The 60,948-nt window shown below is 45.1% G+C and overlaps 1 long non-coding RNA gene and 2 pseudogenes across 1 annotated transcript; 2 read left to right on the forward strand and 1 right to left on the reverse strand.

Annotated features, from left to right (window-relative positions):
• The window catches only part of LOC105495694 (isopentenyl-diphosphate Delta-isomerase 1-like), a 2,270-nt pseudogene extending 1,142 nt beyond the window's left edge, over nucleotides 1–1,128 (forward strand).
• Nucleotides 1,129–30,394: 29,266 nt separating this feature from the next.
• On the reverse strand, nucleotides 30,395–40,701 carry LOC105495686 (uncharacterized). Its single transcript, XR_011607051.1, has 3 exons — nucleotides 40,504–40,701; nucleotides 35,235–35,352; nucleotides 30,395–33,714 (listed from the first exon to the last, which is right to left on the reverse strand). It is a non-coding gene; the product is annotated as an uncharacterized lncRNA (long non-coding RNA).
• Nucleotides 40,702–54,697: 13,996 nt separating this feature from the next.
• On the forward strand, nucleotides 54,698–55,079 carry LOC105495695 (histone H2B type 2-E-like; annotated as a pseudogene).
• Nucleotides 55,080–60,948: the final 5,869 nt, after the last annotated feature.

The following is a 60,948-nucleotide window of genomic DNA, read 5'->3' on the forward strand; positions in this document are numbered from 1 at the left end:
TTCCCATTCTGTAGATTGCCTATTCACTCTGATGGTAGTTTCTTTTGCTGTGCAGAAGCTGTTTAGTTTACTTAGATCCCATTTGTCTATTTTGGCTTTTGTTGCCGTTGCTTTTGGTGTTTTAGACATGAAGTCCTTGCCCATGCCTATGTCCTGAATGGTATTACCTAGGTTTTCTTCTAGGGTTTTTATGGTTTTAGGTCTAACATTTAAGTCTCTAATCCATCTTGAATTACTTTTCGTATAAGGAGTAAGAAAAGGATCCAGTTTCAGCTTTCTACTTATGGCTAGCCAGTTTTCCCAGCACCATTTATTAAATAGAGAATCCTTTCCCCATTTCTTGTTTTTGTCAGGTTTGTCAAAGATCAGATGGCTGTAAATGTGTGGTATTATTTCTTATTTCTGAGGGCTCTGTTCTGTTCCATTGGTCTATATCTCTGTTTTGGTACCAGTACCATGCTGTTTTGGTTACTGTAGCCTTGTAGTATAGTTTGAAGTCAGGTAGCGTGATGCCTCCAGCTTTGTTCTTTTGGTTTAGGATTGTCTTGGCAATGTGGGGTCTTTTGTGGTTCCATACGAACTTCAAAGCAGTTTTTTCCAATTCTGTGAAGAAAGTCATTGGTTTATTCAACACTGAAAATAAGCTCCTGCTAGAGGAAAGCTCAGATGCTAAGTTTACCTTTCCGGGTTGCTTTACCAATACTTGTTGTGGTCATCCATTAGGCAATTCAGGCAAGCTTGAGGAAAGTGATGACCTTGAAGTAAGGCAAGCAGCATAGAAGCATCTGAAAGCTGAGTTAGGAATCCCCATGGAAGCAGTTCCTCCAGAAGAAATTAATTACTTAACATGAATTCACTATGAGGTTCGGTCTGATGGTATCTGGGGTGAACATGAAATTGATTACATTTTATTTGTGAGGAAGAATATCACTTTTAGTCTAGATCCCAATGAGATTAAAAGTTTTCTCAAAGGAAGAACTCAAAGAACTTCTGAAAACAGCAGCTAGTTGTAAAATTAAGAGAACACCATGGTTTCCAATTATTGTAGAGGCTTTTCTTGTTAAACGGTGGGATAGCTTAAATCATTTGAATCAGTTTGTTTATCACAAGAAAATACTTAGAATGTGAATATAGAGATGAATGATTACTGAAAAAATTCTCTACTTGGTAAATTTAAAATGATTGTTTTGTTTTAAATTTTGTTCCCTATTAGGGGAACTCTCATATGATACATTGATACTTTACAACCTGCTTGGAAAAAATAATTAACTTATAACTTTGTATTACACACCCAGGATATATGCTCTGTTTGTAGAAGACGTTTATGAGGTAGATTATTGTAAAATGAGAGAGCAAATAAAACTTAATTTAAACTGTTCAAAAAAAATGATAATAAGGAAATACAATGAACAATTCTATACATATAAATCTGACAAATTAGATGATACGAAGCAATTCCTTGAAAAACTCAAACTACTACAATACTAAATAATTATTTCAAAGATCATTGTGTTAGCCCTGAAACTATTAAGACAATTTAATTCATAATTAACAAACTCTCAGAAAGGAAATCTTCAGGTCCAGGTGGTGTCACTGGAGAATTCTACCACACATGTAAAGAAGAATTAGTGCCAACTCTGCAGAATCGTTTCAGAAAATAGAAGAACACGTCCCAGTTCAGAACTAGAAAAACACAGTACAACAAAAGCAATAAAGCCTGGTGTCCCTCATGAATATAGTATACAAATCTTTAGCAAAATATTAGCAAATATAGTCCTACAATATGTAAAAAGAATTACACTCAGTACCAACTGGGTTTTATTTCAAAGATGCAATGCTGGCTCAGTATTTGAAAAGCAATCATTGCAATCCACTATAATGCAGATTAAAAAAGAAAAATCACATGATTGTGTAGTCAGATGCTCTACCCCTGAGCTATACCCCCAAGAAAAATCACATGATTATACCAAACAATGCAGAAAAAGCAGTTAACGAAATTCAATACTCATTCATGATTTTTACAAACTCTCAAAAAATTAAGAATAGAGAGAAACTTCCTCTACTTGATAAAGAATGTCTACAAACACCCTGAGGCTAACATTATATTTGATATTACAAATGAATGACTGAATGTTTTCCCCCTAAGGTTGAGAACAAAGTAAAGATGTCTACCGTAACATTCTTATTCAACATAGTGCTGGAAGCTCTATTGAACCATTGTAAAAAGGCAAGAAAAAGAAACAAAGGGCCACAGATCAGAGAAGAAGTCATGAACCAGCCCCTATTTGCAGATGACACACGGTCTACATATAAAGCCACAAAGAACCTGAAGAGAAAAAACTCCTAGAACTAATAAGTGAGCTCAGCAAGGTCATGGACACAAAATAAACATAAAGAAACCTATTGTATTTCTATGTACCAGCAATAAACACATGGACACATGGCCTTTCAGTGGAAAGTAAAAATGCAATACCATTAAAATTGATTTAAAAAAAAAAAAACAGTACAAATGTAACAAATCATACACAGGACTTGTAAGCCAGAAATTACACAATGTTGATGGAAAAAGAGATAATTTAATAAACAGAGAAACATACGGTGTTGATGGATTGGAAGACTCAAGTAGGAAAGATGCCAATTCTCCCCAAAACTGATAAACAGGTTTAACACAATTTCTATCATAATCTCAGCAAAAGTTTTTGTAGATATAAACAGACAATTCCAAAAGATATATGAAGAGACAAAGGGATGAGAATAGCTATACTTTTGAAAAAGAAGAATAATGTGGGAAGAATCAGTGCCCAATTTCAAAGCTTATATAACTATACTAATCAAGACTGTATAGTATTGGCAGAGGGATAAACATGTATATCACGGGACCAACTGAAGAACCGAGAAGTCGACCCATGCAAATATGTCCCACGAATTTTTGACAAAGTTGCAAAAGCAATTTAATGGTGTAAAGATAGCTTATGAGCAAATGGTGCTGGAGCAATTGGACATCCAAAGGCAAAATAAAATGAGCCTCAACCTAAGTCTCAAACATTGTACAAAAATTAACCCAAAATGTGTCATGGACTTAAACTTAAAAAGTAAAACTACAAAACTTTTAGGAAATGCATAGGAGAAAATATATGTGATATAGCTTTTGTCAAAGAGTGCTTAAATAGATATCAAAAGCACAATTAATAACAGAAAAGAATTGATACATTGGACTGCATCAAAATTCAAACCTTTTTCTCTGTGAAGGATCCTATTTAGATCCTATTAAGACAAGTTACAGATTAGGAGAAAATACTTGTAAGACACATATCTGACTAAGAACCTATCTAGAACATGTAAAGAACTGTCAAAACTCAACAGTTAAAAAAAAAAAAATCCTTTAGAAAACAAGCAAAAGAGATAAAGAGACATTTCATTGAAGAAGATACATAGGTGCAAATGAGCACATAAAAAGATGCTCAACATCATTAGCCACAGAAATGCAAATTAAATAAGATGCATAGCCATGAGATACCACTGCATACCTATCACAACAGCTAAAATTTAAAAATAGTGATAACACCACATGCTAACAAGGATGTTGAGAAAGTGAATCACTCATACATTGCTGGTGAGAATGTAAAATGATATAGTCACTCTGGAACTCCGGAAGACAGTTTGAAAATAAAACAGTTTGAAAAGAAAAAACTAAACATACAATGACAATACAACTTAGCAGTTGCTCTCTCAAGCATTTATTCTAGAGAAATGAAGATTTATGTTCACACAAAAATCTGTACAAGAATGTTCAACTTTATTTGTCATAACCAAAACCTGAGAAGAATCCAGGTGTCCTTCACTGAGTGAATGGTTAAATGAGTTACACACATAACAACATAAAGAAATGAACTATTGGTACACACAATATATACGAATCTCCAGAAAATTATTCTGAGTGAAAAAAGGTCACACACCACAGGATTCATTTATATAACATTTTTGAAATTATGAAATCACCAAAATGTTGGCAAGTGGCACTGGCGAAAATTTGTAAAATAAATTAAAAGTCATAGAATTGGAGAACAGATTCGTGGTTGCCACATTTCAGGTGGGTGCACAGGGGAAGGAGGAGGGTGTGGCTACAAAAGGGCAAAGGGAGGTGTCCTCATGGTGATGAAAGGTTCTGCACCTTGACTGTGTCAATATCCATGCCCTAGGCATAGTATTGTTCTGTAGATTTGCAAGATGTTACCATGGGGGGAAATTGCATAAAGTAACATGTGATCCCTCTGTATTGATCAGTATCGATCACTTTGTATTTGTTTTCACAACTGCAAATGAACCTACAATTATTTCAAAATTAAAAGTTCAATGTTTTAAAAAGTTAATGACAACTCCTTGGTGTCCAAAGCCAAATAGGAATTTGAAAAAAAAAAAAAAAAAGATTTTTGTCATTTTTACTGCTTCCCATCTACACTCTCCTGCAGCTGGAAAGTGTTCATCTTTCATGAACATTTTGCAAAGACACTGAACAAATTACTGTACTTACTTGGGCATTAAACACTATAGTGTTTCCTCTCAGCAGTATAATGGGTTCCTTGGTTTAGAGATCATAGAAAGTTTGACTAAAAAGGGCAGTATAGACAAGGGCCAAACACTAGCCTAAGTTTAGAGATGCCTCCAGAATCTGTGTTGCAAAACTCACTTAGCCTCTTTGGTCTCAATTTCTCCACCTACAAAATGGACCTGAATGTTGCCATTGTATTATAAACCAAATTCTAGGGAATTAACATTATGCCATGATGAAGAAACATATCATCCTGTTTCATGCCTCCTCCTTAATGAGCTATTAGTCAAAGAAGCACTTGGCTATGTTGTTCTTTTTCATTCTCCTTGTGTCAAAGGCTCCATACATAGGTGAGCACCTCTGTCCCTCCACTGAGCCCCACTCCCTTGCCAACTGGAAGGACTCCCTCACATCCTCCACGCAGCTCCCTACGTGACACAAGCAGGGGTAAATGGCCTTCGGTGAGCAAGAATGTGCATGATCTAAGAATAAACCCAATAATCTCAATAATAATAATAATAGTTTCCATTTATGGGGTGTTTATTACATAAGTTCTATTTTAAGAACTCTATAGGGTTTCATTTTATTATTTTATTTCATTTTTTTTTTGAGACAGTTTAATTCTGTTGCCCACGCTAGAGGGCAGTGGCATGATCCCAGCTCACGGCAGCCTCTGCCTCCTGGGTTCAAGCAATTCTCCTGCCTTGGCCTCCCAAGTAGCTGGGATTACAGACGCACGCCACCGTGCCCAGCTAATTTTGGGGGGATTTTTTTTTTTTTAGTAGAGATAGGGCTGCACCATGTTGGCCAGGCTGGTCTCCAACTCCTGACCTCAGGTGATCTGCCCACCTCGGCCTCCCAAAATGCTGGGATTGCAGGAGTGAGCCATCACGCCTGTCCCAGAATTTAATTTTTTTAAAGCAGCTGAAGGCAATGAGCGTTACTCTAGGCGTATGATACAAAGTGGCAGCCCCATGCCCAGCAGCAGGCCGTGCACACACAGTTGCAGCGGCTCCAGAGAGCAGGGTGCTCTCCAGGCCTACACAAGCCACCGAAGGCTGCCTGCCACGGACTGCGCTCCAACAGAGCCTGAGGAAGGTCAGCTCTCAGGCCAGAGAATCCCAGGGATGCGGAGGCAGCCCAGAAAGGACCCAAACTGCACCGGGAAAGTTCTCCACCACCAGGGTCACCAGCCAGAGTGACTCTGGGTCCCAGGACAACTGCAGCTGATTTCAAAGACTCTCTTAGAATCCAAATTCTCATTTAAAGGCAAAGATACAATATTACATTTTTATCTCTTTCTCTGACTCATAATATGCAAAAACTCACTGTCCACATTCAAAGTCGATATGTCACCCCTTACTATGGAAGATTCTGGCCCTACTGCTCACTCTAGCCTGATGTTCAGTGACTCAGTGCCAGGAGGTTGCCAGTGCCCTTTGGGAGTTATTCCCTGGTAGCCAATAGAAAGCGTGACGAATTGTCAAACTCCTCATCTGCTGGTGTCTCCTTATTTGCAATCACACTTCTTGGACTAGGAACACCTGATTGCCCGGATCACATTAAGAAGAGATGAAGAGGTTCTCCGTGCCCCGTGCTGGGCCCTGGAAGTACCACCCGTGGGCTGACATGGTCCATGGAAGAGCAGGGGTATCCTCTGGGAGAGTTCCACCTCTCAGTGTGTCCAGGACTGAGGCTGCAACTCAGCAGCAGCAGCACACGTGCAAAAATAAACAACCAAATCAGCGATGGAGGAGTGAGACCACAGAAACTGGGTGGGCGGCGGATACAGACACAGCCATCCTATGCATTTAGTCTGGGAGCTGCCAAAGCTTACGGCAAGCTTGTTTTATGGTTCTATAGGAGCCAATTATGACATTTAAATGATCCATTCCATTAATATTGTATCATTGTGTCAATCTGGAATGCATTTGAATCAAAAGCCCCCCTTCACATGGTCTCCTTTGTTGTATTTTCTTGTTGGCTCATTTTATCAACATCTGCTATGTTTAGACAATATGAATTAAAACTAAGGAATGCTGTTTGTACTCAACTACTTTTGTTGAGAGTGTAACATCCCAAGATTGGCAGTGTTTATGTAAATCAGTGTGGCTGACACAGCCATCATAAACAAATGAGGAAAATATAACAAACACATTGTTCACGCAGGAAATGTTTGTTTTGAGAGTTGGCTTTGGTCTCACCAGATTGATGAAGAGGTGCTGATACCATAGATCTGTGTGCACCAGGCCACTTCCACTTGCAGGCCAGGCAAGGCTTCCCTGCCCCAGAGCCTGCAGAGGCAGAACAGGGCCCCAAATCTCACCCTTGACCCACCAAGGCAGCTGTTGAGGTTCTCCAGCTGAAGCTTGAGTAGTTAGATGGATTCTGCACCGTGTGGTGCCACAGATAACTGGCGTACACATTGCAGCTGCACTCGGGAGTCCCCCACAGCCAACTGCACACCATCACACAGCACTAGGAATGGGAAAGGCTTCAGCAAGGCCCTTCTGACTCTAGGTCTTCATTCTCATTCAGAAAGAAGAGGTGATGGAGAAATAATCACGAGTGCACAAAGACACATATGTTCAATGATGCTCACAGCAGCATTGTTTATACAGACAAAAGGCCAGAAACAACCTTCACATCCACTTAGCATTGGCTGAGCAGATGGTGGTGCAGCCAAATCTCAGCACGCCACGCAGCTGTGAAGGAGTGTGAGGTGCGAGCTATGTGCCAAGAGTCTCCAGCTGTCATAGATGAGTGCACAAACATGCAGGATGGCAGAAAACTCGCTCCCATTTACATTCGTTAAAAGAGGGTTTGTATTTGCCCATATTGGTTTAGGATATTATTTCCAGAAGGATCTCAAGCAACTGGTGGGTACCTGGAGGGAGTGGTACTGGAGGACCACAAGTTTAAAATCTAAGGAAGCCTTGCTTGTTATTTTTATGCTGCTTTATACTGTTATTTTTCTTATTATGTGTATGCATTACATAAAATATTCCTTAGAAAAATAAAGGAAGGATTCACTACAATGTCTGTAATCAAAAAGATGGGTAATAACAAAGCCATGGATGTAGAAAAATTGGAATCCACATACATTCCTGATGGGAATGGAAACTGCTGCAGCCACTTTGGAAAACAGTCTGGCAGTTCCTCAAAAGCTTCAACATAGAATTACCATCTGACCCAACAATTCTACTCCTATGTATATACCCGCCAGAAATGAAAACACATGTCCACAGAGACGCTTATGTGTGAATGTTCACAGCAGCACTGCTTATGACAGCCAAGAAGTAAAAACAGCCCAAATGCCCCTCAGCCAATGAATGGATAAGCAAAATATGTTATATTCATTTAATATATTCATGAATAAAAGAGTGCAGTACTGACAAGTCCACATGGATGAACCTAGAAAACATTATGCCAAGTGAAAGAAGACAGTCACAAAAGGCCACATATTATAGGATTCCATGTATATGAAATGTCCAGGACAGGTGAATCCATAGAGACAGGAAACAGATTAGTACTTGCAAGGGGCTGGGAGGAATACGGAAAGTGGAGTGATTGCTTAATAGGTAGAGGGTTTCCCTCTGGGGTGATGAAAATGCTCCAAAATTGACTATGGTGATGGTGGTGAAGTTATGTGAATATACTAAAAACCAACGAACTACACACCTTAAATAAGCGGCTTTCATGGTATGTTGATCACATCTTGATAAAGTTCTTTTGGGTCTTTTGTTTGTTTTGACATTTTCATTTATTTTTAAATATTTTAACTTTTATTTTAGGTTCAGAGGTACATGTGCAGGTTTGTTATATGGGTAAATTTGTGTCACGGGGGTTAGTTGTACAGATTATTTTGTCACTGGGGTACTAACCATAGTGGCTGACAGTTTTTTAATTTTTTTCTGAACCTCTCCCTCTTCCTATCCTCCTCCCTCAAGTAGGCCCTAGTGTGTGTTGTTCCCCTCTATGTGTCCACATGTTTTGATTATTTAGCTCCCACTTATGAGTGAGAACATGTGGTATGTGGTTTTCTGTTCCTTCATTAGTTTGCTAAGGGTAATGGTCTCCAGCTCCATCCATGCTCCTGCAAAAGACATGATCTCATTCTTTTTTATGGCTGCATAGTATTCCATGGTGTATATGTATCACATTTTCTTAGTCTGTCATTGATGGGCATTTAGGTTGATTCCATGTCTTTGCTATTGTGAACAGGGCTGCAGTGAACATACACATGCATGTGTCTTTGTGGTAGAATGATTTATATTCCTTTGGGTATATACCTAACAATGGGACTGTCAAGTGGTAGTTCTGTTTTTAGGTATTTGAGGAATCACCACACTACTTTCCACAGTGGCTGAACTAATTTACATTCCCACCAGTGGTGTAGAGCATTTCCTTTTCTCCACAACCTCACCAGCATCTGTTATTTTTTGACTTTTTAACAATAGCCTTTCTGACTAGTGCTAGGTTGTATCTCACTGTGGTTTTGATTTGCATTTCTCTGGTGATTAGTGATTGTGAGCATTTTTTCATATGCTTGTTGACCTCATGTATGTCTTCTTTTGAAAAGTGTCTGCTCATGTCCTTCGCCCATTTTAATAGGGTTGATCACTTTTTGCTTGTACCTTTGTTTAAATTCCTTATAGAATCTTATAGACCTTTATCAGATGGATAGTTTGCAAAAATTTTTCTCCCCTTCTGTATGTTGCCTATTTACTCTGTTGATAGTTTCTTTTGCTGTGCAGAAGCTTTTTAGTTTAATTAGATCCCATTTGTCAATTTTTGCTTTTGGCATTTCCATCATGGAATCTTTGGCAGTTCCTATGCCCAAATGGTATTCCCCAAGTTATCTTTCAGAATTTTTATAGTGTTAGGTTTTACATTTAGGTCTTTAATCTATCTTGAGTTGATTTTTGTATGTGGTATAAAGAAGGGGTCCCGTTTCACCGTTCTGCATGTAGCTAGCCAGTTATCCCAGCACCATTTATTGAATAGGAATCTTTTTCCCCATTGCTTTATCAAAGATCAGGTGTTTGTAGGTGTGTGGCCTTATTTCTGGACTCTCTATTCTGTTACATTGGTCTATATGTCTATTTTTGTACAAGTGCCATGCTGTTTTTGCAGCCTTAAAGTACGGTTTGAAGTCAGGCAACATGACTTCTCCAGCTTTGTTCTTTTTGCTTAAGATTGCCTTGGCTGTTCGGGCTCCTTTTTTGGTTCCATATGAATTTTAAAGTGTTTTTTACTGTTCTATGAAGAATGCCATTTGCAGTTTGATAGGAATACCATTCAATGTAAATTGCTGTGGGCGTTATGGCCATTTTCACAATACTGATTCTCCCTGTCCATGAGCATGGAATGTTTTTCCATTTGTTTGTGCCATCTCTGATTTCTTTGAGCAGTGTTTTATAATTCTCGTTGTAGAGATCTCTCCCCTCCCTGGTTACCTGTATTCCTAGGTACCTTCATTCTTTTTGTGGCAATTGTGAATGGGATTGCATTCCTGATTTGGCTCGCAGCATGGCTGTTGTTGGTGTATAGAAATGCTAGTGATTCTTGAACATTGATTTTGTATACTGAAACTTTGTTGAAGTTGGTTATTAGCTCAAGGAGCTTTTGGGCAGAGACTAGGGGTTTTCTGGATATAGAATCATGTTGTCTGCAACAAGGGATAGTTTGACTACCTCTCTTCCTATGTGGATGCTGTTTATTTCTTTCTCTTGCCTGATTGCTCTGGCCAGGACTTCCATTACTATGTTGAATAGGAGTGGTAAGAGATGGCATCCTTGTCTTGTTCTAGTTTTCAAGGGGAATGCTTCCAAAATAAAGCTGTTTTTTGAAAGCAAGCATTAAAATATCCTAAAAATGAAAAAAGAAGAAAAAAAGAAGGAAAGAAGGAAGGAAGGAAGGAAGGGAGGGAGGAAAACAAAGAAAGTCAAACAAGTGTTTCCTCCCTCTCTACTCAAAGGCACAGCCACCCTACACCTAACTATACTGCACTGTACTATACTGTACTGTACCACACTGACTATGCTGGACTACATTGTACTATACTACACTTACTATACTGTACTATGCCATACAAGACTGACCTGCACTGCACCATACTAAACCTTTCCATATAGTACTGTGCTGTGCTATAGCATACTGTGTCATCTGCACTGTGCCATACAGCACTGAGTCACACTGCACTGTGCCATACCACACTGTGCTATTCAACAGTAGACTGTGCTGTCTGCATTAGGCCATACTGCACCATGCCATACTCTATTCTACTCCGCTATCCACAGCAAAGCTTACCACAGCACAGTGGAGACTAAGCAGAACATGCCACACTTTGCATTCATTATTTACTTCATGAACTTGGCACTTGCTTGACACCTTGTGCTCTGCTGGCACTGGGATGTCTAGGAGAATCCATGTGGCCCACTCATTCCATGAGCTCACAGGTTCACCTGCTAACTGGCCCACCCCTACCTCATGACTGAGTCACAACCACAAATCAGACTCTGCCAACCCTACAATGTGGAACTAAGTATTTGACATAAACTTATATTGCAGCAAATTTCTGTATCTCCACAATAGGCTTTCATCCTTCTCCCTCAAACCCATTCCCTCCTGCTTCTTCTTCCAGCGGGGCAAGGGAGAGGCACCGGCGCTGCGGAAGGTGTGCAGAGCGCCTTAGCCCCAGCACAGCGACCTTGCCTGCTGTCCATGGAGTAGGATGTAGGGAATCCAGAGGGCTTGGTGAAAGGACCTCAGGGCAGGAGCACTGCTCCCTCACTGTAGGCCCCTGGACCAGAAGTCAGGAGCCGTGCGTTACCATCTCTCCTTGAATTTAGGAAATGCCCCTTTCTCCCTCTGGCATCTCCAATTTATTATCCAAGCAATAAATGAGATGGATCCGGTGGTTTCTGAGGCTCACAGCAGCCCCTGAGTGACCATCTCCTTGCACAGCCCTTTCAGAGGACAATACTGTCCTTCCCCTATACCACACCAGTCACCGGGCCTCTCTAGCTTTGCACCAGCAAATAATTAAGAGGCAACAATTCGCCCTGCAAGCTCATCATGTGAACTTCTCCACAGGCTCCAGGCAATGTGGGAGCAGACAGTGCATGTGAGGGGCCTGGACCCGGGCCCGTCCCTATTCCACAGCAGGCAACACTGCCAAAGGCCCGTGAAGGCAGCTAGATGGTCAACCTCTGCTAGAAGCTGCCCTCCTCCCCTAGTCAGCACAGGCCTACTCCCTCCACTCTCTCCATCCACCCTTCCTCCAAACATCTTTCTTTAATAGCAATGTGACACCTACACCCCAGGATTAATGAGCTGAAGATTAAGGTGGCTCCACTCTAAATAAATGTTTATTTTAACCAAGGAGTGAACCAAAAGAATGATGTCTAAGAAATGAATGTCTAATGGCAAAATATCAGATATCTACTCTCTGGCTGGAGGAGGACACACAGTCATCCTGAAACACCTAAAATCCCACCAGGTAGCTGTGAGCTGATCTGAATCTCCAGCCGGAGCTGCTATGAGACTGGACCTGGAACCGCAGTCTGTCTCTGGGAATCCTGACTCTCAATGTAATGAGCACAACTCCAGTGCCATGATCAGTCAGGCTGCACCCGTCAACACCTCCTGACATGTTCCCGCAGTGTCACACCACATAGCACCGTGACCGTTGTTTACCCCTCCCTCCTCACGGTCTCTGTCCCTCCACCTTTGCCTCTGGGGAGCCCAGTGCAGGATGGGGCTCAGAGCAGACACCCCATGAGCATCTGGTCCACAGAGCACTGGGGGTATGGGTGGGTGTGGAAGAGAAGTCCAAGAGTGGGAAGCACGAGTGGTAGCCAAGCAAAGGTGGGCATGAGTCACGTGCTCGTTCTCAGATGCTCACATTGGGAGGCACCCGAGGTCAAGTCACCTGGAGCACAAAGGCAGGAGAGCCAGAGCACATGTCACAGTCATAATCACAGCTCTAGGCCCAGATATTCAGGATGCCATCAAAGGACACAGCCCTCACCGCATTTAGAGTGAGGAGAGAGCATACCCCCTCACCCTCTTCACCCGCCTTCCCAGGCATCCGCCCACTGCTGTTCACTTACTCTACTTACATAGAAGTCCCTGCTTCAACCCAGAGCTCTGGGATCAAAGCCAAGAGAGGGTGGCCTTTTCTCATAGACGGCAGAAGGGAGAAGGGGAAGGCAGCGGTGAACTTCCTCTGGGTGCTCGCAGGCAAGAACGGTGCAGAGGGGGTGCTTTGCTAGCAGGAAAGGCCACCCAGGACCAGTCTGTGTGGGAAGGATTGTGCCCTAATGGACTTGAGTGCTGCTGGGGATGGTAACGGGGGAAATGATGCAGGGGAAAATGATGTCAGGGGAATTCCTGAGATTATTATAACCTCAGGTTGTAAAATATCTGCTAAGGTCAATAACATGTCGCATCCACTGCTTGATATTCCTGTAGAGATCCTGCACAGAAAAGTGGTCCCAGTTTCATAAATGAAATCTCTATTTACACACTAAGCTATTGTGTCAGCTCCCTTCTCTTACTACTCCTCCTGGAGAGAGAAAGAACTTTCTGTTGTGATTTCCTAAGGATGCTGTGCCACACTCCACAGAGCTTCTGTGTAGCAATCCAGGAAATTAGAGCAAGGAAGTGGCTGAGCTCATCAGAGTGTGTCATGATGAAAGAGGTGACCATTTGCTATTGCCCTGTTTGACAGAAGGAAATAATTAGCCCCGGAACTCACCCTGATTTGTAGGAGAAATAACACCCACCCAAAGTGTGGAATTGTTCTCAGCAAACTGCGGAGGAAGACTGTGACATTACATTTCTAGAATACAGCATCTTTCTTCCCAGAAAACACTGTCTACTGGGGCCAAGGGAGCACTAAGGAAATAAACAAGTCCCATTGCACCCAAAACCCATTTGAAGTAACAGTATTCTGGCATTTATTAAACATAACCTTTCCATACAAAACCCTAAAAGAATAACAAAATAGTATCACGTTATTAAAGTTCTAACATTATGATGGTGCAATGGTGTCCACTGAGTCATTTCACCTTGAATTCAAAACTCTATTCACATCTATCATTTCATGTCCAGAGTTCTTCATCAATTAGCTTTATCATTCAATCAACCGATCAAATATTTATTGAGAATCCAGTATTCAAGCTATAGGGCTAGGCATTGATCATCATCAATAAGTTATTATAGACACTTGATCATCGTCAACATGATGAGACCTCAACAAAGAGATCATCCCCAAACCTCCCTAAAAATAGTAACCAAGTCCATTTTTAATGCTCACTCTGTTTCTTGGCCCAGACGTATCTTTTAAAACAAACTATACCATAAAACCCTCCTTATCTAGAACACTGATGACCAGGCAGCACAGAAGAGTATTATCAGACTACCTTATTTACATCAGGACTTTTTGTGCCTACAGAAGATTCAGCACTTTCTGTGTGGAATGGGTGGGTGGATGGATAGGCAAATGGATGGGTGAGTGGATGGGTAGATGGGGCCTTTAAATCTGTAATTTAAAAAGAAAAGAGAAAGGTAAGGGAGAGGGTGTGTGCCTCTTAATGAGAAAAACAGCGACAGCTTAGAACCTCGAAGCTGGCACAGGAAAGAGAGAAAATAAGCTCCCGATTTTCTTAGGCAAAAAAATTCTAAACTGTACTAGCTGAAGGACACACAGACTAGTGTTACTACAATAAAAAAGACATGTGCTAACAATTCCCATGTTCAAAGACACCTCACTAAAAAGAACAGCTGACTTCACCATTTCACCTTCAGTATTGGCTCCACCAGCCAGAGGAAAAGGATGGATATGTCGACAAGTATTTCTCAGAGCTTTAAGTGTTTGTGAAGCTAGGAGGATATACATCTCCCATCCTCACTGATGCATCCTTATTTTTAAGCCACTCCAAATGAAGGTAAGAGGACAGGTGTCTCAGCACACAAGTTGATAAGGTCTTTGAAAATCAAATCTATTGAGCATACTGTCACAGGAAATATGACACATCTGAATGTTCTAGTGTTAAAAAAAAATGGAGAGCATACCCTTTATGTGTCACAGGGGTGTTATGAACACATGTCAGCGATAGCATCTTATACGGTTACAGCAACAGAGCAAAGCAAAGCAACACACAACAGGAGTGTTACTCACCTCTGTCGCTCCAGCCCTGAAGGGGAGAAAGTGCTCAAAACACCGTGATGTCATTAACCTGGAAATGCAGTTTGATGGTTTTTGTGCCTTTATCTTCTTAGGGTCACAATGATAAAAATTCACTTACAACAATGTAAATGAATTTATCTAATCGCTTCCTAGAAAAGCGGACTTGGCATAAGAAGTGGGTGAACAGGTAGATGTTGATTGATTGATAGAAAGAAGAATGTCTAGAGAGGGACAAGGACAGGAAAAGGAACACAGAAGCCCAAAGAGACCGTCACCTCCTTTGAGGTTTGCATGGGAGCAGCCCTAAAACTGAGAAACACATCATTATTTGCTCTGTCCAACAAGGTTACAGACCCAGCCTGGTTTTGTTTTGCCACCTGCACCCAGGCTCTGAGCTCCCCATCACTGCGGCCACTCTAACCCATTGGGATATCAAGCAGAGGGGTGAGCTTTAAACTGGGGTTGGATTTGCAGGATGAATCTTCGTCTTTGCGAAATGATGCAATGGGCAAGATAATGCCAGGCAGAGAAAGAGAATCAGTGAGATTGCTTTTCACAAAGGTGAACGCTTGGGAACCACGAGGGACTCAGTGTCAGCCAAAGAGGCCTGCCTCCTCCGTGCTTTCGGGGTGAGGAAATGTGCACTCAGGTTGGTAACAGGGACCAGAGCCCTCAGCCAGGTCCAGGCAATGCTGAGACACTGATTCAGACCTCTCGAGTCTCTGCTTACTAGATCCCCTTAATTCCAGAAAAATCCCCTGGCCTGATGACAGCATCGAAAGAACATGTATTCCTTTTCTGCAGAAATTTTTCCTTTTCTGCAGATTTCAGAAGCAAACTGTAACTTTGCAAAAAGTTCCCAGAAAAGAGAGGGCACTTAATCAAACTCAGAGACTTAGAGCTGGACTTGAAGATCTGCTTCAGGCCCCTCATTTTACAAAAGAAGGAACATCCCCAACACCTGGTCACAGTCACTGAATGGCAGATAAGGACATGACCAAGTCCCCCGGGCCCTTCCACACCATGCTTCCTTCTCTGTGACCAGGAAATAGCAACTTTTTAACATGATAGATATTTACACCTTGTAATATCGAACCACAGAAGACAAGCCCAAGACCACTGCTTTGCATAAGACTTCCTCCCATACAGAGGTTGGAAACTCAGGTCTTGATCAAGAAGGTTAAACTCAATGGCTTCTCAATTGAGACTAGCCACAGTTCCAAATGATGAATGACTCAACAGATTAAAACCTTGGAAAGTTCTAACAACTCTCTATCTTTTATTCTGGGAGAAGTTCCCGCTGTCCCAGTGCCACGCCAGGGATGCAGGAGACTGGGGATGGACAGTTGCCATGGGATGACACCAATCAGGAAAGGCCACCCTGGGACTGAGTTTTGTGGCAAGCAAATGAGCTGCAATATCTCACCTTCCCACCAAGGAGAGCTCCCATCTTCCCACAGGGTACCAAGATTTATCTGACCATATGATAGTTGACCCATAGTGAAGAAAAGCTCTCGGAAAGGTTTCAATTATCCTTTGTCTGGATCATCCACCCAAAACACCAGGCTGGAGGTCTAAGAGAACATAGCACACTCTGGAGGATTCCAGACCACATGAGTTCAGGCTGTGGCACATGGCATCCTTCCCACTCTAGGTTACTGCCGTACCCCTGAGAGAGGCCACTGGCTGTTTAAGCATGAGACAAGGACTATGCTTGTGCACAAGGAATCATCATCTCTACTGAGCAACATGCCATTTTATGCAAAGGAATTGGTCACCAATCAAACCCAACAGCTAATACCCTACACACATCTGTTTCACAGGAAGAGATGAAATATTGAGTCCCAGAATTTCACTTCTTGATATCTATGCTAAAAAAGTACTCAAATGTGGGCACAAAGAGACACGTGTAAGGATGTTCATAGCAGCAATATTTGTATTGTGACCAATCAGAAAATCCTAAATATTTGTCAATAGAGAAAATGGCTAAATTAACTGTGGTGCAATGCAGCCGCTAAACAAACACAGAAAGGTCTTTAAGATAAAATATGCCAAGTGTAAAAGCCAGTTTGTGAAATATGTACAGTATATGATACCATGCATGCTTTTTATATCTATACATTTTTATATGTACACGTAAGTGTATGCAGATAATACCAAAAAAAAAAAAAAAAAGATAGTGCATGTCACACCAAACTGATAAAAGAGTGTGTTTCTGGGAAGAGGACAGGATCACAAAATGGGGTGATAGGGACTTTTGCTTTATTTTTATATATATACTACAAATATATGCATCACCAGTGAGATATCTGCATCTATCTCGCCAGTGCAATTAAAAGAAAGGATAGAATGTTAGAATGAAAATAAGCAAAGAACTGGATGGTGAAACCAAGGCCTGGGGCACCAGAAGCCCCCCTGGGGAGGGGCAAAGGTGTGCACTCAAGAGGGCCCAGCCCCAGACCTGGCTTCGCTGTACATTGGGAGAGAGCCAGGCCTCAGGGGTGCCTGCTGCCCTGATGCCAGTCCCTCACCGTGCCTGGCCAGCTTCTCCCGGTCCTGTCCTCCTGGGTTCTGCACCTCTGCTACTGGTATTTACCCAGTAAATACCAGTACCGATACCCAGTGACCACGCACTACAGACATGTTTCTCCAGCTTGACCTCAGCACATTCACTTGATTCCAAGAAGGCGCCTGCCCTCTGGCTCAGGACATTCACACGGTGGCCAAGGGGCACCCCCGCTTCCTTTTTCACCCTGGCCCAACAGAACCCTCCCAGACTTATTGAACAGAACCCGTCAACTGGCTTCAGAAGCCAGGGGAAAGTCAGAGAGCTAAAAACGGTGCTCACCACAAATTCCTTTCCAAGTCAGGAAGGGAGGAGTGAGATACTCATTCCTAACCCCAAAATGCATACAGGATAGCAAGGGCCAAGAGGCAAAACTCTGTATCACTTAATCTTCTTTTTGTCTCTTCCATCCCAGGTTCATGCATAACCTTCTTCAGTGTGCAAGAGGCAATTTGCAAACCAAGTCAAATATGCCCAACCTCACCTTGTTCGTGTATTACTTCTCTCTCAATCTAGGTCTTCTGCCTTTCTGGTTCCTGGTTCCATTTTTTTCACTGCAACCTCCACCTCCCGGGTTCAAGCAATTATCCTGCCTCAGCCTCCTGAGTAGTTCGGAGTGCAGGCCCACATCACCACACCCAGCTAATTTTTGTATTTTTTGTTAGTAGAGACGGGGTTTCACCATACTGGCCAGGCTAGTATCAAACTCCTGACCTCAAGTGATCCACCTGCCTCAGCCTCCCAAAATGCTGGGATTATAGGCATGAGTCACCATGCCTGGCCAAGGTGGCATTCTTTCTAAAAAACAAATACTGCATCACCCCGCCCCTGTTCAGAACAAGCCAAGTACACTCACACACACAGCTTAGGCACCAGGTATACCTCACAATCCAGCTTAGGCACCAGGTACACCCCACAACCTAGCTTAGGCTCCACGTACACCCCACAACCCAGCTTAGGCGCCAGGCACACCCCACAACCCAGCTTAGGTGCCAAGTACACCCCACAACCCAGCTTAGGTGCCAGGTACATCCCAGACCCAGCTTAGGTGCCAGGTACATCCCAGACCCAGCTTAGGTGCCAGGTACACCCCCAACCCAGCTTAGGTGCCAGGCATACCCCATAACCCAGCTTAGGCACCAGGCCCACCCTCACAACCCAGCATAGGTACCAGGTACACCTCATAACTCAGCTTAGGCACCAGGTACACCCCACAACCCCTTGTGCCAGGTACTCCCCACAACCCATTTTGGTGCCGGGTACAACCCACAACCCATCTTTGGTGCCAGGTACACCTCACAACCCATCTTTAGCTCCAGGTACACTCCACAATCCAGCCTAGGTGCCAGGTACACCCCCCCAACCCAGCTATGTGCCAGGCACACTCCCACAACCCAGCTTAGGCACCAGGCACACCCCCACAAGCCAGCTTAGGTGCTAGGTACATCCCCCAACCCAGCTTAGGCTCCAGGTATACTCCACAACCTGCCTTAGGCACCAGGTACACCCCACAACCCAGCTTAGGCACCAGGTACACTCTAAAACCCAGCTTAAGCTCCACTACACCCCACAACCCAGCTTAGGTGCATTCCCCATATGCACTTCTCCAGGGGGAGAGCTGCTGTCCCCCAGTCCCTCTGGTCTCTTACTCAGTCTCTGGGCCTCACAGAGCAGGGAAACCAAGGCATAGAAGGAGAAACCCGCAAGGGAAGGCATAAAGACCAGCTCGAAGAGGCCACTGTCCACTCTTCTTCCACCGCCTTAGGTGGTGGTCTATTGATATGCATTATTTTAAAGGGCGGTTTTCGTGGTTTGTTTTAATCAAATCTTGAGTGTTATATGATGGGGTTCCTGGGACTCTCCTACAACCTATGTTTGAAGAAGAGGATTAGGAACCTGTTGAACTTGGAGCCTCCACTAACTCTTCACCCGCAGCCCTGCAGAGCCCAGACGGCATGCAGCCCTGATGGTGCAGGGCACAGATGGTGCCGGGCCCAGCAGGCACAGGCCCTCAATGGGCACAACCCCCATGGTGCAGAGCCCGGGCTGGCTGCTAGGGTCAGCCTCTCCTGCCCAGATGCACAGGGCACCAGGCCACATGCTTCAGCCATCCTCAGAAGCCTGCATGAAGACAGCTGCCTGCGATAGATAAGAAGGTAAACCTTTAACTACAACTAGACTTGTCTCTTGGTCTCGAGTAAAAACTCAGAAAATGTCTGTTTAACGTTTCTTAAATAGAAAATGAAGCATTTCTTTAGAACTCTAAAAACACTTTTGTGCCCCATCCCCTCCCTCACCAATGCTTGCAAAGGAGATGCCTGGATAGTTATAATAATTTATTAGAAATAATTTACTTTATTATATATTTCTAATTATAGCAGGCCCTCTACCCCAGTCCAAATTGACCAGATCTCTCACTGGAGGACGATGCTTCCCAGAGGCAGCCATGGAAGTGTTCTCTCTACACTGATTTCTCTCCAGACAGAACTCAACAATAATACTAGTCTTAGCGGAGGGGATGCTCCCGAGGGCTGCTGTAATGCTGTGAGTGAGAACTGGAGTTGGGAATACAAGTGGATTTGGTGTCCAGCCTTGTCACTTCGGCAAGCCCCTAGGGCTTTGAGACTCAGTGTCCCCATTCCAAAATAGAGCTGATGATAACACGTCTCCAAGGGGCACCGGGAGGGCTGGGTTGAGTAAGATGCACACACGCTTGGCCGTTGCCTACATACGGGACAGATCCATGCTGAATCCAGCCATGGCCCAGCTGCCACTGCACAGGCCTGCCCTCCTGGCTGGCCAGTCTGCTCCGTGGGAAAGGCTCCCTTTCTCCACCCCTTTCTTTGCACACCTGTTCTGGGTGTGCACCCCCTCCTGAAGACACCCATTAATTAGACCCCATGCATGGGGTGAGGCATGATCTAAACCCCCTAGGTACTCCTCCGAGTCCCAGCCTAAGCACACCTCTCTTCTCCCCTATTCCACATCACACCCTCACACACCCACTCACACACATGTGCACTCTCACACTCACACCCACACACTCATGCACATATATTCACACACACTCCAGGACTTACCAAACTACTCTAGATGTAGTACTTTGAATGGTGCCTGTCCACTCTCTGCTCCTGGTCTACAGCACAACAAGGACAGAAATTGGGAGTCAAGGTTCAAAAACCATCATTGCAATTCGTCGGAATAATCTGATGGCTGTCAAATCTGAAAATAAACTACTGAAATTATACTTTGTATATCTTCTTTCTTATTTCACTTTTAGTAATTTATTTTACCATAACATAAAAATATAAATGTCATACATTAAAAATTAGAGATGAAAAAAAGTTTCTCCTTCATCCCAGAGAGTTCAAGGGGTGTGGAACATTGTCTCTTGTTCACCTACATCACCACCTCTGGCTTACTGCACACCGCTAGTGCTGAGCCAGGGAGCTTTCCCAGGATTTGGAGAGGACTCTCTTTTCCTGTCCCTTGCAAGATCATTCCACTTCAGGCAGCCCCTGAGACCCCTGCCTCCAGGAATCAGACCTCAGACACTGTACAGGGGTGACCCAGGTCTTTTCCAGGGCTTGCGGGAGAGTGAGGGTGAAGCACAGGCCAGATTTCTCAAAAACAGGGAAAAGGAAGCCTGCAACCCCACTCCCAAGCATGAGAGCCCCTTTGCCTGGGCATCTGGAGCCTGGATTTGGCAGCTGGGAATTGATGGACCGTGCTCTGAGCTCCAGCCAGCAGAGTCGCTCAAGGAGGATTTGAAAGTGTGGGGAATATCTGGCACGTCGGAAAGGAGGCCAGCACACAGCAGGAAGGAGGTGCTGGCCTGCAGCTGATAAAGATCCAGACCTACAACCTAGTGTCACAGAGCAAAAAGCGGAGCATCTATCTGGATACATTGGAGCGCTGAGAAGCTCTGCCCAGCACCCTTTGATGTTGCTGCTTCCTCCAGCCCCTCCACCACACTCCCCTCAGGCAGACCCCAGGGGCTCCCTGCCCTACTCCAGGCCCGACAGGAAGCGCTGGGCTGTGATTGCAGAAGCTGGAATTGCTCACCCACTCTGTATTTACATCTGGAGGGCAGAACCCTTAAGTAGAACCCTTAAGTCATGAATTGCACTTGAGGGCTGCCCAGCAAGGACAGCTCTGACTTGGGCCCATCCTGACAAGCAGCTCCAAGACACTTGTACTCAGATAACGCAACCTCAGCTCGAACACCTCTGCCACAAACAGTGTGTTTACCAGGAATGACAAGGACCCAGCTGCATTTTTTTTTTCAGTCACAAAAGCACATCAGTTTGGGGAAATGAAAAGTCCACATGCTGGGGGCCTGATTAAGGAGTGGAGGAAGAGGGTTAGAAATATTGGCCTTTTTAATTTCCAAACTTAAGCAAATTCACTCAGGACATGAGTCATTCTTGGAGCATGACAGGGCCTGTGGTGAGCATCATTTTTGTTTTAAAGGAGAAATGTATTTCTTATCTTTTAAAAAACACAATTTTTGCATCTTAAGCTCGTGCTTGAAACATGTTTGAGGCAAAAAAATGCAACTCATTGTGATTTTGATTTGCATTTCTCTAACGACCAGTAATGATGAGCTTTTTTGCATATGTTTGTTGGCCACATAAATGTCCTCTTTTGAGAAGTATCTGTTCATATACTTCGCCCAATTTTTGATGGGGTTGTTTGTTTTTTTCTTGTAAATTTGTTTAAATTATTTGTAGATTCTGGATATTAGCCCTTTGTCAGGTGGATAGATTGCAAAAATTTTCTCCCATTCTGTAGGTTGCCTGTTCACTCTGATAGTTTCTTTTGCTGTGCAGAAGCTCTTTAGTTTAATAAGATCCCATTTGTCAATTTTGGCATTTGTTGCCATTGCTTTTGGTGTTTTAGTATTGAAGTCTTTGCCCATGCCTACATCCTGAATGGTATTGCCTAGGTTTTCTTCTAAAATTTTTATGGTTTTTGGTCTTACATTTAAGTCTTTAATCCATCTTGAGTTAATTTTTATAGAAGGTGTAAGGAAGCAATTCAGTTTCAGTTTTCTGCATATGGCTAGCCAGTTTTCCCAATATCATTTTTAAATAGGGAATCCTTTCCCCATTGCTTGTTTTTGTCAGGTTTGTCAAAGAGTAGATGGTTGTAGATGTGTGGTGTTATTTCTGAGGCCTCTGTTCTGTTCCATTGGTCTCACATATCTGTTTTGGTACCAGTATCATGCTGTTTTGGTTACTGTAGCCTTGTAGTATAGTTTGAAGTCACATAGCATGATGCCTCCAGCTTTGTTCTTTTGGTTTAGGATTGTCTTGGCTATACATGCTCTTTTATTATTCAGCTGGGTTTTTTGTTGTTGTTGTTGTTTTATTCTAAATTAGTCATTAAACCATTTCCCATCACAACAGGAGTGTGTGTTTCCTTGGGTCCCGCTTCTTGCAGAACAGATGCCTTAAGACAGGTGCAAGTGGGGTCAACAAGATGCATGTGTGCCCTGCTCCGGGCCACCTGCAAGGCACCCAGCTGCTCCTGGGCTGCTTCACATTTCTAGTCACCTTCCTGAAGGCAACTGCCTGACTTGTTTGAGACCTTAATTTGGATTCTGAGCATTTGCCCAACAACTTTTTGAAGAACCCAGTGATTTGGGAAGACACTAAACTCTTTTCTGCTCCACTCTGCTGATGGTGATAAAAGGTCCTCACACAGCCTGCTGGGGTGGCACACCTCACAGTGGGTCCTGCTTGTACAGGAACTCAGTGCTCCACGTGGCTCATGGCGCCATTGTTTCCAGAGAAAAAGAGGCAGTGCGCCAAACTCTTGTTTTTCTTCTTCCAAGTCTAGCAGCAGAGTCACTGGGATTGGTGACACCCCTGAGTGATTCCACTGCAGCACCAGTTGAGAATCATGAACCCAATGTAAGACAGTGACCTGGTCTGCAGCAGTTATTCCGAGTCCTCACACACCTAAAATTGCTGGTTGTTAAGACCCATCCAAACCTGCTAAGTCATACCCTCTGTAGGTGGAGCCCAGCACCCTGATTTTCATGTGTCCCAGTGATTCTCTTGCACGGCCAGGCTTGAGAACCTGTGTAGTCAGCCTGCGACATAGTAGACTGGCATTCTTGCAATCCAAAAGCTAAAGCCCACAAGGTACCCCAGGCCCAGGCCTGAATAGTCCCCTGCAGGTAAGTGCCCCATGGTGGTGACAAAGGCAGCTCCAGGGTCTGAGCACAACACCCCAGTCCCTTGATGGCCCCATCCTAAGGCATCACTCTGCTGTCACCACCACTCTTTGAAACATGCATAGGGTGATGGTCTCTCAGGCCATGTCTAGTGTGGCTTCTTATCTCCTTGCACAAATGCAGCATGAAATGGTGCTTCTTTTGGAGCATCAGAGCTGCTGGAGCAGAGGCCCCAAGGAGTGGGGCCTCGCTGCCCTATGGGGCCTGCTGGTCAATGACTTTGGCTGCCTGAGGTGCCAGCCTACAGACCACCACCACCTCAGGAAGCACCCAGGAGGGTCTGCAGAGAAACAGCCACTGTCCTGGCTACTCTAGCAGAGCCACCGCTTCTCCACCAGGCTGCCTATCTTGCTAAGACTTTGAACAGGGAAAAAGGGTTATGAAATAAAACAAAAGCATACATGTCTTCTTTCTGGGAAAGCTGTGTTTCGTGCTGTTTGGCACCATTCAAGAGCCAGGCTGCAGGGTTTTCTAATTGACTAATGGCTCGAGTGGAAAAGTGTGATCTGGAGCAGCCAAATCTGGGTCTGTTCAAATGGGTCCTGCTGAGCTTCCCAGGCCAAACTCTGGCAGGACCACATCCTGCTCTTGCACTTCCTGCCTACATCTGCCAGTGGCCAGCACCAGGCATAAAGAAGGCAGCCCAGGAGGTAACACTCAGGCCCTCTGGGCACTCCAGTGGCAGAAACGGGTGAAGACCTGAGGCAGGCACGCCCACACATGTCCCCTCTAGGGGCGTCCTCACGCCCTCTGACAGTGCGCACGGCACGCAGCTCTCCTATAGCACATACCTGCACCACGTGAGGTTTCCACGCTCTCAAAAGTTGTTACAACATAATGGAAAAAGTTATCACATCCTCTGGATGCCAGATAAAGTTCCTAAATCCGTAACATGTGGCACATTGGCTTGCTTTCCTATGTGCTACATCCTTGAAGGAACAGGCCTCACGGACCAACACTGAACTTCATGGGACCTACCCAGCCTGGGCCTCCACTGGGCTTCCTCCTCGACCTGTGCCCCGAGCCTACCATCAAGGTGCACCTGCCTGCAGCTTGGGTCAGCTGCAAACCTCTCCTGACCTGTTTTCTGATCTGTAAGATGAGAGATTAAACTAGACGGCATCTCAGGTTTCTGCAGATTCCAACAGCTGGTGCCTGTAGTGCTGCATAATTTTCTCCACAGTCCTGACCACATGAGGTACCACATGGAGAACACCTGGCTCCTTCATTCACAAGCTTTCACTACCCTTGGCCAACAGCAGTGCCAGCGGTAGTTCCTACACATGATGTCCAGTCTCACTGCAACCTTCCCGTGCCCCAGCTGCATGCTCCCAGCAGTGGCTGCCCAGATCTGGAGTGCTGGAAGTGGACACTCACCACAGCGAGGGCTGCGGTGGCCACTCTGCCTCCACATCCTCCAGACTTGCTTCCTAACACAGGAAGCACATTGCATGGCTTAGGAATCAATTCTGGAAGTCTATCTTCCTGTGCTACAGACATTGGCACGTGTCCACTGTGTGTGGCCAACCACTGGATGATTTGCTCTGCCAAGGAACAGGGGACAAAACCTTGTTGGGGTTTGCAGAGGGCTCCTTGGGACCATCTCCCCTAAGTATACAGATTTCAAGGACAGCATGGGCCAAATTTTATAGTGTTGGCCCCAGGTCCTACGAGATCAAAATCTTATCAAGTTATGGTCCCTCTTTAAGAAAAAGAGTACACAATTACAAATTTAAAATTACATAAGAAATCAACATTTTGCCAGAATGAAAAAAGAAATTGCAACACATTGAGTGAGCTTTGGGGATTCAGACCCTTTTTTCTGAAATCTCTTTAATTTACCAGAAATACTTGCATTGAAAAGCTTGCTGACAGCAACCTGGCTTCCTCTCCTCACCGGGAACTCTCTGTACCTCCCCGCGTCTCCCACCAAGCCCGTGCTAGGGAGGGCCCTGAAGTTTGAGAAGTATTCACTGCACAGTAAACCTGCCTCTGCTCCTTGCCAGGGCTGAGAAAGGCACCTTCACCCTGCACTTCTGCTGGGCTCTTTTTGCACAACCCTGGCCCTTCCCCCAGAGCCTGCCTTTGCCTCTGTGAAATCTAACACTGTTGCACAGTGTTTACAGATTCCTAGTGATTTTTTCAATCCACAAGAAAAACAGGGAACTAGAGCATGTAAATATCAGCGTCCCACAGTTCCATGTATGGCATTCAATGTCAGCCTGAAACAAACACGGAATGGAAGCCGGCCATGAAGACAGTTCTCATGGTCCACTGCATTCCTCCGGTCTGTCCACATGTGTCCCTCCCAATCATGACTGCGGGAGTTCCCACCCTTTAGCTGCCTGCCCGAGGCACCCCTGACTCACAGCCACTACTGCCCTGGAAATGCAGAGACACTGGCTCCTACCATTGTTTTCGCCTCCAAAGGATGTTACAATGCGATACAGCTTTAAGTTTTCAACTCTGTCATATTTTCTAAACTCTGATCTCTTCCATTTACTTTAGGGGATGTGGCATTCCCCTCTACTGGAGTGAAAGCTAAACAATGTGGTTTGGATTTAGTGTTCTCATGCATCACCATGAAAATGTTTGTCTCAGCAATCGTGTCGTTACCATTACTGGTAACAGCTGCTCTGCCCCCTCCATCAGTGAGCGCCAATCCACCACTGTACAGCTTACAAGTGGAAAGGGTGCTCTGTGCCACTGAGAAGAGACCAGCAACAGGGTATCCCAAGATCTGGGGTGATCCACTTTCAAGTGATCCAGGGACCCAGCTGAAGAAAAACTCGTGCCGAGCCACTCACAGGGCTGACTTGCCAGTGGGGCCAAAGATTGGAATGGAATCCTGAAGGAGTAGGATGGGGCAGTGCTTCACCAGGACACTGCAGGGACTCTGCAAGCATGAGGGAAGTGGTGTGCTGTCTTCGCACAAGGACCACATCCTCAGCAGGGAAGAATTAATTGCCTGCCCGAGAGCAGCTCATGATGCACCCATGGTTTCTGGTCACGGGCAGGAGAACAACCTGCCCAGTGCATCACTTGTTCTCATGGAAATGGTTTCCAGCTGCCTGCCCTCTCGGTGCTCTCCACCCTGCTCCTATCAGCATTGGCTATAGCCAAAGCCTTGCACAGCATGCCAGGCCCTGTCCCAGCACCTTCCCAGGGGACCCCAGCATGTCACCCACCACCCAAGGAGCTGCACCAGCCCGGGTCACGAGACCTGGCCCACCTCTCTTTTCTTTGCTTTTTTTTAAAAGAAAAAAATAGAAACCAATGTATGTGTCAATTAACAAGAGGCTGGTTACCTAAGTTATGGTTCACATGTACAGTGGAATTCTATCAGCCATTCAAAATAAGGATGCAGAGTTAGTTTTGTTGGCATGAATACAAGTCTATATCGTTGCATGAAGACTTAGGTAACAGGACCACATATAAACCATCATCCTACTTATGTAAAATGATAAATATTTATCTAGCTATATTTGCATATTTACATACACACAAGAAGATTCTAGAGTGGTGTAAAACCAACAAATTAACAGAATCATTACTTCTGAATGCTGGGATCTTGTCTAACTTTCATTTCTTTATTTGGTCTTCTTTCTAGGGAGATAGGCATAAAAATGTATATAATACACATAACAATGTACAAAATTTACAATGAGCAGCATTTTTAAAACCAGCAATGTTTTTTCAAAAAGAATGAAGCAAGTACCAACCAAGGCGGTAGGGGAGTGAGGAGAGGCCAGAGTGGCCCAGAGGCAGTGCCCGGGGCAGGTCCAGCTTGGTGAGGACAACACCCAGAAAGCATGGGGGCCAGTTCACGCAGAGAGGGCCTGCCTCCTGCCAGGCACTGCTTCTCCAGGCAAATGGCAAGGAGCAAAGAAATGCTATTCTTTTTGCCATTTTCTTTCTCAATAAATAAAAGAAAATGTTCAAGAACATTTTCTAGAACAAGTGTTCTAGACATCAAGAAATGTTTAGATTCTTGATCCTAAAGGATTAAACAGAGATCAAGGGCAAGGAGCAGTTCAGTAAAAATGGGCATCAACTGTCATGAATGTGGGGCATGAACTCAAGAGCCCAAAGACCTGGATTTAGCCACTGTGAGACCTGGAAATGGCAAAAACACTGGGACTCCCAGACCTCGGTCTTCACATCCATCCAATAGATGCATTCATGCAGTCTTGCCTGTCAAATTATGAGATCAGACAAGATCATCATCTAAAACGATATTAACGATCATTTAAATGTTTGTATTAAGAGAAAAACCCATTATAGCTATGTTTTGTATTTTTCAGAGCCTCAAAAATAATTCACCAGCCTCACATAGCCATGCCCACCTGCATTTCTCTGTAACCCCGGGCCACCCTCCTGTCTGTCTCTGCACACTTTCACACCCATGCGCAGAGTGTACATGGCGCTATTTCTTCCTTCCTCCCTAGGAAGGAAGGCAGAGGCCTCCCGTGTTGCCCACCGAGGTCCAGTGAAGGTTCCTGTCTCCAGCGCTTAACAGAATAGTCTCCCTGGCTTGTTCAAGCCCCACTTGGATAGCACTTCCCAAATAAGCTTCCTCATTTAACATGAGAATGTTAAATGTTAATTCCACATCCCGCTAGAATACATCACAATATCTTCTCCCTTTCTTCCTTACTAACAGAAACAACCTGTGCGCTGAGACAGCCATGACCTGGCCAATGAGATGAAGTAGAATCTATTTGGTAGTGCCTCCAAGTCACTGTTTTCTTAATAAAAAGGAAGCCTCAGCATGTGGACACCTGTGGCCCTTTGGTCTTGCTCTTTCTTCCTGCCTGAAATGCAGAAGTGATGTCTGGCTATGGAGCAAGCATCTTTGGGACCAGAGGGACAAAAGCTACCCACTTAGGAGGGTAGAGCAGGAAGCTGGAAGAAGCAAAGGACCCTGAGGCAAATGCGCCAGCCCCAGGCTGCCTCCCTCTGGCTGTTCTGAGAAAGAAAAAAAAAAAAAAGACACTATTCCAACATGATGGATTTAATTTCTATTCATCACTTCAGTCAAATACAATTCCAACTGATTGAGATAACTTGCCCTGTTTTGACACCTCATTAGTCAGACCCTGAAACCTACTTTAGTTCTTGAGGCTCAATCATAAGTGTCAAGTGCTCAAGTTAAAATTTCACAAGCTGCATTCACAGTTGGTCTCCAGGGATTCTATAATCATGACAGGAGACCAGCAATCTCTGCAACATGGTCCTTCTGCTTGGGAATACTCTTCATTCATTCCCAGGGGTCTCCAATAAGCCCAGGTACCAGCTCAGCTTGCTTGGAAAGGCTGCCCCTAAACACCCAGGGTGAATCTCATGTGAAAACCAAGTTACTTAACTCACCCAGTGCTTACTGCACACCCATCACCTTGCCAGAAAGACCACATGCTTTGGTGAGATCAACAGTAGACTTTGAAGTGCACGGCCTGGATATCCATGAGTGGGTGTCTGAAGCAGGTCGAGCCAAGCCGGCTTTGAACCCAGGGACCATGGCACCTGCCAACCAAGTCCAGTCCATTAGTTCCAAGCTGAAGTTTACTCATAAGGTGCCCTCGTGGCCACATGTGTTTGTGGGAACATGTTACTAGGAAAGCTCTGCACACTTGTGGACACACAGTTGTACACATATGTGCACACAAGTGTGTGTTATCCGTATTTCCCCTCACAAAAGCAGACTAAAAAGGCAAGCAACAAAAGAAAACTCATGAAGGCAGAGTAAAAGCTGCTCAGAAGGCACTGAGTTCAAATGTGTGGCTCATGGCTCCCCTGACTGCTCCAGGCCCTGGGCTTGTGGTTTGTCACCTCCCATGACCATTAATATGCTGGTATCAGCCCAGCATAGTGTCCCCCTGAAACCAAGCTGGGGTGGCCAGGAAGAAGGAGTTCAGAAAGGCCAAAGGATGGATGCTGAGTCTCGCAGGCCTGCTCTGTATACGTCGAGAATATGCAGAAGGGGCTGGGGATCTGCAGAGTGGACAGCGATCGTGCAGTCCTAACAGAACCGCCTGCCGCAGCCGCACCCCCGTGACCATGTCTCACTGCTTCTCACCAAGGGGAGTCCAGACAACAGGCAGGTGACCAAAACTCCCTAAATAAGAGGCCTGGGTGCCTCGGGCTGGCTCCCACCATCCTGCCTTCTGAAGCCCAAGTGGCCGGAGCTGTGCCACGGAGGCCAGGGACAAAAACAAGACCAGTAACCCTGAAAGCAGCCATGAGTTTCCAGCCATGGGGAAGTCAGGCAGGACACAGGGGTGGCTGGTGTGTTCCATGCTGTCAGTCGGAGTTGGTGGCACAGCCTTCCCAGCACCCTGCAGTGGCTCCAGCTCTCCTCCTCCTGTTGTCTGTAGGGGCTGGTATGCTCCCAATGGCTCCCTCCCAGCGTGTCTGAGGGCTGGGTCAGGACACATGCACCAGCTGGGGACCTGCAGCCAGGTACCATCCCTGTGGCCTCTGCACAGGGCCAGCTGAGGCTTCCTCGGACTGTGGGTATCTTAGCTTCCATGGCAGTGTTCCCTTTTTTTATTCTTTCTTTCTTTTTGAGATAGAGTCTCCTTCTGTCGCCCAGGCTCATTGTAGCCTCTGCCTCCCAGGTCAAAGTGATTCTCCCGCCTCGGTCTCCTGAGTACCTGGGATTACAGGTGCATGCCATCAGGCCCAATTAATTTTTTTCTATTTTTAGTACAGACAGGGTTTCGCCATGTTGGCCAGACTGATCTCAAACTCCCAACCTCAGGTGATCCACTCGCCTCAGCCTCTCAAAGTGCTGGGATTACAGGCGTGAGCCACCGCGCCTGGCCCCATGGCAGAGAAGAGGATGCTGTCCTCCTTAAAGGCTGGGTTCAGAGCTTGCCAGTTCCCCTTCTGTCCATGCTAGGAGTCAAAGGAGTCACACAGGTCAGCCCAAATTCCAAGGGGTGGAGAAGGGACCCTTTGGGAAGGGAAAGAGCACCAGGGGGAAGGCACTTAAGGCGCCGTCCTGAGACAAGCTGCTGCACGTGGAGGCCCAGGCTCCAGCAGCCTGAGCCACCAGGTGGCCTTTAGATGACTCGGCTGCGTGACTCTGATGTTCAGAGCTCATCTTGCCAGCAACCCTTGAAGACTCAAATTGGTGAATCACTGTTTTTCTCTAATTCCAAACAGTCGCTGATGTTTTCTAACCCATAGACAGTTGAAGCAAACCATATTAATTATGGTGCTTTTGCAGATGTGAGCAACTTAACATTTAAAGAAATCACAAGCTGCTGGCTCAGCAGTGTTTTAGGCTCTGGAACAAGCTACTTCATTGTCGCTTTCCTTGCTATCAGCTGATCCCTAAGTCAGATTCTCTGTGCTGACTTCCACATCAGGCAAAATACCAGTTTTATTTATGCGGCTTGTTAATCGATAAGACATCAGCAGTCAATCGATAAGCATTCCCTCCTATGTTCTCATTTAATCATCATAGCATCCTTTAATGGCAGCGTCACTATCTCTGTTTTACAGATGATGAAGCAGAAGCTCATGGCAGTAGAGACACTTGCCCAAAGTTCTACAGCTCTTCCATGTGAGAGCCAGGGTTCAGGTCCACATGTCTGACCCCTACATGGGCGGCTCCCAGTGCTTAGGGTAGGACAGCCCTCTTTGTGTCCACAGCGGCACTAGGAAAGCCAATGTAGACAGTGCCTACCCCTGGATGTCGGTGTATCACCATCGCTGGATCATGGCCATAGCTGCAACCTCCAGCAAACTCCACAGCCTTCTCTGGGTCTCTGTCCACCTGACCTGGCAGTGGGAGACTGAAGCCAAGCTCTTTGGCAGCAAAACACGGTTTGGTTGAAGATTGGTGCGCAGTGTGCATCATGTAGGTCATGAGGCTTTTATACCAGGTAATTTTCAAAAAGACACTTTCATTTTTAGACAAACTCGTTGAACCTTCTGGGGCCTCTACCAGAGGCAACATACAAGCCCAAACTAATACCAAAGGTGAGAAATGTTTTCCCTGTGGGTGGGCTCTCCAACAATTTAAGGCATTTTCATCAGTGTCAACAATTACACATAGAAGTCATGAAACACACATCCCAAACACGCTCTGTACTCAGGGCTGCTCCGTACTCAGGGGTATGTCCACCACCCTTGCACCTGCATCGCTGCAGCCCTGCCCCCTCAGGGAGAGGCCTCCTGCTGATGAAAGTGCTCAACAATCCCTCGCACAGGGATCGGCACGGGCTCCAGGACTCATCCCCAGCGGCACAGTGGGAATCCGTGCACTGGTTGGTGGGCACCCACACACGAGGCTCCTGGGGCACAGGACACCCCAGGTTTAACCCCAGAGACACACAGCCAGGAGCCGAAGGCCATTCAGCAACATGAAAACGTGCAAACTCTCCGAACTGGCATGTGACAAGGTTATAAAGTGTCAATAAATTACTTCAAGCTAAAAACCAAACAGTTTTCTTGGTAAATTTTCTAAAACATTGACTAACAAAATTCCTTATCAGCCTCTGTGTATGTGGATATGTGGTATGTTCTCTCACAAACTTAGGCTAACAAGATACAAGATAAATTCCACCAGGTGTGTGGCTCAGCCTCCCTACGTGGGTGTCACAAGAGCCGGTAGTCAGCCCTCCTGTACTCCCCTCTTCCCAGCCGCCTTCCTGCAGATTGGTCTGGGTTGCACGTTCACTTTCATAGGGGAAAAGCCAAACACTAAATGATTCTCAAACACAAAAATCTCCCAGGAAGGTTGAAAGATTACCTATTTGGGTGATGGGTATGCTAAAACAGCACAGAAATATGGCCACCACTCCGAAATATGGCCACGTGACGAAACTGCACTTGTACCCCTTCCATCTATAAAAATAAAAATCAATAAATCTCCCACTTTCTACTGCTCTCAACCCCTTCACCTTCAAGGAATAGGGAAGTTATTGGATTTTTTCATATTATTTTACGGGAATCTGTAATTTCACTTACATATATCTTTAAAAATATTTAAATTTCTTATTGGCTTTAAACAAATCACGTTTAATCATTTGAAATTCATTAGGTAAAACTCCTGGAGCACAGCTGTCATGCCTATTTCTAAATGATGGGATTTAGGGTGGACTCAGAGGGCTCCCCCAGGCATGCAGACACTACCCGGCCAGCCTCGGGCAGGAAGGCACCTCTTACACAACAAAAATGCAGCTTCCACCCAGGATCTCGTCCAAACCACTGCCCAGACTTAGCCTAACTCACGGTCCACGCAGACACTGAGATCACGTTGTTTTGTGCCTGCTCCAAGAACATCATCTCCATTTCAACAAAATTTGAGAATTCCACTTCCCCAGATGGGAGTGGGTGGCTTCACTGTCAACTGCAACCTCGCTGAATCATCTTTGTCACCTCCACCAGTCCTTCTGAGTTTGTGGGTTTTAAACCAGATTCTTAACACACGCCTCTGAAGCCTAAAGCAACGCTTCCGAGGCAAGGAAGAAGCAGTGACCAAAGATGGAAAGTGAGGAAGGCTTGGAGACCGAGTCAGAAGGCCTCACTTTACAGAAGGGAAAGCCGCTTAGCCCCTGTAAAGTTGTGCACAAATCACACAGCCAATCCTCATTTCCAGCTCCAAGATCTCTCCCCCATGCTACAGTGTTGGGTTGACACCTCATGATAAATGCTGTCACTTCTTCGACACAAGTTCAAAGGAAGCCCCGTGTCCGTGGCAAGATTGACTACTTCTGCTTCAGATGTGTCAACTAAAAATAGAGCACCCAGGTCTTAATTGTTTACTTTCCATTTTGCTAAAAATTCTCATCATGGAGTCAGAAAAAAATATCACATAAGACACTATAGGAGGCAAAGCCCATGTGCGCATCACCTGTGGGCAACTGCACAACTGCTGATTGGAAGCCCAGAATGAGATGAAAATCAGAAACCTACAAAACTTTCAAAACAAAAAATGCAACTCAGCATTAACATTTAACTCTTACTGCAGCAACTTTTGAGAGTTTTTTACCAGAAGATGTTTGTGTCCACAGCTGCTATTTGTCCACCTGACTGCAAGGCCCGGTGACAGCCTTTCCTCCCCTGTCACCATCTGGTCCCGTGGGTAGAATGCTCTGTATTCAGGGTGCCTGGCTCTCTGTGAAGGCCAAGAGCTTAAACAGACCCTGGAAAGACAAAAGCGAGGTTGTCACAGGTCACATTTTTCAAATTCTAAAAGCCTCAGGCCCATATGAGTGGGGAAGCTGGGACTGGATACCCCCTGTTCTCCAATGCCATCCCACACTGGGGCTTCTGGGGTGCGCATCCCTGCTCTGCCCCTCACAGGAGCCCTCTCCAGGGAAGCTTCCTTGGCTTTCTTTTCCCCCATCTGCTGGCTTGCTATGAGCCTGTCCCACACCCCTTGACTGGAATGGAACTCCATGGGGACAGAGCTTCCTGGGTTTCCCTCACTGCTGTCCCCAGAGTCTGAGCAATCTCTGGCATGGTGCTCAACAGATATCTGTTGAATGAATGAATGAAGCGAGGTCTTCCATGAAAATAATAAGAATCGTGGCACTTTTGCCAAGGTCCCCAGGCATGCTTAGATATATGTGAGCAAATCAGACAAATTATTTTATGATTACAATAACTAAAATGTCAGTGTGCCCACCTGTGCCAGGTTCAGCTCCCAGTGCTGCACAAGTGTGATTTCACTGAATTGCCACAGCAATACTGTGAGATGAGCACCAGTGTTAATTTCCCTCTACAAAGAAAAACCGCCCAGGGAAACCCAGCCAATGATTTCAAACCTAGGCAGTGCTGCCAAACCCCCCAGTACAGGAAACATGGGCTATGGAGTGGCCTCGTGCAGTAGGTTCTCGGCGACGTTGCTGGGGGGTTGGGAACCTTTCCTGTTGCGCTTTTTCTGAAGTTCCTAGCGCAAGGTGCTGCCACAGGTGTTGCCCCTTGGGTGCAGTTCGGACGCGCAGTACTGGGCCAGGCCAACTGTGGGCCAGGCCAACTGTGTGCCTGCAGGCGGTGGAGCTCGGGCTCCCATTCCGGACGCCCTTCCCCTACGCCTAATGCCCTAGGGGAGGAATATGGGTGCGGGTGCTCTCAGACCCTCGGAGAGAAGACAGGCCGCTCCCACCCAGAAGCAGGGTCGGCACAGCCCCTGCCCTGCCCAGCCCCCTGTCCACCGCGCCTGCCTTGCCTGCGCGCGTCCACGTTTACCCGTTTCCCTGCCCGAAAGCCTCCAGCCAACAAGAGCGTAGGTAAGAGCTCGCGGCACAAAAGGGATAAAAGTGGCAATGGTTTAGCTGAAGCAGGAATGGAAACAAAGAGCACCACCCCCCTGCCCTTCTCTCTACTTCCCATGGCAGCCCCCCTCGCCTCTTCCAAGGGCGGGCTGAACACGGTGGCCCCACCACCCAATGAACACCACACACAGGGGGCGCTCGGGAACTGTCAGATTCCCAGGTCACAGCCCTATTTACCGTTGGCCGGGCTCTGGGCGGTGGCTTCACACACTTCTGGATGTGGGTCCAGAACCGGAGAGTTCACGCCAATTGGTGCCTGGGCTCTTGTGCAGTCCGCCCAGCTCAACTACTCTGTAAGTACTTCAGTTTAGTTTCACTAAAAGAGTGTTTGAGACGCATAAAAAGGCCTCTTCACCCAGTTTAAGAAAGAAAATTTTTACACATACGGCAGAAGTCCATGCGCGCTCCTCCAGGATCCTCTCCTGAGGTCCCCTCTCCTGCTTCAGGCGTTGACCATTCCCAAGCACGTTCTTTCACTTCGTGTGTGATGTGTAGACAGACAGACTGTTGGGTGGATGCAGAGATGACAGACAGATTAGATAAATAAGAGAGAGAGAGAGAGAGAGAGAGATAAATGGATATCACAGATAATAGAAAGGTAGAAAGACTTGGTATATAGAATATGAATATATATATGCCCCAAGGACATTTATATCACTGTTTAATATGCTTGAAACTTATATAAATCACATTGTGCTGTAAATACCCTGCACGTTTCTATTTGTGTCCAACATGTTTTTGAAAAATTTTCCATGTTATTGTGCACTCTTACTTTATTCATTTTCTCCACTCTATTTCATTCAATGGTCTGAATATATGAAGATTTATTTTAAAATAAATAAAATATATATCTTTCACAGTCTTTCCTTTTTGTATCTTAAAAATATTACCCTACCCAGAAGTCATAAAGCTATTTTCCCATATCATCTTCTAAAATTTTTAAATGAGTTTTTGAGACTGGTGTGGAGTAGGAATTTAAATTTTTCATTTTTATAACCAATTGTTCCAGTGCCACTCCTGATTTATAATGTCCCCTATTTCATATATCAAGTAGTCTTATTTTTATCCATCTCTTTCTAGACTCGCTAGTCTTAGCCATCAGTCTGGTTGTTGATATCTATCTATAGTGCTAATTATTAAAGCCCTATTACAAATCTTAATATCTGATAGATGAGTCCCTCCATTTTGCTCTGTTTTTTAAAAAATTATCTTGGCTATTGTATTAGTAAGCTACTGCTTCATAACAAACCATTTCAAAACTTAGTTAAGGTCTTAGGTATTTATTTTCTTCTCCAAGCCTGAGGTCAGCTGTTTGGCCTGAGCTCAGCTGGATGGTTCTTCTGATCTAACCTGAGCTGGCTCACACATCTGCAGCTAGCTGGCCCTAGGGCAAAGAGGAGAATTAGACTGTCTTTCATTGCGCATCTGGCTTAGCCACAGCAAAGGCAAGTAGCGAGAGACTGAACAAAACACACAAAGCCTCTTGAGCCACTCCCTACTGACCAAGGCACGTCATGAGGCCAGCCCATACCCCAAGGATAGGGAAGGGGCTTCCTTGGTGCAGGGAGTGGCCAGCTCACATTGTCAAGGGCACAGAGGCAAGGAGCATGAAGACTGAGCTCATGTGGGAAACCAACCTTTACTACTCCATGTAAATTTTAGAAGCAGACTTTTAAGATCACAAAAATAACCTCTGTTGGAATTTGTTGCCAGATGGTTAAATATTTTTGTAATTTTTCACAAAGTGCCTTTTAAAAATTCGTTCTTAAGTGTTTATAACTGAGGTATGGGAGTATAATGGAGTACTGTACTTGGTCTGACCTTCATTAACCTTGCTTAGCTATTATTACTTCTAATAATTTACCCACAGATTTTCTTAGACTTCTTGTAGGACTTTTCTTGTAGGAAAGTACTTCCATTTAATGGCACTCTTGGGAGGATGCCTTTAAAATTGCACACTCACATCAGAGGTGCTGCAAAATGACTGGTTTTATTGGGACCTTTTGCTTGCTTAAAGACACTTAGTAACCATCTTCAGCTCACGTGGTGATTCTGCCTCGAGCAGTAAGAGGAGGCAGTGGTCAGGATGAAAGACTACACTGCAGGCCATTTTCAATTTGGGGGGAAAAATAGGTACAGATAATTCAGGAAAAACGGTGACCATAAAATACTTTACATTCAGCATAGAACTTAATCCCACACATGTAGGGAAAGGGCCTCTTCTTGGTATGAGGAGTGGTAGCTCACAGCTCTGCAGATCTTGTAAGTGGGCAAGACTTGACTTGAGTCCCCACCTGCCTGGCTTTCCCCTGGCACGTTCTCTCCCCATGATTTCTTCTTCAGGCAGCTGCCATTGCCACACCTCTCCATGCCCAACCCTGCACCTGCTCCAGGCTGCCCTAATCTTCAGTACTCTCCCTCACAATCCACCATTGATGAAAATGACCCAGGTCTCTGCACCTGTCCTCTGTGGTACTTAGTGAACTTTAGTGATGCACATCACACTGATGCAGTTTGACAGTGCTCCTTCAAAGATATTGCACTCATGATGGTTGAAACAGTTTGTAAGTTTATCCCCTCCAAATCTCATGTTGACATTAGATCCCCAATATTGGAGGTGGGCCTAATGGGAGGTGTTTGGGTCATGGGGGTAGATCCCTCATGAATGGTTTGGTACCATCCTGTCCCGTGGTAATGTGTGAGTTCTCACTCTGTGAGTTCACAGGAGAGTTGCTTGTTTAAAACAGCCTGACACTTCCTCCCCTCTCTCTGGCTCCCTTTTGACACACCTGCTCCCCTCCCCCTTCCACCATGATTGAAAGCTTCCATGGCCGAGCACAGTGGCTCACGCCTGTAATCCCAGCACTTTTGGAGGCCGAGGTGGATGGATCACAAGGTCAGGAGATCGAGACCATCCCAGCTAACAAGGTGAAACCCCGTCTCTACTAAAAATAGAAAAATTAGCGGAGCATCGTGGCAGGTACTTGTAATCCCAGCTACTTGGAGGCTGAGGCAGGAGAAGTGCTTGAACCCAGGAGGCGGAGGTTGCAGTGAGCCAAGATTGCGCCACTGCACTCCAGCCTGGGCAACAGAGCAAGACTCCATCTCAAAAAAACAAAAGAAAGCTTCCTGAGTTCCCTTGCTAGGAGCAGATCGCAATGATTCTTGTACAGGCTGCAGAACTGTGAGCCAAATAAACTTATTTTCTTTGTAAATTGCTCAGCCTCAGATATTCCTGTATAGCAATTTCTTTGTAAATTACTCAGCCTCAGATATTCCTTTATAGCAATTCCTTTATAGCAATGGACTAACACAAATGGCTTCCTCACTCCTTAGAACATTGCTGTGCTTAGGAGTGAGTTAAGACAGATGTCAGGAAGGAGGATTTGCATTTTAAAATCTCCCTAGGTTGTTCTATCATAGTAACTCTCTCTATGGATCCCAGTTTGGGAATTATGGATGTAGATTGGTTTCCCAAAGTCCTGCAGAACACTTGTACCACAATATTTCATTAAAACGAAGTGTCTTAATCAGAGTTTGGAGTGATGAATAGTATATGCCCTGCCTTTTTTTTTTTTTTTTTTTTTTTTTGGCAGGGGAGGGTTTTTTGTTTTGTTTTACGATGGAGTTTTGCTCCTGTTGCCCAGGCTAGAGTTCAATGGTGCAATCTCAGCCCAGCTCACTGCAACCTCTGTCTTTGTTCAAGTGATTCTCCTGCCTCAGCTTCCTGAGTAGCTGGGATTACAGACATGTGCCACCATGCCTGGCTAATTTTTATTTTTAGTAGAGACAGGGTTTCTCCATGTTGGTCAGGCTGGTCTCGAACTCCTGACCTCAGGTGATCCACCTGCCTTGGCCTCCCAAAGTGCTGCGATTACAGGCCTGAGCCACCGCAACTGGCTGTCTATGCCCTTCTTGAAGATCACAGCAATTTATATACCAAAGCTCTGACATAGCCTTCAGTGAGGAAACCTGCTTAACCTTCTACCTGGAGTACTTTTTCCCTCTAATTAACACCTGGTGACTTCTCACTGTCTCGAGTCCCACAGGAACACCCATGGAGAAAAACATCCCTGGGTTCATAGACTATGCAATTTGCAAGACCCCTAGGTCACCTTAGACTAAGCTCTTTGACATTATTCTTGACAGTTGACCAACTGTCTTCTACTGGAATGGGGACCTGTCTGCCTACCCTTGTATTTCTCAAAAGTTCCAATTTTTAGAAAGTTCTTCTTTGTGTTGAAGTAAAATCAGACTCATGTAACTTCCATCCATTAATATAACAGCTGTTAGGCAGGGATCTACACCTGACATGGCGGCGCCACTCGGCATAGCAGACCCTTTGTTTGAGCAGGCCCTTTGTTCGAGACTTCCCTTCCTCTTTGAACACACCTTCAGACTTACATACATCAGAGGTTCCGGCTGGGCAACCACACTCCTCCATGACCTGCAGCTCACCTGCATTCCACGAATTCGTAAACAGCAGTTTCGGTTAACAGTTTCCAAAGACCCCTTCCTCGTGACCCTTACTCAACTCCTGCCCTAGTAGTTTCAAGGCCCCCCAGGCCCTGTTTGCACAACCAGCTTCCCTACCTCTCAGGCTATAAAAATCCCCTACCCTCCTCCCTCAGCGCGACTTCCTCGGCCCGCACCTTTGGACCGAGGAACCTTGCCCGCGAGTCCTAATAAAAGCTATTCTCACTGCCATTTGCCTTGTGTCTTCGTTCCCAGTTTGGCTCCAGCCTCAGTTTACCCTTACATTTGGTGCCGAAACCCGGGAGGAGACCCCTCCCTGGACCCCTGCTAGGTCGGGCAGGCTCTCCTCTCCCTGAGCCGGGATCCCCTCCTCAAACCTGGAGCCGTCTCACCAAATTTAAGACTCAATTCGATCACTGCTGGGTAAGTTTTCCCCCTATCCTGAAGGCTCCCTCCAGGAGTCCCTGTCCGAAATGCACAGCCACGTCAGGGGCTCTCTCCAGTCAACTGTGACCTCGGCACCGGGGACTAGGAAACGTCCAACCTCCCCGGAAGCCACTGTACCCCGCACTCTGTGTGGCAGTGAGAGGACGCTCCCATTGCCTCCAGACTGCCCGCCTTGAGACCATGGGAACTACCCAGTCCAAATCAAACCAAAAATCCCCTCTGGGGTATCTCTTGGCAAATCTCCAGACTTTAAGTCTCAGCCAAGACATAAAATGAAAGTGGCTCATTTTCTTCTGCACAATAGCATGGCCACAATATAAATTGGATAATCAGTCTCAGTGGCCTGCAGAAGGCACTCTAGACTTTAATATTCTCACGGATTTGACCAACTTCTGCAAGAGACTAGGTAAATGGCACATAGGGTACTATGTTCAAGAGCCTTTTGGGACTTGAGTTCTCGCCCAGATCTCTGCGCCCAATGCTCGTTAGCTCAGGTCCTACTCGCAAAGTCTCTTCCCTCGAGCAAGGAGAGGGATGATTCCTCCTCTTTTTCTGAGCCTCCTGACACCCTATCCCGGCCACCCCTCCGGTCTCCCACCCAACATCCTCCTTACCCTGACCCACCATTATCCCCGTCCTCGTCAACGCCTCCCCTCCCTTCCACCCCTCCTGTGCCCTTACCAAACCCAACAGATTCTGTCTCCCCTACCTCCACCTCCTCCCCTTCCTCACCTGTCTCAGCCCACACTCAGTCCAGGACCGACCTCCTGTGTCCCTTACGAGCGGTGGCAGGCACCAAAGGAGTAGTCCGGGTCCATGTGCTGTTTTTGCTGGCAGACCTGTCTAAGATTGAAGAGCATGTAGGCTCTTTCTCGGCCAACCCCACTCAGTATTTCAAAAAGTTCAGATACCTGTGCCAGGTGTATGACCTCACCTGGCATGATCCCCATGTTGTTATGACCTCAACCCTGTCCCCTGAGGAACGGGAGCATATCCCAGCAGCAGCCAGGCAGCACGCTGACCAGGTTCATTTAACTGACCATGTCATGCCAGTTGGCACTGAGGCGGTGCCCTCAGCCAAGCCCAACTAGGACTAGCAGGTTGTTCAGGCAGGCTGCTGCTGCCGAGATATGATAGTCCAGTGCCTTCTTGCTGGCATGCGGGCAGCCTCTAACAAATCAGTCAACTTTAACAAATTAAAGGAGGTAGTCCAAGGTGCAGATGAAAATCCGGCTGTTTTTCTTAACTGGCTGACTGAGGCACTTATTCAGTACACTCACCTTGACCCTGCCTCCTCTGCAGGAGGAACCATCTTGGCTTCATATTTCATTTCTCAGTCGGCCCCTGATATCCAAAAAAAAAATTTGAAAAGGTGGAGGAAGGCCCTCAAACTCCCATCCAGGATTTAGTCAAACTGGCCTTCAAGGTCTACAACTCCAGGGAGGAAGCAGCTGAGGCCCAATGACAGGCCAGGCTAAAACAGAAGGTAACTCCAAACCCAGGCCTTGGTAGCAGCCCTGAGGCTGGCTGGCTCCAGGAGCTCCCAGAAAAGAGGTACTACCCAAACGCCACCTAGTGTCTGCTTCAAGTGTGGCAACAACAGCCACTGGGCCAGGTAGTGCCCTAACCCAAAGGAGCCAACTCGCCCCTGTCCCAACTGTCTGCAGATGGGCCACTGGAAGTCAGACTGCCCCGACCTAAGGACAGTTGCTGCGCCTCCACGTGATGACCCTCCTCCAGGTATTGGAGACGCCTTCCAGCTCCTCGACACCGACGAAGATTGAAGAGGCCCAGACTCGGGGACCCCTCTCACTCTCGCGAAGCCCAGGGTTATGCTCCAGGTAGCGGGTAAGTCCATATCCTTTGTTATGGACACGGAGGCTACCTACTCTGTTTTGCCTTCCTTCAGTGGCCCCAGCCACTCCTCCACTGTCATAGTCATGGGAATTGACGGCACTCCCTCCACCTCCAAGAAAATGAGCCGCTTTCATTTTATGTCTTGGCTGAGACTTAAAGTCTGGAGATTTGCCAAGAGTCACCCCAGAGGGGATTTTCGGTTTGATTTGGACTGGGTAGTTCCCATGGTCTCAAGGCGGGCAGTCTGGAGGCAATGGGAGCGTCCTCTCACTGCCACGCAGAGTGCGGGGTACGGTGGCTCCAGACTCCTCCTCTGTCTTGCCGCCTGGATGGCTCCTTCTTCTCACACTCATTTCTTATTCCTTCGTGCCCAGTCCCCTTGTTAGGATGAGATCTCCTCTCCAAGCTAGGGGCCTCAGTTCACTTCCGAACCAAATACCCTCCCCACACCTCGCATTCCTCTTCCCCCTTCTCTCACCTGACAAAGCCCGCCAGGCTGACCCCCCACTCCCGTTTCCAGTCCCCACCCACCCCGATCATTGCCCAGCACCACACTCTAGTCTGCATCCGGCTAAAAGACCCTTCTAAGTTTCCCTCTAGGCCCCAGTTCCCTATCTCCCTTGAACACCAACAAGGACTAAAACCCTTCATTACATGCCTGCTCCGGCAGCACATTCTAGTTCCCGTCAACTCACCATGCAATACTCCTATCCTGCCTGTACGGAAAAGCTCTGGGGCCTATCGTCTTGTGCAGGACCTACGCCTCATCAATGAGGCAGTAGTCCCTACCTTTCCAGTTGTTCCTAATCCATATACACTCCTCTCACGCATTCCCCCTGACACTACCCATTTCACTGTCCTTGACCTGAAGGATGCCTTCTTTACCATCCCTCTACACCCAGACTGCCACTTTCTGTTTGCTTTTACATTGGAAGATCCAGACACTCATATTTCTTCCCAGCTGACTTGGACTGTTTTGCCTCAAAGGTTCCGTGATAGCCCCCATTTTTTCAGACAGGCACTGGCACAGGATGTTGTCTCTGTCCCCTGACCCACAGCACACTATTGCAGTATATCAATGACTTATTACTATGTAGTCCTTCCTAGGAGTGCTCCCTTGCAGATACTACTACACTTTTAAATTTTCTAGGTGACCGAGGTTATCAGGTTACCCTGGCTAAGGCTCAACTTTGCAGCCCTTCTGTCACCTACCTAGGCATACTCCTCACACCCACTACAAAAAGCCTCACAGCAGATAGAATAAGCCTTATTGAAACTCTCCAGCCTCCTCAGGATGCAGAAGAGATCTTGTCCTTCCTAGGACTGGTGGGCACAGTGAGTCTTATCCCATGGCCCGACTCAGGATCTTTAAGGCCTACATCAAGGTCGTAAGCAGCCTCGTCAGCCTGGCCTCTGACATCAGACAACAGGAGGAAGCCATCTCAGCTCTAGCCCAGGCAGCAAGCCCCAGGACAGCAGCAACCCTTTTTCCTGGCTAACCTTAGTCAGGGAAGGGGCTCAAGTGGTACACTTGGCCGAGGTACACAACATCTCTCATTGTTTCTTGTATGCAGCCTTGAATAAGCCCCCACTGGTTGCAGTACCCTTACCCAGCCCTTTTAACTCCTCCAACCTAACCCTCTCCTTTCCCCTTCCTGGCCGAACACTACATCAATGAGTCAGGACTAGTAGAAACCAATCTCCTCACTCTAGAAAAGATTCAGGAAAGACTCCACCAGAAAAACCTCAGATCAAGGCCCTCACTTAGGTGGTGGCAGTCGTCTGTGGCCAGTTAAGTCCTACCCTTTCTAAGTCCCTTACTAATCATTGGCTTCTTGCCACTCATAGCTCCCTGTGTCCTCCGCTTCATCCAGAACCTCATAAAAGAAGTTTCCCGGATCACTTTCAATCAGATGCTTCTCCATCCCTACACCCAAAGTCCGACCTCCGAAAAACCCCATGACAACCCATAACAGCAGGAAGCAGCCAGATGAACATGTTGCCCCTTTTTCTTATTAGAAAGAGGTCGGAATGTTAGGCAGGGATCTACACCCGGCATGGCAGCACCACTCGGCATAGCAGGCCCTTTGTTTGAGCAGGCCCTTTGTTCGAGACTTCCCTTCCTCTTTGAACACACCTTCAGACTTACATACGTCAGAGGTTCTGGCTGGGCAACCACACTCCCCCATGACCTGCAGCTCACCTGCATTCCACAAGTTCGTAAACAGCAGTTTCGGTTAACAGTTTCCAAAGACCCCTTCCTCGTGACCCTTACTCAACTCCTGCCCTAGTAGTTTCAAGACCCCCCAGACCCTGTTTGCACAACCAGCTTCCCTACCTCTCAGGCTATAAAAAGCCCCTACCCTCCTCCCTCAGCGTGACTTCCTCGGCCCGCACCTTTGGACTGAGGAACCTCGCCCGTGAGTCCTAATAAAAGCTATTCTCACTGCCATTTGCCTTGTGTCTTCGTTCCCGGTTCAGCTCCAGCCTCAGTTTACCCTTACAACAGCTTCTTGCTGGACAAACACAAAATAAATCTGTAATCATTCCCACATCTCAGGTTTTTGTATGTGCAAAGACAACAATCATATCATTCACTCATTCATCCATTCATTCATTCCAATACACCCACTTTAAGTAGGCTCAGTGTTAAAGGATGGGTTTACAGCAAAGAACTAAATGAGGGCCTTTTCATGGACCAGTGGAAGATAAACAAGTGAATGAGCCTGTGAGATAAATGCTATCACTAGGATGACATCGAGTTAAGGAGGTGTATAGAAGTGTCACCTAATCCTCTCTTACCGTGTCACAGAAGCCTTCCTAGAGGAATAAATAGCTAGGCTGATGGATGATAAGAGTTAGTCAAAGAGAAGGGGATCAATTGCGCAGAGGAAGCGAGTTTCCAAACATCCAGAGATGAGACAGAGCATAATGAATCTTCTCTCTTCCTCATCTAACATTCCCAGTTCCTTCAGCCATCCCCCAAATGCCACAATTTCAGTATCCCTCACTATCTTCATCCAAATTATCAGGACGTTATCTCTAGTCTGATATTGTCCCTCATAAAACAGATTCGACCATAATGGTACCCTTGGGCTTCTCCAAAATGGACCTCAGTGGAGCACAACCTGGCACAACCAAGTCCCTGTGTTATTTAGGGATTTTTTTAGTGTTTAACACAAGACATGTGTTACAGAGCAAGAAGCAGAACAAGGCTCCATTCAATTTTCTAATTCCCACACCTAAGGCAGCCAAAGTATTCATGATCAAATCCTTGAGAAACTTAGCACTGTCACGCGCGTCCGTGTGAAGAGACCACCAAACAGGCTTTGTGTGAGCAACATGGCTGTTTATTTCACCTGGGTGCAGGAGGGCTGAGTCCGAAAAGAGAACCAGTGAAGGGAAATAAGGGTGGGGCCATTTTATAGGATTTGGGTAGGCAAAGGAAAATTACAGTCACAGGGGGGTTGTTCTCTGGTGGGCAGGAGTGGGGGTTACAAGGTGCTCAGGGGGGAGCTTTTTGAGCCAGGATGAGCCAGGAATAGGAATTTCACAAGATAATATCATTGCTTAAGGCAAGGACCGGCCATTTTCACTTCTTTTGTGGTGGAATGTCATCAGTTAAGGCGAGGCAGGGCATTTGCATTTCTTTTGTGATTCTTCAGTTACTTCAGGCCATCTGGGGGTATACGTGCAAGTCACAGGGGATGACATGGCTTGGCTTGGGCTCAGAGGCCTGACAAGCACTACATACAGATTTTGCTTTATGAATTACAGTGTTCAAAATAAACTACATGTGAAATAAAAATATACATTCTATACAGGTACTTCATGTGCTATCTATTGCAATTTCATAAACACTTTTCTAATTTTTTTTTAAAAAAGAAGACCTGGCACAAAAACATAATGAAACTAACATTTTAATGTGGCACAGTCTATGTGTTTAACTCTCCTAATTTCAGGGTATAGGAGCTGTTTAAGTGAAGAAAAAAAATTCATAGATCATTGCACTTTAGAAATACCCATTAAGAAGCCCCTCCACACCCCACTTTGTTCCCACTTTCCCAGGAGCACTTGCTAACTCTCATGATGATTAATAACCCCACTGTCGAGCAGAGAAAAATGTAAAAGTAGAAGAAACAGCGAGAAGAGCCCTATAGGCACTGCTTGTCCCCAGGGAAGCCATTTCTGATTTTATCTCAGAGGAGTCCTTGGGGACAAGAGTCAGTGGATTCGGGGAAGGGCCACAGGGAGAAGGAGACCTCCAGCTGAACTCTGTAGTAATTTTGATCAAGTGCAAATTTTCCTGGGCAGAATCTGAGGGAGTGAACAGGAAATGCAGATACGAGCACAAAAGCCTTGGCAGGCAGGGAGGGGCAAAGCCTGAAAACCCTACTTACTTTCTCAGCAGGGAGGACGAGGCTTGCCTCAGGCAAGATCTCAGCCCTTCGTGGAGGCCTGGATGTAAATTTGGCTCTGTTGGCTGTTGTGGAAGCACAGCGGGCTGGAGTGAGATTGGCCTTGCTGGCTGCCTGGGAACTGGTTGAGGCCTGTCACTGCCAGCTTTCCCCCACTTCCCTGGTGACCTGTAAGAAGCAGCAGAGGTAACAGTAATCCCCCTTGGAACATAACTCCATTGGCCTGAGAACCACTTCCCCATCCCCCACAGTGACTACAGTAAGCCCTCCCCAAGAAGACTCTGAGCCCAGACACACCTAAGGCTGCCCCCACCTGGTCGTCTTTCTGTACCTCCCCTGGTAGCCAAAGGCAAAAGGCATAAACTCATGAGAGCTCTCTGGCCCTGCTCATCCCCTGAGAAACCTGAATATTTATTCACACGACCTTAGGGCAAGCTTGTATTGCCTATATTACCATAGCTGATGCTCTCTTGAAAGTGCCACCTCCTTGCTGGACCAACACACTCAAGCTGTTACAGTAACTCATAACAAACAATCCTGCTCCAAGGAAGGAAAAAACAACAGCTAATTCTACTGCCTGTAATATCCTGGCTAACCAGAGGTCCTGAGTCTGTCCACATGACAACTTCACTGCTAGCATAACCAGCATTTGAGAAAACCAGCACACTAAACAAAACTACAAGCAAGGACTCTCACAGAGTCCACTTCACTCCCCTGCTACCTCCTCTGGAGCAGGTGCTGGTATCCATGGCTGAGAGACCTGAAGATGGATCACATCACAGGACTCTTTGCAGGCACCCCCCAGTACCAGCTTGGAGCCCAGTAGCTTTGCTGCATGGCTAGACCTAGAAGAGCAAAAGCAATCACTGTAGTTTGGCTCTCAGGAAGCCCCACCCTTAGGGTAAGGAGAAGAACACCACATCAAGGGAGTACCCCATGGGACGAAAAAATCTGAACTGCAGCCCTTGAGTTCCAGATCTTCCCTCTGACATAGTCTACCCAAATCAGAAGGAAGCAGAAAAGGAATTCTGGTAATATGACAAAACAAGGTTCTACAACACCATAAAAAGATCACACTAGCTCACCAGCAATGGGTCCAAACCAAAATGAAATCTCTGAATTGCCAGAAAAAGAATTCAGAAGGTCAATTATTAAGCTAATCAAGGAGGCACCAAAGAAAAGTGAAAAATGACTTAATTAAATTAAACAAAAATACAGGATATAGATGAAAAAATCTCCAGGGTAGTAGATATCATAAATAAAAAACAATTGCAACTTCTGGAAATGAAAGACACACTTATAGATATGCAAAATACATTGCAAAGTTTCAACAACTGAATTGAACAAGTAGACGAAAGAATTTCAGAATTCAAAGACAAGGCTTTCAAATTAACCCAATCAGACAAAGACAAAGAGAAAAGCATCAAAAAAATGAAACAAAGCCTCCAAGAAGTTTAGGATTATGTTAAACAACCAATTCTAACAGTAATTGGTGCTCCTGAGGAAGAAGAGAAATCTAAAAGTTTGGAAAACTTATGTGAAGGAATAATCGAGGAAAACTTCGCTGACCTTACCAGAGATCTAGACATCCAAATACAAGAAGCTCAAAGAACACTCAGGGAATTCATCACAAAAAGATTATCATCTAGGCACATAGTCATCAGGTTATCTAAAATCAAGCAAAGAAATCTGTGAGGTAAAATCATCAAGTAACCTATAAAGGAAAACCTATCAGATTAACAGCAGATTTCTCAGCAGAAGCCCTACAACCTAGAATGAATTGGGGTCCTACCTTTAGCCTCCTTAAACAAAACAACTATCATCCAAGAACTTTGTATCCAGTAAAACTAAGCTTCATAAATGAAGGAAAGATAAAATTTTCTTCAGACAAACAAATGCTGAGAGAATTCACCAGTACAAAACCAGCACTAAAAGAATTGCTAAAAGTTCTAAATCTTGAAACAAAACCTTGAAATACACAAAAATAGAACTTCCTTAAAGCATAAATCTCACAGGGCCTATAAAACAATAACACAATGAAAAAAAAGGTATTCAGGCAGCAACTAGCACAATTAATAGAATAGTACCTCACATCTCAATGCTAATGTTCAATGTAAGTGGCCTAAATGCTCCATTTAAAAGATACAGAATGGCAGAATGAATAACAGTTCACTCAAGTACCTGATGTCTTCAAGGGACTCACCTAAAGCATAAGGACTCACACAAACTTAAGGCAAAGGGGTGGAAAAGATATTCCATGCAAATGAAAACCAAAAGCAAGCAGAAGTAGTTATTCTTATATCAGACAAAACAGACTTTAAAGCAACAACCGTTAACAAAGACAAAGAGGGATATTAATATAATGATAAAAGTACTAGTCCAACAGGAAAATATCACAATCTTAAATATACATGCACCTAACACTGGAGCTTCCAAAATTATAAAACAATTACTACTAGACCTGAGAAATGAGATATACAGCAACACAATAATAGTGAGGAGCTTAAATACTCCACTGGCAGCACTAGACAGGTCATGAAGACAGAAAGTTGACAAAGACACAGGCCAGGCACAGTGGCCCATGCCTGTAATCCCACCACTTTGGGAGGCCGAGGTGGGTGGATCACTTGAGGTCAGGAGTTCAAGACCAGCCTGGCCAACATGGCAAAACCCTGCCTCTACTAAAACTACAAAATGAGTTGGGTGTGGTGGCACATGCCTGGCATCCCAGCTATTTGGGAGGCTGAGGGAGGAGAATTGCTTGAACCCAGGAGGCAGAGGCTGCAGTGAGCCAAGATTGTGACATTGCACTCCAGTCTGGGTGATACAATGAGACCTTGTCTCAAAAAAAAAAAAAAAGAAAGAAAGAAAAGACAAGAAAGAAAGAAACAATGGACTTAAACTATATCTCAGAACAAATATCATTAATAGACATTTACAGGACATTTTACCCAATATCTACCCAATAACTGTAGAATATACATTCCATTCATCAGCACATGGAACATTCTCCAAGACAGACCATATGATAGTCCACAAAACAAGTGTCAATAAATTTAAGAAAATCAAAATTATATCAAGTACTCTCTCAGACCACAGTGGAATAAAATGAAAACAACTCCAAAATAAACCATCAAAACCATGCAAATATATGGAAATTAAATAATCTGTTCCTGAATGATCATTGAGTCAACAATGAAATTGCGATCGAAATTTAAAAGTTCTTTGAACTGAATAATAATAGTGACACAACCTATCAAAACCTCTGGGATACAGCAAAAGTCCTCCCCAATCTTCTCTTTTCAGTTAAATTTCCATATGAGAGTATGGAAATGATAGATCTCTTTGTTCAGCATGTCTGAGATAGTGCACTTTCTAAAAAGGAACCTAGGTTAGGAATATCCCCAGATGATGCAGCCATGTCAGTAGAATTTAAAAATAAAAGTTTGGAGAACATTGCTACTATAGTGCATGTTCCTTAGTGTTATTGAACTGAGGAAACCATTTGGGACAGACGCAGCCATTAGTCTTGTTTTACAAATGGGCAATGACTGATACTGTAAGTGCTAAAGGGTGTGATGTAATCACTAAATCCAATAAAAAGTCCTTGCAGACTCAATGATAGTAAAACTTTCATGCCTTTCTTTGTTGGTAACTATTATCCCTGTTATAAGGATAATAATTAAGCAAAATACTGTGTCCGGAGTTGGTTCCTTCTTGGTCTGGCTGACTTCAAGAATGAAGCTGCAGGCCTTTGCAATGAGTGCTACAGCTCTTGAAGATGGTGTGTCCGGAGTTTGTTCCTTCAGATGTGTCCAGAGTTTCTTTCTCCTGGTGGATTCATGGTCTTGCTGACTTCAAAAATGAAGCCACAGACCTTTGTAGTGAGTGTTACAGCTCTTAAATGTGGTGTGGACCCAAAGAGTGAGCAGCAGTAAGATTTATTGTGAAGAGTGAAAGAACAAATCTTCCATAGCATGGAAGGGGACCCAAGCAGGTTTCTGCTGCTGGCTGGGGTGGCCACCTTTTATTATTTGTCCCTACCCATGTCCTGCTGATTGGTCCATTTTACAGAGTGCTGATTGGTGTGTTTACAATCCTTTAGCTAGACACAGAGTACTGATTGGTGCGTTTTTACAGAGTGCTGGTTGGTGCGTTTACAATCCTTTAGCTAGACAGAAAAGTTCTCCAAGTCCCCACTTGACCCAGGAAGTCCAGCTGGCTTCAACTCTCAATCACCCCTCTAAACAGGACACCCCAACTGCTGTTGGGAATTGGGCAATGACTGCTGTAGCAACTTCCTGCTGGATAGGGGTGAAGAAAGGGCCCTGCAGTGGTAGTATCTTCCAGAGGGGAACTGTCTAGGCCAGCCAAAGGGCCAGTAGGTCAATCCAGGGGTCCTCAGTAAAAGTCATTAGTTGAGCTCATTTGGGGTTCCATTTGTAAGACCATCTGTAGCTTGATGGCCTCAATCCTAGAGGAAACAAATTTGACAAGGAGCTTAAAAATACAAGGCCCAAAGGCAAGTAATAGCAAGATGGCTGTCATGGGACCTAGAAAGGGGAGAAGTCATGTCACCCAACTCCAGAGGTTGGTATAAGAGTTTGAAAGATGCTGTTTGATTTCAGAAGCCTTTTCCTGTAAACACAGGGTGGCATCTCTTACTATCCCTGACTGGTTAGTGTAAAAACAACACTCTCCCCTAAGAAGATGGTGAGTCCTCCTTTCTCAGCAGTAAGGAGGTCTAGGCCTCAGTGGTTTTGGAGAGTCATTGCTGCCAAAGAGCCTATTTGGGATTGTAGAGTAAGGATAAATTTCATTATTTCTTGCAAACTATCTAAGAGGTAGATATAGGTTGAAGTTTTCCACATAAGAAGAATATGCCTTGGCTTTGTAGACAGAAATTTACCCTGGTTTTAAAGGAATAGGATATACTTTTTTTTCTTTACTTTTTCTATCTCTCTCTCTCTCTCTCTCTCTCTCTCTCTTTGACTCCTTCTTTGTCTCTGTCTCTTCCTCTCTCTCTCTCTCTCTGTCTCTTTCTCTCTTTTCTTTCTGCTGGTCTTTCCCTGCCTCTGCCAGCCACTTATGCTGCTGTCCTCCCCTCTCCTTCCCCTTTTTGATGGATTTGGCAGTGTAAGACTGCCACCTCCTTGGGTTTTGCACTGCATGTAGTAACTCCACGATTTCCTTGTGGTATTTAATGGGGGTTCCCCCAGAGATTAGGAACTCCCTTTCTTTCCATATTGCAGCATGGGCATGTAGGATTAGATAAGCATACTTGCTATCTGTATACACATTTATTCTTTTTCCCTTTCCCAGGTCTAAGGCTTGGGTAAGTGCTACTAGTTCTGCTAACTGGGCGCTGGTCTCTGGGGAAAGAGGCTTACTTTCCAGTACTGTTACATCACTAACTATGGCATAACCTGCCCTTCGTATCCCATTCTCCACAAGTGAACTTCTATCAGTATATAGGTTAAGGTCAGGATTAGCTAAGGAGACTTCTAAGAGATCCTCTTGGGTGGCATAAGTCTGGGCTATAATTTGTTGCAGTCATGCTTGACGGGTTCATCATCCTCTGGGAGAAAAATGGCAGGGTTGAGGGCTGCACATGTGCATATTTGAAGCACCAGTCCCTCAAGGAGTAGCGCCTGGTATCTAAGCAGGTGGTTTGTCTGATAGACATAAACTTCTTTTGGCACCTAGTATTCCATTTAGGTCATGAGTAGTCCAGACAGTGAGATCCTTTCCTTGTATTACTTTGATAGCCTCTGACACTAAGATGGCCACCACCACAACTACCCGTAAACAGTGAGGCCAGCCTTTTGCTACTATAACAATATCCTTACTTAGGTAAGCCACTGGTTGTGGGGTTGTCCCACGAGTCTGAGAAAGGACCCCAAAAGCTATTCCTGCTCTCTCTGTGAAGTATAAAGATAAGTTTTGTCCCATGAGAAGGCTTAAGGCTGGAGCTTGAGCTTGTTCCTCCCAATGCCCAGGCTTCAGGGTTGATTCCCTTCTCAAGCAGGGGACAGCAAATGAGTAACTTTTTCCCCATATTCATGTAGATAATAGCTCCAGCTGTGGCTAACATATCCCTCCCTAATAAGGGTATGGGACTTTCAGGCATAACAAGAAAGGCATGTGAAAAGAGCAAAGTCTCCCAATTACAACTAAGGAGGTAGGAGAAATACCTGGTTACAGGCTGTCCCAGAATTCCTCAGATGGTAACGGACCTTGAGGACAGCTGTCTGGGACAGGAGATTAACACTGAGAAAGCCGCGCCAGTATCCAGGAGGAAGTCAATTTCCTGCACTTCAATGGTTAAACTTACCCGGTGCTCAGTGACGGTGATGACATGAGCTGGCTCTTGCCTTGGACACCCTTAGTCCTGTTGTTGGATCATCTGGTTGGGGACTTCTAGCCCAGAGAAACTTTGTCCTCTGGGGCAGTGCGCCTTCCAGTGATTACCTCAGCATAGTGGACACGGGCGAGGGGGGCAGCTTGTTTCTTGTTGGACAATCTTTTTTTAAGGTGTCCTTGCAAACCACAATGGTAACAAACCCTACCGGGTGATTAGCCTGCTCCATTTTCTGTCCTCTCTGAATCACCAAGGTTTGTTTGTCTGAGAGCCATGACTAAGGCTGTAGCCCTTCTCTGATCTCACTTTTCCCTTTCAGCCTGTTCCTCTTGGTCCCTATTATAGAACACTGAGGTTGCCAGGTTTAATAATGCCTCCAAATTTTGTTCAGGGCCCAGGGCTCACTTTTGGAGTTTTCTCCTGATATCTGTGGCTGATTGGGTAATAGACTTATCTTTCAGGATCAAATGACCCTCGAGTGAGTTGGGTGACAGGGGAGTATATTTTCTTAAGCCCTCCTGTAGCTACTAAAGGAAGGCAGAAGGATTTTCTTCCTTTCCCTGAGTTATGGTGGACATGATTGAATAATTCATGGGCTTTTTCCTAATTCTCCTTAGTCCTTCTAGAACACAGGTCAACAGATGTTTGCAACTCCAGTCCCCATGATCTGAGTCGAGGTCTCAGTGGGGATCCATACTGGGGATGACTTGCTGACTGGTAGGGAATTTGTCCCTTTCTTCGGCTCTCATTCTATCATTTACTTGACTAAGATACCAGATATCTCCAAACTCTCGGGCTGCAACTCAAGCTGCATTCTTTTCACTAAAGGCCAGGGTTTGATCTAACAATAGTGTGACATCTCTCCAAGTGAGATCGGAGGTTTGCCCTAGACCCTGTAGGACATCTATGTACCTATCAGGATCATCTGAAAACTTTCCCAGGTCTGCCTTGATCTGCTTTAAATCAGAGAGAGAGAAGGGGACATGTAGGTTGGGCCAAATGCTCCTCCCCCTACAGCTTGAAGGGGACATAACCAATAGCCAAGGGGTTTTTGTTGTCCCTTGGAGATTTCTTTGCTTGTTTCCTTCTGGGTGGGGAAGATTAGAGGAGGCTTATCATTAACAGGAAAGGGAGCTATAGGGAGGCTAGGATATGGGGGTAAGCTAAGAGGTCCTCTTGTGGGATGCAAATTGCAAGTTTTACATAATTGTGGATTCTCCTTCAATGAAAAGAAAGCTTGGACATAAGGTATTTCACTCCATTTGCCTTCCCTCTTACAGAAAAGGTCAAACTGCAGGATAGTATTGTAATTTATACTTCCCTCAGGTGGCCATTTTTCCCCATCAGGGAGAGAATACTGGGGCCAGGCCATAGTGCAGAAAAAAATGAGCTGCTTCTTTTTCAGGGTTTGTGGGTCAAATTGGTCCCAAGGACTTAGGATGCATTTCAAGGGTGAGCTTGTTGATGCCTGAGTGCTTCCTATCTGAAAGAAAAAACTGTTCCCAGTTTTGGTTTGTCCACCTCCCCCCACCCCACCCCCCAATAACCTAAATGGTCCCTGGATCCTGCTGATTGGAATAGTTGCGCTCACTGATGCAGCAGCAGAAACCCTGCTTGCCCAAGAACCCGCAACAGTCTCTGGACCCTGCTGATCAGAATAATTGCGCTCACTGACGCAGCAGCAGAAACCCCAGTTTTCCTCTTACACCACAAAGAGGACCAAGGAAGGTTGGATTTAGTAGCCCTTACCGACACATTCTTGAAAACCTGCACCCTTGCCTGTCCTCCTTGACCACAAAGAGGACTGAGAAAAATCAGATTTAGTTTCCCTTACCAACACATTCTCAAAAATCTTAGAGTCCTAAGCATTCTCCTGTTAGTATTAGGACTTTACTCCTGTCCTATAAAGATGTTATGCCCCCAAAATGAAGTGAAGGGCCGTACCCTGAGGGAGGGAAGGGATTTTCAGTGTTGGAAGAGTGACACCTTCGGTCCTCACTTATATGAATAGGAAGGATATAATTTTTGAGGCTCTCCATATCCTAGCTTCAGGAATAGCTTTTGTTAGGCCTGCTTGTCTGAGGAGGGATCCTAAAAGGATAGTTGGTCTCCCCACCCAATGGGGCTTTGGGCAAAAATTATGTCTTTCTAATTGGTGAGCCCAGGTGCCTAAAGAAAGGAACAGAGGTCATGTGCACGGCCTCTGTAAGTACACAGTCGTTTCCGGTAGACCCTGAGACTACGGTTCTGCTTGCATTCTCGGGGGTCAGTGTCGGTCTTGGGTCTGGCCATGCCTGAACCTGCAAAGTCTGCACCAGCTCCCAAGAAGAGCTCCAAGAAAGCTGTCACCAAAGCCCAGAAGAAAGACGGCAAGAAGCGCAAGCGCAGCCACAAGGAGAGCTACTCCATCTACATGTACAAGGTGCTGAAGCAAGTCCACCCCGACACCAGCATCTCGTCCAAGGCCATGGGCATCATGAACTCCTTTGCCAACAACATCTTCTAGCGCATCATGGGAGAGGCGTCCCACGTGGCGCACTACAACAAGAGCTCCACCATCACGTCCCGCGAGATCCAGAGGGCCCTGCGCCTGCTGCTGCCCGGCAAGCTGGCCCAAGCACGCCATGTCCCAGGGCACCAACGTGGTCACCAAGTACACCGGCTCCAAGTGAGTCCCGGCTGCTTGACTCCAAAGTCTCTTTTCAGGGCTACTTAACCCCCTCAGTGAAAGAATCTTTCTTGTGTTGTCAGTCCCAGTTTATATTTTTGGCTTCCCGTCTGCTTAACTTTTGGAGAGCACACAACTCCACCAAGCACAGATAACTATATTCTTTTCACATAGGCATTGTTGTAAGTAAGCTTACATAGATTGATAGTGGTATCTTACTATGGTATAGATATGCTGGGGTTTGCCTTAGGGGCTGCTCTTGAAACTGTCTTTGTCCTGCCTATGTACCCGTGAATATGTGCCCACCAAATTGTTTCCTGGTTAGAAATGCAGTGCTAATTTTGATAAGCTTATGTAAGATCAAATTGTCTATATGAACAAAGGTTGGGTCTGCTCTTCAGTGGTAAAATGAAGGTAGAGATTAAATACATTGTGTGCTCTCAGATGTGTACTTAAAAGGGAATAAATAGTTCAACTTTTATTTAAAAAAAAAAAAAAGAAAGAAAGAAAGGAACAGAGTCCTGAAGTTTATACTAGAAATCATTCTTATAGGAGAAACTAGAAAAGTACCAGAGACAGGGAGTGGTTTTTAGAAGACGGACTAGCCTCAGAGAAGAGAAGCGAGAGGAAGTTTGTCTCACAGGCATTAGGACCCAGGAGGCAAGGGTCAGGATAGATAGGATAGATGGGAGAGTCTTGATTGGGTGACATGACTTTGAGAGTTCCGCTCATGGCTACAGAGGCAACCAACTTTTTGTCGGGACCCCGGAGCTGAATGGCTTTCCTCTCTGTCGACCCTCGACTCAACCCCAAAATGCAAGAAAAGTGGAAGCTGGTTCCAGGCAAACCAACACTCCCAACTGTGAAGAGTCCTTTCCCAGAAACCTGACACCCTTGTCTTTAGTCCAGCAGCCACGCTAGTCACTTTTAACTGGCGACAGGTGCCCGGTATTTAGCCCCCGAATTCTAAGGAAAAATAGGACAGAATAGCAAGTGAAAGGGGTCCAATGATACTCAGCACTTGGCGATTGTCCTTTCGTGGTCACCAAGATGTGTCCCATCTGGGTCACCAAGACATGTCTGGAGTTGGTTCTTTCCAGTGGGTTCTTGGTCTCATTGACTTCAAGAATGAAGCTGTGGACCTTTGCAGTGAGTGTTACAGCTCTTTAAAGATGGTGTGTCTGGAGTTTGTTCCTTCAGATGTGTCCAGAGTTTCTTCCTTCCATTGGGTTCGTGGTCTCGCTGACTTCAAGAATGAAGCCACGGACCTTCACAGTGAGTGTTACAGCTCTTAAAGGTGGTGCAGACCCAAAGAATGAGAAGCAGCAAGCTTTACTATGAAGAGCAAAAAAACAAAGCTTCCACAGCATGGAAGGGGACCTGAGCAGGTTGCTGCCACTGGCTGGGGTGGCCAGCTTTTATTCCCTTATTTGTCTCCACCCACGTCCTGCAGATTGGTCCATTTTACAGAGTGTTGATTGTTCCATTTTACAGAGTGCTGATTGGTGTGTTTACAATCCTTTAGCTAGACTCAGAGTGTTGACTGATGCATTTTTACAGAGTGCTGATTTGTGCATTTACAATCCTTTAGCTAGACACAGAGCACGGATTGTTGCGTTTTTACAGAGTACTGATTGGGGCATTTACAATCCTTTAGCTAGACAGAAAAGTTCTCCAAGTACCCACTTGACCCAGGAAGTCCAGCTAGCTTCAACTCTCAATACTACAGCAATGGAAACTCTCTGTCAAATAATTCAGTTAGAAGATGCTACTATGTATAGCTCTACTACAAATAATAGAGTTATAGCAATTCCTGCAAGGGTGATGTAGTAGATTATTTACATCTAAAATTTTACCTGCCAACATACAGAATTTCCCTTTGGGGTTCTATGAAGTTCCTTGGCTTTATTTTCCCAAACAAAGAAACCTCTGGGTTATGTGCACCCTACTCACTTTTATTACCTGGCAAAATTTGCAGAATAATTGCCCAGAAGTAGCATATTAATTCAGATTTTTACATTACCCATCCCTTTTTGTTTCTTTCAAGCTGCAGAAGATCACCACTTGATTCACAGGAATAAGCAGAGTTAGTCTAAAATGTAGGCCAAAATCTTAAAAACAATTAATAAGACTAGGACTTAATGACAAATGTATATATAATAAGCTTTGGAACATAATTTCTCTCTCCAGTCCTCCTTTTTGGTTAAAACAAATTATGATAGGATCATGTCATTTGTAGAATAAACTTTAGCCTTATACTTGGCCTGATCGTTTGCATAAAGTGCAGCAAGAATGTTTAATTCAACATAGGCCTTTTTAAATGGCTTTGATAGAATGCCATTCCACAAGGAATCTCAAATAAGACCTTTTAAAGCCAAGCTCAGCCATGGGTTTTTATCCTCAAATACCTGTGAACTGGGTGATCCTTTTCTCTTAAGGTCCCAAGATAAACTGGGAGCTCCTGGACCTGTTAGAAAGTGATATTCTTGGCCAGGCATGGTGGCTCAGGCCTGTAATCCCAGCACTTTGGGATGCTGAGGTGGGAGGATCATGAGTCAAGAGATCAAGACCATCCTGCCCAACATGGTGAAACCCCATCTCTACTAAATATACAAAAAAGTTAGCTGGGTGTGATGGTGCGCACCTCTAATCCCAGTCACTTGGGAGGCTGAGGCAGGAGAATTGCTTGAACCCAGGAGGTGGAGGTTGCAGTGAGCCGAGATCGTGCCACTGCACTCCAGCTTGGCAACAGAGAGAGACTCCATCTCAACAACAACAACAACAACAACAACAAATTATATTCTTTACTGACCACCAATTAGAAACCCTGTGCAGGGACTGTGTAGGAAAGATATGAGGCCAGTTCTCTCCATAGGGCTTTTATTGGCTCTGCAAGTTGAGATTGACTCCTTAAAGGGAAGCATACACTTCCAGTCAAAGCCTTGATGAAATAACCAGTTTTCACAATTGTGTCCTCTTGGAAAAAAAGAAAATGGATTCCTATTGCATTGCTGCAAACTACTATATTGCCATAAGTTAAGCATACTCACAGATAGTTTCAAAATTCTAGCAGAACCAGGCAGAGAGAAACAAACGTACTCCAAAATTTTTTCACAGGAGTATATCTTACTCGGTTATTAAAGGCCATAAACAGTTCAAAATAAGTTTCCTCAACTCTGAAAAATGAAACAAGGATCAGCAATATTTCAAGCAAAAGTCAAAAAGGTTGCTTTAACTTTCTGAGTGCAGTCCATTTCATTAACTCTTGTTTTGCTTGACATACATGAACATTTCAGTTCTTCATGAGTCCCATACATTCTTTATTTCAATGTTACAATCTTCAAAGCTATTAAAAACCCACATTTGAGAATACCTGGTTAGGTCGTTAATATAGCTTGATTGTAACTCATCTTTTGAGAAAGAACAAAGCAAGACAACAATTGTCTGTGAATGACAAAATTTCCAGGGTAGTTACAGTTAAAAACATGACTGACAAAGGACTTTAGTTATCTCTGTGGCTTATGATAACTTTACCCTTAATTATGATTGATAGCATATATTCAGACCTTAGAATTTTAGAAACCCCATAGAATTTTGGAAAATATATTAGTATTATTCACCAAAATATAACCTAAAGAAAATTGGACACCTTTTGAGCAATTCCATGTAACTAAACACATCAAATAATCCTGTTCACCTCTTCTCTAGATGTTTCAGAGGTCCTCTTAGCCATCTAGAAAGCCAGGAATCAGGAAAGACAATTTTGAAACTTGGAGTTTGATTTTGGGATGATGAAATAGAATTCCAAATTGCCATAAATTATTTGTTTTGCCAAAATGATGACTCAAAAGGCAAAAACCTTTCATTAGCCTTTACTATTACATGAAAATCCTGTTCAAAGCCAAATTTTAGCCTTGCATTAATTTCATTAATTTAGTAATATTAACTTCAAACTGTTTAAATGAAACCTTATAGACAATTCCATCTAATCTTTTCTTTTTTTTCTCTTTCTTTCTTTTTTTTTTTTTTTTTTTTTTTTGAGATGGAGTCTCACTCTGCCGCCCAGGCTGGAGTACAGTGGCATGATCTCGGCTCACTGCAAGCTCTGCCTCCCAGGTTCATGCCATTCTCCTGCTTCAGCCTCCTGAGTGGCTGGGATTACAGGCCCCCGCCACCACGCCCAGCTAATTTTTTGTATTTCTTGTAGAGATGGAGTTTCACCGTGTTAGCCAGGATGATCTATATCTCCTTACCTCGTGATACACCCACCTTGGCCTCCCAAAGTGCTGGGATTACAGGCGTGAGCCACTGCACCCAGCCAAAGTGCTTATTTTTCTTTAAGCCAATCAATTAGAGCTCTTTTTATAGACATTACACACAACACATATATAGTGACACAAACAGAAGGTTCAGCATTTGTAAGATTTGTCATTTGCCAGTTTCTTAACTGGATTATTGGCTTCAGGTTGGAACCCTTGGAGAAAAAGGGCCAGGAAGGCATGCATTTCTAGGGCATAATAAACAAGCACAGCTGAAGGCAAAGACAGATCCCCAAAATTAAGGTTGCCATTTTATACTGGATTTTGGATCCCCTAAAGGAGGGAGATACTATGGGAGAAGACAGAGCAGTGCTTCTACCATGCATTTCATTGCAAGGCAACCCAAAGCCAATCAGCTTATTTTGTAATCAGCCCATCCTCCATGGGAGTCTCATCTCACAGTGGGGAGTGGAAATGTTTCCATATCTTTCAGGTGGCCAAGAGCATGCTTCTCTGATTTACAACTACTGTTAGCCATCCCTTAAAGTGTATTTCTTACCTTGTTATTACACAAAGCCCTCTCCTAATGTGGATTAATTTTATACCCCCAAAACTCCAAACGGACAGACAACACAATGCAAAACAAAACAGACCCTTTGATTTTGAGAGGGAACTATCCACTTTTAATTTCTGGGGTTTTATGAGGAAAACAGAGGGGTTTTTTTTCCCAAAACGGAATCTGTGGTGCCTCCTACATTATGAGTGGCAAGAAAAAAAATGGAGAAAAATAATTCTGTCAACTGAGAAGAAAAAAGCCTTTTTCCAGAAAAACAAGATCCAAGAAGAAAAACACATAAAGGCATTTTAAATATACCTATAACTTGAATATCCACTTTTAATTAAGCTGAGAAAACCCTTTTAAATCCCTTATTACTCGACTTTAGCCACACCAAGCAGTTAAGATCTTTGGCTTTTGAAATTTATAAAAAGTAACCTACAGATGAAACCAACAAGCCTTAATTAAGTTATGACTTAACCATGAGTATACAAGAGATTTTCAAAGGGGTGATAAGCAGTTTTTGAGACTGTCATTGCAAAATTGTGACTGAGATAGTGAATGAGATCTGATCCAACCAACTCTATTTTGTTTCTAGCCCCCAAGCTGTCCTTGCCCATCCCTGGGTGTAGGCCAAACCAACTTTGGGAGGAGCCTGGTTTACAGTGTAGTCTAAAACAAAGATAATAACAGTCCCTTCTTAAGATACACTTCCCTGTTGCCTGGGGACCAGACCAAGAAACTAGCCACAAGATTAGAAACCATGGCCTAGGAGTCACGCAGCTAGAGCCTACAAGATTTTGACCCTCTCTAAACTGCTCTCAAGAGGAGTGCTTAAGATATTTTGTAAACCCTGCCCTTGATGGATCAGCTGACACCACTCAGATTGATAAACTGGCTTATCTGATTTTATGGCCCTCACCCAGGAACTCACTTAGCATGAGAAAACAGCCACCACTGTAAAATGGCAGAGACTAAAAAAAGTATTCCTATATGGCTACAGATCATGTTCACAAATACATGAAACAAGGTGGAGGCCTATAGCCATGTTCATTAAT

The sequence above is a fragment of the Macaca nemestrina genome, chromosome 8 (assembly GCF_043159975.1).
Source record: "Macaca nemestrina isolate mMacNem1 chromosome 8, mMacNem.hap1, whole genome shotgun sequence".
Classification (NCBI taxonomy): domain Eukaryota; kingdom Metazoa; phylum Chordata; class Mammalia; order Primates; family Cercopithecidae; genus Macaca; species Macaca nemestrina.